General features: G+C 33.2%; 2 protein-coding genes and 1 long non-coding RNA gene across 4 annotated transcripts; 1 reads left to right on the top strand and 2 right to left on the bottom strand.

Moving 5' to 3' along the window:
- Window positions 1-15,796: 15,796 nt before the first annotated feature.
- On the bottom strand, window positions 15,797-32,308 carry LOC120069054. Of its 2 annotated transcripts, XR_005479429.1 has the most exons (6): window positions 31,760-32,296; window positions 31,514-31,589; window positions 31,361-31,420; window positions 29,909-30,000; window positions 16,894-16,930; window positions 15,797-16,118 (listed from the first exon to the last, which is right to left on the bottom strand). It is a non-coding gene; the product is annotated as an uncharacterized LOC120069054 (long non-coding RNA). The 2 variants fall into 2 exon arrangements; XR_005479428.1 differs by having other exon boundaries at window positions 16,894-30,000; window positions 31,760-32,308.
- A 2,396-nt stretch (window positions 32,309-34,704) lies between these two features.
- On the top strand, window positions 34,705-35,000 carry LOC120069058 (metallothionein-like protein 4A). Its single transcript, XM_039020737.1, has one exon. The coding sequence runs from the start codon at window positions 34,740-34,742 to the stop codon at window positions 34,998-35,000; it is 261 nt and encodes an 86-aa protein (XP_038876665.1). The 5' UTR covers window positions 34,705-34,739.
- A 23,900-nt stretch (window positions 35,001-58,900) lies between these two features.
- On the bottom strand, window positions 58,901-60,481 carry LOC120069045 (protein EXORDIUM-like 5). The gene has a single exon (XM_039020714.1). It carries the CDS (start codon window positions 60,321-60,323, stop codon window positions 59,256-59,258), a length of 1,068 nt encoding a protein of 355 aa, XP_038876642.1. The 5' UTR covers window positions 60,324-60,481; the 3' UTR covers window positions 58,901-59,255.
- Window positions 60,482-72,089: the final 11,608 nt, after the last annotated feature.

A 72,089-nucleotide genomic window follows, 5' to 3' on the forward strand; every position in this document is an offset into this window, starting at 1 on the left:
TTCCAAATGAAAGATTTGGGAGAAGCACAATATGTTCTTGGGATCCAAATAGTTCGAAACTGCAAGAACAAAACTTTAGCACTTTCTCAAGCATCTCATATAGATAAAATATTGTCTAGATATAAAATGCAAAATTCCAAGAAAGGAACATTACCTTTCAAACATGAAATTCATTTGTCAAATGAACAAAGTCCTAAGACACCTCAAGAGGTTGAGGATATGATAGGAATTCCATATGCATCAGCAGTAGGGAGTTTGATGTATGTCATGTTGTGTACACGTTCCAATATATGCTATGCAGTTGGAATAGTCGGCAAGTTTCAATCCAATCCTGGATATGATCATTGGACTGCCATTAAGAACACTCTCAAGTATCTTCAAAGTACGAGAAATTATATGCTAGTATATGGTACTAAGGATCTGATCCTTACTGGATACACTGATTCTGACTTCCAAACCAATATTGATTCAAGAAAAATCAACTTCGGGGTCAGTATTCACTCTGAATGGAGGAGCAGTTATGTGGAGAAGTATCAAGAAAAGTTGTATTGCTAACTCCACAATGGAAGCTAAGTATGTAGCTGCAAGTGAAGCAGTAAAAGAAGCAGTATGGCTCAGAAAGTTTCTGACTGACCTGGAAGTAGTTCCTAATATGCACTTGCGTCACCCTCTATTCTGACAACAGTGGAGCAGTTGTAAATTCAAAGGAACCTTGAAGCCATAAACGTAGAAAGTACATCGAGCGAAAGTACCATCTCATCAGGGAGATTGTACACATAGGAGACGTGATCGTCACACAAATAGCCTCATAAGACAACTTAGCTTATCTATTTACGAAGGCCCTCTCGGCTAAAGTGTTCGAGGGTCACCTAGTAGGACTAGGTCTACAAGATATTTGTCACTAGGGCAAGTGGGAGAATTTATGGGTATCTGATACCCTAGTTTATTGTATTTATACCTTTTATTCTCTCAGTGTAACTCAACATTGTATATATTTGTATACATTAATCCACTAGAGTTTCAGTCCAAGTAGGAGTATTGTTGGTTGTATGTCCTAAAACTTGTAGTTTGTAAGGTTAAACACATTCTATTATCAATAAAGTTGTTATTCAACATTTCTTCAATAAAGTTGTTAGTGAATCTTTAAATTGCATTCATACAGTCTAAATCCAATAAACTAAGATCCACTGCTATTACATGAATACTTGAACTTTATGTAGAGACATAAAGGTGGATAAAGTTGAGTAAATAGCCAAAATGGTCTATAGTATACGAATAAGGTTGGGTGCCTTATTCTGGTAACACTATTGGATGTGACCTACTCTGTAACAGTTATAAGTTGTTGTAAAGGTACTACAAATGAAGTGATCCTGATTCATTCATGTATTGACATGAGGAGTGGGGACATCCTATGTAATGAGTTTGCATAAGATCGGACCAAGAAATAAGTCACTCTTACTTTATTAACGTTGTTTACTGTTTAAGACTGACTATTTCACTTAGATGACCTAGGTAACTCGATCTTAATCATGAGCTAACATGAACTCCTGTTTATTTGGGATTATCCTTTAGATTCGCATAGGTAAGTGTTGGCTCAACAGTGCCTGATCAATAAGCCTCCCATTTCAGGGGTAAGACCGGGTAGATAGTTGGGGACACAGGGTGCAAGACGTAATTCACGCCTACCCAATTTAGGGATAGGAGAGAGGTTGTTCTCTTAAGTACTGAACCAAGTCTTGAACAAGGGGCCCACCCTCTCATTGGCTCAAGAGGGATCCAGTTTAGTGATTGGACCATAAACCAATTGTTCATTAGAGGATCAGTAAGAACTTAAGGAACAAGACGTAATATCGAGGGTAAAACAGCATATTGACACAGCCGTTGTTACGAGCAATGAAGGGTCGACTTACTGGTTATAGTTAAATCATGTGGACACAAATATATCTTCAGTGAGGAGAGTGCAACTATTGAGTTATAGTTGTATGACTTGATAGTTAACGAATACTGATTAATTCGGTCTAAAGAGTTTTAGTTAATTATATTATATCATTGGAGCTCATGATCTGTAGGTCCATAAGGTCCCTCTACTAGCTCGCATGAACACCTTGAATTAATAAATTGAGTGAATTTGGAATGATATCAATTTGAATTGTTCAAATTGAAATTAGGGTTTGAATTTGAATAAGTTCAAATTCAAATTAGGGTTGTATAATTATATTTGATATAATTAATGTTTAATTTGAGAGTTTATAATATTTAAATGTTGGTTTACATATTAATTACATGAATAGGATTCATGTTTAAAATTAGGTGTGTTATTAATTTAATATTTGATATTAAAATTATTTAATTAATTAAAAGCAAATGAATTTTCAATTTCAAATTCAATTTAAGAAATTGGATTTTGGTATTTTAGATTTAATTAATTATGAATTAATTAAATCAAAGTTTAGTTAATTTATGAATTAATTCAAATTTTGAAATACAAATTGGAAATTAGATAATCGTGTTCTAGTGGGAATATCCCAAAATACACAAAGTATGAGGTGTGCCTTGCTATCCCACCTAATTCCACTTATTCATCAACTAGCTGTTGTCAATCTGATTGCTAATGGTTAGTTGCATGCTGCTGAGTGATAAAAACACTCAGATTTGAAGAAGTTGAAGGATGATGTGAAGGAAATCGAACACGAGGATTTCCATAAGTAGCGGAATAGATCATTCCAAATTACAATTATGAATGAACATTACAAATTACAGTCATAGATAAAACATACAGTTATGCAATCTATAAAGAAATTACAGTATGAAAACTACAAATGAACAAGGAGAAATCTCTACGAACATTTGTAGACTCGTCTCCATGCGATGCTCACGAACGCTCGAGCAACACAATCGCAACACTGCACGAATACTTCGCGCTCGTCCTCAGCGATCATCTCGATCACGAACTCCCCAACAAGAACACGAACGACCTCCACAGAACCTCAACGGTGTCGAGTTGAGTATAACACCACCAAGAAGGTTACCTTGGTATTCTCGGTGTGATAATCCAAAGGGTGGACTCTGTTTGGACTTGGTATGAGGCATACGAAGGAGGAATGAACAATCGTGTACACGATTGGGCAAGTGGGAGAAGACAGAAACCTATCGCATAGGTCGATGCCTAATCGTTTAGCTAAAGCTAACCGATCGTCTAACAAAAGCTAAGCGATTGTTTAGCTCATTGTTTAGCTCAGTGTCTGTCGCCTACAAAATACTACATGATCGTTTACTTTCCTCAAGCTGTCGCTTAGTAAATTTGTATTTACTTGACAAGCTTCCATGAGTTTCTTTTTTGCGAGGGAGAAAACTCAAAACAATTTTTCAACCTTTTGTAAAAAACTTACTAAAATTAGGAAAACAATTTTCCTTTTATCTCACGGTTACCATGAACCACCAATAACCTCCCACTCAATTGGTTAATAGAGAAAAAGAATTAATTATCCAATAACTATTATTATTATTATAAATATAAATGATAACCAACTTATCATATTATATTTATAACCTATAGTTTTAATATTGATCTCATGAAACATATAAACCATAGTTCTTTTTCTATTTCATGGTACTTAATGTAAATCCCATTTACATCAATCATCCACTAGATGTATCTCATACATTAACCAATTATATCATATATAATCAAAATACCTCTTGTCAATTTGAACATTTCAAATCAACACCAAGAACTTATCCTCAACTAAATCCATTAAGCTACCAATGGGACCTTATGGACCTGTAGCTTGAAGCTCTAACAGTACGTGAATAACTGACTAAATTCTTTAGTCACAGGATCCACCATCCGTTAACTACCAGGCACTCCACTAAAGACCGACAGTTGAACTCTCCTACCACAGATATATTATGTGTCCATCTTAAAAATCAGAAGTGTGACAACCCTTCACAGATCGCTCGTAAGTACATCTAGGCCAACAACCGTTATGCCTCTATAGTTACATCTAACTCCTTAAGTACCACTGATCCCTCTAATGAACATAAGTCATAGTCTTACTATGATTGGGTCCTCTCTTCCAAAGAGAAGCTATGGCCACTATGTTCAAGCCCCAAAATTAGCCCTTAAGGGAACAATCTCTCCACTTATCCCTGGTTCGAGAAATGAGTGAATTCCATCTTGTGGATTGAGTTCCCAACTCCCAGATCAGACAAGTCCCCAAAAAGGTAGGCATGTTGAGTTGGCAATTTGGCCACTCTCACCATACTAATCAAAAAACCGCCCTCAAAGACAAAAGTTCCCAAAACACTCAGGATTGAGGTCGTGTCACCTATGGTCGTTTAGGTGATATGTAAGTCTCTAGTATCAACGGCCTTATATACAAAGTCTAGTCATCTCATGGTCCAGTTCTTATACAAACTCTTTGTATAGGACACCCCACTCGCACGTCTCCACGTGAATGGTCAAGATCTACCATCTGTTGTAGTTTATAACACTTGCAAACCTCTACAAAGTGGGTCGTATCTGTAATGTCACCAGGATCAGGTATCCCACCTTAATCCTTATACTACAAACCTATTTAGGTTATCATTTAAGGCGTGATCCACTTGTATATCACATATACATGCTTAAGTTCACATAAGATAACCAAGGAGCTTTGTTTATTGGATATAAGTAAATGCCAGAATTAAATAACACTTATTTTATTCATTAAACAATGTGTATCTTTACAAAACAACGAGACTCCAGGAGAATTAGGACACCAAATTCCAACATGATGGAGCTGAGAATTAGTTTTCAAAAGTTCAACTACTTCACACTCTCAAACCCATAAAATTTACCTCACAAATTCACTCAAATCTGAGTTCCACCACTCAAATTCAAGACTGAGAATAGTAGAGAAAATCTCTTGGTGGTTCACGATTGATTTGGAGTTGAATTCGTGTGAAGAACAGCTTTGAATCGGAAGAAATCATCAAAAGGTATGTAACATGAAATCCATTTGTGTTTTTCTGAAAATACATGCATTAGAACTCAAATTAAATGTAATTAAAGTACTTATTGATTATGTTTGCTTTCATTGCATGTTTGTGTTTTCCATCAATAGGAACATGATAACATAGTAGTGAATTTGTTGGCTCACAGTCGTACATAGCTAATGTAAGGAAGGTAAATCATCACCTACTTAAGATATAACTTACTATCTATAAATCCCACAACGTAAATTACTTACATCTCATACTATAGACATGCTCACAACATACATTCTTCATCAATCATAGCATTGCTTTAAGGTCTCATAACATGCTTCTCTCATAAGCAAATCAACATCATTTATCTAAGGTGCTCAACACGTAGGCATTCCGATAATAAAGTCACTTACCTCAAAACTAAGCCCAAATAACAAGCAAATTAATTCCATTTTTGCCTAATGAAACCTTGAATCAAACCCTAAATTATAAGCTAAGTTTAATTCCAATCATGAAGACATAACTTAATCTTAAATTCAACTCAAATGCATCCAAGTTACCCCCCAACATTTGCCTAATCTAAAACTCCACCAAGTTATGAATGCAAAAACCAACCTAAACATAAACTTATTTGAGGGTTTTAAAACTCTTGCCAAAACTGTCAAAGTTGACCTTCAACACTACTAGTTAGCCAACTCACAACCTCCAAAATTTGAATCTAAAGCCCAAACTTAATGTGTAAACATTATATCAAGCCAAAATTTGTTGGGTATTCAAGATTCATTCTAAAAAATCCATCAAAACCACTAAAATCTTACCCAAACCGAAATCCAGCAAAGTTTGACAGTTTTCGACAGCAGATGACGACGATGTGGATGTCGCACGATAGCGTATAGTCAGACGGCATGTTGTTTGGAGCTTCGACGTCAAGAGTGAGAATGCGAGAGAGAGAAAGAGATTGATAGAAGTTAATGGCAACGTAGACATGGGCAGCAACGATAGGACTAAAGCACCGACTATTGGTGTAGGCAACGAGCGACGGTCAAATGACTATTGGCGTGGTGGTGGGTTACTGGTGTGAAACTTGGAGCTTCAAAGGNGAAAATTCAAGGATATTTTTTACACAAATTACAAAATTTAGGTTGTTTTATATAATTTAGCCATATTTAAATAACTCTCATACATATATATATATTTGTTCCATTTTAGAGTCAAACCCTAATTCAAAGTCAAAGCTCAAACTCTTGATCTTTTAGGCCCAATTTTCTCTTTTTTTTTCCCCTTAACAAAGTCCAATAATCCAAATAAACTAATAATCTTTTCGATCATCTCAATTTTTTGCTCCTAAAATCAAAATTAAGGGAAAATAAAGTCCAATAATTTAAGATAATTAATTTAAATTTACTTAAAATTCGGGGTATTATGCCAACATGAGCGTAACTCAATTGGCATAGTGCTCGTACTATCGACTTCGAAGTCAAAAGTTTGATTCCCCCACCCCACACTTTAATTACAATACCTTTCCAAAAAAAAAAAAAAATCGAGGTGTCATATGTTATCAAATTTGATTATCCCTCATTTTAGTTTTCTTCACACATGGGTGTTGCTACACTATTTTGTCCCTTTTTATAATTTTTCATCTCTTTTAGATGGTGTAGTGGTTAATATAACACCTAATGTATTTTTGATATACTTTAGTTTAAGTCATTTAAATGATATACAAACTAATATAACTGAAATGAAGTATATCAGTTGTACACCACTCATGTACATCATTTTACGCGTATCAATTAATTGATATACGTAAATATTAGTATATCACTCATAGTCTCATATATACCAAATCCTTCATTAATGAAGTAAAGTCATTTCGAAAAGCATATACATGTTTTTTTTTTTTGGTTGAATACCTATGTGTTTAAAATTAATGATATTTTTCACATTTGTCATTTTTGTTTGGGTTGAAGTGGACTTTTTTTTTTTTTTTTTGCTATTTTTGTAAATGATAAAAAGAATTAAATGGTAGATACATGCCTAATTTTGTTCAATATTATTATTATCATTATTTTTAGAATAATTATTTTAAAGTACAAAATTGCTAGAAATATTTTTCAATATAGTAAAATATCGCTATCTATCACACTAATAAACACCTAATATCAGTATCTATCACTGATAGACAGTGATATTTTACTATATTTGTAAGTTGCATCATTTTATTATATTTAAAACAACCCATAATAATAATAAAAATAGACACCGGACAGCAGACATTGCTGATTTCTTATCAGCCATTACCTCAAAAAATAGACACCGGACAGTAGAGAATCAAACCCTAATTTACTGAAAAGATGACTTTACAAATAATGAGTATATCTATATATCCCAAACAAACACACCACCAAGAAGAACTAACAACACTGAGGAAACCCATAGAAGACGGACGAAAAACGACGACGCGTGCCTCCACGCGCCAGCCCGTGGACGGACGGCAAGATGGAACAGTCAGCGCGTGAGCCTCACGCGCTGGTCAGATGGCAACCGGACTTTAGGGTTTTGTAGATCGGCAGTTGGGCTCCTCGTTGAACTAGGCGGTATTGAAAAAAAAAAACAGCTTTTCTTTTTCTAGCGGCGACGACGACTGATGGCGGCGAACGAACCGAATATGGCGACGTGAGCAAAAGTGTAAACTCACCTCTCCACAAAACCCTAGACGTATTACAAACGGGTTCTAAATTCTCAAATCTTAAGGTTCACAAAACCCTAAGTTTGTTTAGAGAGCTCTGATACCATGTAAAACTCTTAGGTTTGAGAAAGAATCAGAATGCTCTATTCATTCACCAAAGATATGAATATATACAAGTGTACAAAGCATAGAAAAGGAAAATATCACAAAATATTTACAAGAATGGAAAACCCTAACTATAGAATTATAACATTTTTCATCACGGTCATTGTAACAAATTCTCCTAACGCCATGTTCATTACAACATAATCGGTCAGGAAGGATGTTGGAATGTGTCTATGGAAGCACAATTGTATTCTGATGGAACGAACACATGCGCAGCAGAAGAAATAACGGATCTAAAGTACTTTAATTAGGTTAATTACAAAGGATAAACATGCTTAAACAAGTAAAAGGGGAAGAAGAAATACAACCTTTGTAGTCCTAAAGCTTCTCTAAATTAGCTCTCATCTCCTCACGAACGATTCGTAGACCACCACGAGAAACTTTCCGACTATTCTCCAACCTTAGAATAGGATGGTGGAATCTGGTGAGTGACTAATTTGGAGAGAAAAAAGTTAAATCTTTTTTTGAGAAAAATATATTGAGATTATCACATAATCTTATCAATTTCCACTATGGGCAAGCATTCTAAACAACATAAATCTCTTCCTTTTAAAGGTACATGCAAAATATGCAACTTTGAGTTTGATGAGAATTTGACACTCAAAAATCCACTAACTCAAAATGGAATTTAGTGGGGCAAGTGTCTTCAAGAAGACAATTTAGCAATGCAAAAATTGGCATTTCCACTCACAAATGTTAGATTTTTCCACTAACTTGGTCAAAGATCAAAGTTTGACTCTCAAAGTCCAAAATCAACAAATTTGACTTTTTGACTTTCAAAGGTCAAAAGTCAACAATTTGATTTTCATTGCATTTTTACCTAGTTGACAATTTGACTTTTAATGCAATTTTGATCAATTCCATTTAATTTCAAAATTAATTCTAATAATCAATTTTAAAATTAAATTATTATTAAATAATTAATTAAATTTAATATTAAATCCAACAATAATCCCAATGAATGTGGATTCCTATTCATAATCTTCATATTTAAATCTTATTTAAATATCTCTTATTTTCTCTCTCTTTATGTTTAATTCACAATTAAACATTAAGTTAAATATATCGTATATATTTATTGTTTCGCTCCAAAAACAGAATTTGAACACTTCAAATTCGTTCGTCACAGTGTTCTAAGATTTAGTCCAGCTAAACTTTTTAACTTAACTAACCCCCATTCGTTAACTACCGGGTCACTCCACTAGAGCTCAATAGTTGCACTCCCCTCACTAAATATATTATGTCCACTCCATATAACTATGTAAGTTAACCCTTCACAGATTGTTCGTAATAACGGCTGGGTGAAAAGCTATTTTATCCCCGAGATTACATCTTGCTGCTTAAATCCCATTGATCCTATAATAAACAATTGGTTTGTGATCCAATCACTAAACCGAGTCCCTCTCAGGCCAATGAGAGGGTGAGCCCTTTGTTCAAGACCCATAGTCAGCACTTAACGAAACCACCTCTCTACTATTCCTAAAAGTGGTTAGGAGTGAATTTCGTCTTGCATCCTCTGTCCCTAACTATCTACTCGATCTTATCCCTAATATTGAGTCGGCGCTGTTGAGTCAACCCTCACACATGCAAATCTAAGGATAACCCCGAATAAACAGGAGTTCATAGTCATCTCAGAATTAAGGTCACTACAAAAAAATGGAAAAAGTGAAACCAGATGTATAATGTTGGTTTTTTAAAAAAAGAAAAAACGGATCTTTAATGTCGGTTTTAAACCGACATTGAAGAGAGGCTACAATGTCGGTTTAAAACTGACATTAAAGGTCAGAAGAACATTCTTCCATTCTTGTCACAGGTTCCATCTTTGTTAAGGTAAGTGTCTGCTGTCTATTTATGTATAATGTAAAATAGTGGTTGAAGACTGCCTTTTTTAATATTTTGAGTATAATAGGAGTTTGGGAAACTCATTGTTCTATGAACAATCAAAAATAATTGACTATGACATTTGTGGATCTAAATTCTTTATGTTGCTTCAACATCGTGCATATGCAGGGTACAACTTAGGGAGTGCTTAAAGTCTATCATTCATGTTGATTATCCAGAGCAATGGTCGTGTCTTCTTGATTGGGTGAAAGAAAATTTACAAGCTTCAAACGTTTATGAGGCGTTATTTGTGTTGCGAATTCTCACTAGAAAATATGAGTGAGTATGTTTTTTTAGTTGTGGGCTTTTTCGATCCGATCGTCTATTTGTCTGATCTACTCATAGGTCTTCCGATCCGGTTTTTCTTCTGTGTAGTTTGAATTTTCTTTAGTTATGAAGCAATAGCAATGTGAATAAGTTGAAATTTACACACCAAACAACGAGAATCTGATGCTAAGTTTAGAACTGAGTTCAATTTCTTTTAATATTTTTTAATGGGTTTTCTTTTTCTTTTGTGCTAATGAATGATGCTTGCTTCTATGAGGAACATATACTCCAGGGCCACAGGAATAATTTCCATGGATAAGTGATCTTTGGGTTCGGTATTTTCTTGTTCTGAAACGTGCTCGTGCTTTTGAAGGTGAAATTGTTTCGATAAGTATAGACAACCACACCCTTTCTCTGTAAGTATTGATTTTTTTTTTATGAAACTATAAGTATAGAAACTGTATGTACTGATTTTTTTTTTTTTTATGAAACTGTAAGTATTGCTTCTGAAGGTGAAACTGTAAGTATTGAATTTTTTTTATGAAAGTACTTTTTCACTGCAAAATTATTGATTTACAATTAAATAAGCGGATTTGATGTCAAAGCACAACTATTGTATAAAAAATGACCGGTTCCAATTCTGAGACGTATTCTTTAAGTAGTAATAGACTTTCTAAAGAGAAGTAAAATATGATTTTGTTTAAATTTAACCCAAGAAGAGACCCAGAACTGATTTCAAAGTTGGTCCCTGGCTATTTAACAATTCGCTATTACTTTGGAAGCTCCAAAGGCTAGTATAAAATTTTTAACAATTAATATACAAGTTAGCATCCTGGATTTGTTTGATGGATATTCCTCTCAAGTTTCAGAATAAGTATATGGCAAAACGACTGGGGGACTCGATCCGAGTGTTTTTTGGAAGTTGATTGTGATCAAGAATTAAAATCTTAATGGACAATCTAAGCCACTTTGAAGAGGAATTGAATAGAGCTGGGAGAACAAGACTATGTGGATCAAAATTTTGTTATTTTGGATTTTAGTACAAATATTGAGAATAGAGACAGACTAAATGTACTAAACGATTTCAGAGTAAGGTTCTTTTGGAAATTAGTTGAATTAGAATTTTTGAGCTTACTCATTTGAGCAATAATGAAATGATTTTGAGTGAAGTTTTTCATTTGTTAGGTTCAAGGTTGACATGTAAGGCTAAATTTAGATTCTTGGGGATTTAGAAGGAAGATATAAAGATTGCATTGGACATGTTTTAAGAAGGTTGAAAAGTGGAGAAGGTGCACCCAACACAAAAAGGACTTCATAACAACATTAATAACAAGTACAAGGTAATATTTATAAGATGCTTATCTTAAAAGTCTATTTTTTCTAAAGTCTTGGATTAGATTTAGTATTGGAATGCTACGACTATCCTGCAATTATGGTAGTCATAGCTTAGTCGTTTATGACTTCCATTAAGTGGTTTATGGTAGTAGAACTTCTTAGGCATTCTTTGGTAGTTTATATTTATGCATTATTTGTCTAAATGAATCCGATTGCACTATGTTAGTTTGTGGGTTATTCATGCATTGTGGATTAGGTTAATTCTTCATTATCATCGTCTAATCTTTTGTAATTTTTTTCTTGTTATTGTTAGAAGAAGATTGTTGCTATTTAGATTGATGAAAACGTAGTTTGAATTTCTTTTTATATCGCTATATTGATGAAAACATAGTTTCGAATTTCTTTTGATTAGATACTTGTAAAGTTTTGATCTTTGTAGTTGATAATTGGTCATGTTTGGTTGACAAAATGGACTTATCTTTGGTCAAAAGTGGGAGAGATAATTGAGGAACTTTAGAAATTGAGTTGGTGATTCAACTTTATTATATGATTCAACAATATCGTTTCGTTCCTTGATTGCCGTCAACTGTGATATTTCTTGGATTGTCTTTGTGATTTCAATGCAATAAAACTTTCTTGAAATCTATACAATCAAAACAAAGTTACCAAAGCTCATAATGGTTACATAAAGCTCATAATGATTAAAACTAATATTTTCTTTGTGATAACATTTTTTTGCTCGAATTGAAAAGTTGTTTGTGATTTCTATTGAACTCATATTAGTTCTAACATCTAAACTTTGTTTTGATTGTATAGATTTCAAGAAATTTGACTTTTGTTCAAGGAAATGAAATTTGGATTGAGAATGGTAGTGTTGCTTATTGAGGTGAGTAGTTTTTATAATGTTTTTACAAAGTTACTAAAGCTCATAAGGGTTACATAACAAAGCTCATATTAGCTTCTTGGTTTTTGGGGGAAATTTTTCCATAAGAATATTATTAGCTACACTTATGAAGCACGTATGGTTATTGTTATTTTGATCTCCCTTCACCATGATTATAAATTGCTATGCTCTGAGAACATATTTTTTTACAATGTTTAATTTGGAATTGTATATCCATTGTTTGTAAACTGGCTGAGGAAATTCAACAGTTGCTCTGAGAACATATTCTTTTACAAAAAGTATGGTTGTATGGTGATGATCCTGAAAGATTTGTTTGTCTTATCGATTTATTTCCCAAACAAAATTAGTATTACACCTAATTTATTTTATTTGACAACCACTGGATAAAGAATATGTTGAAATTTTGCACCTTTTTAATACTTTAGGCTTGAATCACATTTTAATAACAGTGAAATAGGATTCTAGTTCAAGATTTAATACTTTGAGAGGCTATAGTTTTCCCTCATAATTGGTTTTGCATCTTCATGTTTTAGCAGTTATATTGAAAATTATAAGTGTTGGTAAGAAGTACTAAAGTTTGACCCTCTAAGTTTGGAAATGGTTGTATTGAACTCTTTTAAGTCTAGCATTGTATATCTATTGTCTATAAACTAACGGGTGAAATTTTGCAGCTGTTGATCACCACCTAGCCTTATTCTGCAATTTGTTTTAATCTAATTATTGTTGTTTGACCTTTATCACCGTTCTTGACAGGTTTGTTAGCCTCTTGGTTATGTCCTTTGTAAATGTTGTTTCCAAACAATTCATCAACTTCAACGTCAATGTCACTATCTCCATCATTTTCAGGTTTAAGAATAACTAAATCTTCAAGACGCATCGACATTTTTATTATGATTTTTTCAACTGTCATAGTTGACAAAAAAAAAATATGTTAATATGTCAACCCAACAAAATCCAAATATAATATATAAGATCTAAATATTACATTTAAATCAGCTTTAAATCAGCCCAAACAAATAAAAATATAATAATTAAAATTTAAGATTTATAAACATATACATATAAGATCAACCCAACAAATATATATAAGATCAGTCCAATAAATTCATATATTTCTAAGTTTAATAAATATATATTTCTAAATTTAAATCAACACAAACAAATAAAAAAAATATAAGAACCCAACAAATTCATATATTTCTAAGTTTAACATACCTATATTTCTAAGTTTAAATCAACCAAAACAAATAAAAAAATATAAGATCTAAATTCGGACGATTATATATTAAAAAACAACTAGAGAAAGAATTTTACCACAAAAGCGTTCGGACGATTTTGGACGAATGGACGAACAAATAGAAGACTCGGTGAGGAAAATCGAGCAAAAGAAGCAAGATTTAAGAATTATCGAAAGGCATAAAGCAAAATCGTTCGAAAGGTCTCGGTGGGGAAGAAGAAGGGGCAGGCAACGATTTAATGGAGAGGAAGTCGTGTACCGAGTACACAACTTAAGGTAATTGTGTACCGGGTACACAATTATCTCAGTCAACTCTGCATAACTGCCACGACAGACTGCACGTGCCAGATAGACAGGGAACTCATGTATTTGGTACACGATTTAGAGTTAATCGTGTACCTGATACACGCTTAAGGTGTAATCGTGTAATCGGTACACAATTTAAAAACCTATTTTTTGGAATATTTTCCCTCCAACCCTATTTTTGTCATTATATATTAAAAAAACATTATGTTTAAAAAAAATTCCAATAAATGAGATCAAATAGCATATACATCACATTTGACAAGTGAATAAAGTTTAGAGCTTGAACAAACAAATTAAGCATAAAAAAGAACTAAATAAATGATAACTCTCTAACTACTTAGGTAACTTGCTAAGTACTAAGAGAAAATGATATCAAACGCACCAATTTTATTCTCTGACCTAAACATTTAACATTTTCCAAAGTGGATTAAGATAATGATAAACATGACAAGTAGAATTACTCAACTTTTGAAAGATATGATAAACAAGAAGAAATGATGTCCAAGAACAAAAAGAAGCAATTCTGCAGCCTATCATTCTCCTCAATCAACTGCTAATTCATGACCGTTAATACTATAAACACGAAGTCTTCTCTCTATTTCTCTCCACACCGACAAAACCAACTAAACACTATCAACATTCTCAAATCCCGAACAAACAAAATAGCCCAACTTCACCAACAAAGAAGATTTTACGGTAACCAAAAATGTTTTGGCAAATGGACCTTCAATGAACCATTTTAAAAGGGAAAAAAAGTAAAAGAAAAAGAACCCATGCCGTTCTAGAACCATACCTTAATTTTTAAAATTTAAAAATAAAAAAAAAAAAAAAAAAAAAAAAAAAAAGTTTTCAAATAAAGTTATAATTATCAATAACTCGTCGATTCCTAAATTATGTAAGGATCAGCAATATGGTACTGTACTAACAATCCCTAAAGTTGTAAGCCAGACATACATAAAAAGTGTAATCTAAATAACAAAATAATAGTTTCTTTTACTTATATAATTTCATTCACTCTCCAAATTCAATGTCTTTGAACCACAATTTGAGGACCATTTGGATGCATGTCACATGTCTCTTAGTTTCTGTTATATCCTCATGATTAGCATTATTGTTTGTTGAAGACAATCTAAAAGGCAAGTTATACAGCAAATCATGGTTGTAGTAGTAGAAGAAAATATAAACAAGTCATGAAGCACAATGGGATGATTAATGATATTATAAGATAATCTAAACATTGTAAAGCACCTTGACATGACTATAGTAGACGATAGAAATGTAGACAAGTTAAAGCATCCAAGAAGAATATTAAGACAAAAAACAAGTTAACCTATAATACACTTAGTACACATAAAAATCAAAAGTTTAATTTCACCACAATGTATATCAAAATCAACTTTAAGAAGAAGTTCTATCCGTTTCATGTTTTTTCTAAGCAGAAAACAACAGTATTTCAAAGGGAAAAGGTTGGAATCTTCTAAAATGCTAAGAAACAAAGATATTATCTAACATATAACATTGGATTCTTTTAATTCCAAAAGCTCCATATTTTGGTCTTTTCTAACTAAAAATCATGATTAAGTTTATTTTCTCTTTGTTTTGTTTCATGTTGTAGCTCATAAAAATTAATCTTTTTCCTCCTATTGAAGTATCAAACCCAAATTGCATTTCTATTTGAAATAATCATAGGAAAAAATTTGAAATAAAAAATTTCAAGCAACCAATACATCCACATAGGGCATAATCTCAAGAGAAAACCATATTCAAAGAATATACAATTTCAAAACATATATTAGAAAAGATATTCTTGTAAAAATAAGTTCCAAATTAGCACTTTACTATTAGGAAGAAGGAGCCACATCAAACCAATCAGCACAATTTCACATATCAGTCGCACGGTGCAGAACAACCAAAAAGATAGCAGAATGATATAATCTTTCCTTCCATGTTGAGCGTGCACTTTCATAGAGGGAAAATGATATTAACTTCCAAAGATCTCATTCCATATTGAGACCATAGCTCACAATGAATCAATCACCCAATTCAATTCCTAATTCTCCTCCTCATTGCTGATGGAGAGAAAATTTATTCCCTTGTATTTAATCGTAAATGCATTTCCCTTATGTAGCATCTCTTATCCCACTCGGGTAAATTTTTTTCCTTTGCAGAGAAACACTTGAGCCAATTCTAATTATATATATATTGGTTTTTTTCAAATCAGTGTGTAACAAAGATTTTTTTCATCAATTCTTCACACGTAACCAGCAGTAGTAAAACCATATACCTTAACCAAAAGCTACAACAACTCGATCAACCATGATTCATAACTCTACTTCAACAATAAGTTTCAAAAGACGGTTCTTTGATACCTGCACAGTAACAAATTGAAAAGGTTAAATTAACCTCATACCCTAAATTGAGAAAATTGTGATCGAGTATGTTCCTGAGATAATATACGATACACGGAAGGAAAATGACGGTGAGATACGAAACACGTTTCGAAAATGGACCCACAAACAATTAAAATCGGTGAGATAGGATAATGAGCCTCCAAACACTAAGATGATACAGAATGTGGAGATATATCATGTCATGTTAGGCCCCCAAACAGCCCCTTAGAGTGTGGATATAAGATATTTAATACTATACAACAATGAAAACTTAAAATATCTAGTTTTAATAACAGGTAGGCCAAGTCTATAGAAACTAACATCATTGAATGTGGCATTTGATAAAAAAAAACTAATATTCCCCTTAAACATAACCACTAGAAATAAGGTAAATAGAAAGTTATATTTGTTGCAGTGGAAGTTTGGAAGGCATGCACCAATATCAAAATTTTACAACTTCCTCAAAAAATCAAACATGCAGTAAACAACAAGAAACTACAAAGAAAAAAAAGATAATAGTTAATTCATTTAAGTCTTGAACACAAAAAAATAGCTGATGAAGATGCATCGATCAACAAAATACAACAGAGAATACTCGATGTAGGCCATATTCAAACTAATGCAACAAAAAAGATGAAAAGGAAAGGGAAAAAAAAGACAAATCTACATCCCATTACAAAAACTCAAAAAATAGAGATTTCTTCCACTTTGGTGCAACAAAAAAGACAAAATTGCATTGAAATAGCTAACTTACTTTGTGCAAAATTTCTCAGTTGAGTGGTTTCTTCCTCCTGCTCAAAAAACATCAAGCGATACATTGAACATATATTATTCAAATACTCATACATTTATATTTCAAATGAATATCATTACTTTAGTATAAATACAAACGTTAAGAAATTCAATGGCAGGGAAGCAAGATTGGAAGCACTTGCACAGAAGAGACATGATATAGTTGGAAGCACTTGCACAGAAGAGACATGATATAGTTGGAAGCACTTGCACAGAAGAAACCATTTAAATGCACACCTCAGATGATCCATATTCGTAATGATGTTATTTAAATGCTAGCAAGCTAGATCGTTTGAATAAAAAAAAATCTAGCTTCCAACTTTGAATCAAAGGACCAATTTTGAAATTATGTGAAGAAATAAAGGAAGAGTACCTATAATTGGTTTGATATTCACCTCAGACCAAAAAGCCTTCTTAAAATGAAATTTCCCAAACAAAATAAAATGTTTAAAATGTAACAAGCCAATAAAGGAAACAAACTCAGAACATCAAAACCTCCAGTAGTTGATGCTTTTTTTTAAGACAGTTCATACCGTAATGCAAGATGTGGGCAGTGAAATAAGAAGAGTGGAAAGGGAAAGCATGTCTCTGGTACAACGTTAACATGGGCCTTTATCGATCTATCACCATATAATACTGTAAATACATGAATGCCAAAAATATATCGCCAATCACTTAAAAATAAAATAAAAGTTCTCATACCAAGTACCATCTCTAACGAGCAACAATCAATCATAATATCAGCTACTTCTGAAATTTCATTATAATCTTCTAGTTGGTGAGTGGAACCATCATAACATGTGAAATAGCAATTCTCAAGAGCATTAAGAAGGAACTGTCTAATATCCATAACAGAATCTCCTAGATTGAGCTGCAAAACTCACTAAAGAAACAAGTATTATGTATTTCATTATGCTACAGATCCGTCGACGTGAACCCACAAACATCACAAACAGAAAAGACATTTGCAGGAGGAGAAAGAAGTGAACCCATATCTTGCGAGGGTATTAGTCGAAAGTTGCAAGAATGTTGGTGTCAAAACAACCATCAGACCAGCAGATCCTATAAACGACGATGCAAGCAGAGGGAATGCCACCCGAGTGACGACGACAAGGCTCGGGAGGCTGGTGCCGAATACAAAATTATCGGCGGTGGTGCAATTATGGGTTCCATGGCCTGGGAAGGAGTCCATAAACACATGAAAAAGAGGGAAAATATAAGTATAATTGAGAGAGGAAGAATCATTCTTCAAGTTAGGAGAGGAAGCATCAGGTAGAGAAGAGGTAAGAGATGGAGGAGATTAGGGAAAATAGAGGAATGGGGAAATGCGAGGAGAAGAAAAGGGGAAAGAGGAATATAAATCACGAGTTGATGATCAAGTCATCTAGATAGAAAAAATCCAAGTTGATGATCAAGTCATCTAGATAGAAAAAATCACGAGCAAGAAAGGCTTCTCCATTGAACTGGTGAAACTGGACTACAATGGTGGGAGAAATCGAATTATTATTCCTTCGGGTGAACCACGCAAAGGCTGGGAACTCTTCACAGACCTCACCACCTTTTATAGGTAGAGTCACCACCAACAAATAATGTTGGCCAACGACCCACCTAAAAGGAACCCTCTTTAATATGGCTGATGTGAACAACAAAAAGAAGCAAGAGATGCAAGAGAATGAAGACAACAAAGAGAAGAAACTAAAGAGGCCAGAAACATTGATTAACCAACCAACTACCACCATTCTCTCTTCTCTACCAACCCAATCCTCACTGATCCTGACACCTATCTTCACCTACAATATTGTGGTTATCAGAAGGAAAAACTTCCATGACGATTGGTTCAAAATACTAAAGGCCATACAAGCGGAAATCACTGCCTATGGATCTCTTTTACCATTTCAACCCAACAAGGCCATCCTGAGATACAAAGATATGGAACAAGCAAAAATCCTTGGAAAATACAATGGTCGGCAAAAGATTGGTTCTTACGAAGTCCTTTTCTCCCTCTAGAGCCAAAATGTTTTTCACGAAGAACAAGTTGTCCCCTCTTATGGAGGATGGATAAAAGTGAGAGGACTCCCTTTTGACAAACGGACCTTAGAAACTTTCCAATACATTGGGGAAGCCTGTGGAAGACTAATGGAAGTAGCAAAAAAGACCCTCAACAGAATGGATTTGATGGAGATCAGTCTCAAAGTCGAGAAACCACTCTGGTTTCCTCCCGGCAAAGATTTTGCTTCCCTCAATGTCCTCATCGGCCATAGCAGTTGCGATTGACCCGTTTTTTATTGTAGATTACCATATAGGGGTTATCGCCGGAATCCATGGCACTCCGGCCAAACTACCGGCAAAAATGGGTGCAAAGATTGATAATTTTCAAATTCCCCCGTTGATGTTGACCCTACACAGCAAAAGTACTCTGTTGGGACAGAACTTACTGAACCTGCAGTAGAGACTCAAAAGTAATGTTGACATATCAAAACAGCCTGTAACTGTCAGCAATAATCCAGCCCTGCCACCTAACATTGCTTCCAAGCAAAACCATCTGCTTAGAAAACCATTGGTCAACAATACCTACCAAAGGAAACCCAATTGCCCTTAAACAACAATCCCCTCTCACCCCCTTTTGGTAAACCATTTGGGGCCCACCTGTCCTTCGCCATCACCTCTTCTGAACCCATCCCTGGCCCCACCACCTCCTAACTCTATCTCGGGCCCCACAAATCAACCCTTGGCCTCAGCCCCCACACCTTTGGGATCAGACCACAACCGGCAGTTGTCAGCCAAATTCCAGCCCTGCCACTTGACTTTACTTACAGAACCATCTGCTTAAACAACCATTGGTCAATAACACCTACCAAAGGGATTCTAATTGCTCTTCAGCAACAATCCCCTTTGTGGGAAATCATTCAACAGTTCCCACCCTCATCCTCCTCCCAACCAAACCTCGTTCTTCCATCCCCATCCAAAATCCCACATAGAACCAAAAATGTTACCTACCATCGACCATAAGCAGTCTACTTTTATTGCTGGTAACAAATATTCCAACGCTATCATCCCACATTCATCCGACATCGACTCTGACTGCTACCTCGCTAGCCCTCTTCAGAGTTCTCGGGATCCCCCAGCCACACAGACTCGCATTGGCCAGACTTTCTCTCTTCCCCTCCACCCTACTATAACTCAGAGCCCATGAATCCTATATCACACCTTGCTGCCCTAACTCCCTAGCTTGAAGAATGTGGCCTCTGTATTCGGTCCATACCTACAAGAAGAATAGAAACAAACTTACAGAAAAACAAAGGAGGGGCCTACGTGAAGTCAAGAATTTGGAATGCTCCATTTCCTATGAAAAGAAGGCAAAGGCCTTGAACAGGGAGGGCTCACAATCATCTTAATGTTAATTCTCTCTTTGAATGTTAAGAGGTCTCGGATCATGGAAGAAAAGAGCCACCATCAAAAGACTAATCAACAATCACAACCCAACAATTGTTATTCTCCAAGAAACCAAAAGCCACAATATCGACCTTGTTTTTATTAAATCTCTTTGGAGCTCTAGAGGGATCGAATGGACATCTATGGATGCAAATGGCTCTTCCGGAGGCATTATTATCATGTGGAATGCCCCATGGTATACTCCATTGCAGATTACAAAAGGTGCATACTCCTTCACTGTCCTTTTCAATCTTGCTGATGATTACAACTTCTGGTTAACAGGTGTCTACTGCCCACCTTATGATCCTGAAAAGAACATTTTATAACTGAGCTCCATGATCTCTTTTGCCTTGTGGATGAAAACTAGATCATTGGGGGAGATTTCAACCTCATTCGTTGGCCGCAAGAAAACTCCAATGGCTGCAGACCTAATGTTGGCCTTCAATTCCTTTATTGACCAGCGGGAACTCATTGATATCCACCTCACAAATGGGAAATATACCTGGTCTGATTTACGCATGCATCCCACACATACAAGAATCGATCGTTTCCTTTGTTATGCTTTTATTATATCAAAATTCAAGGATGCATCCATGAAAAGATTGGACAGGCCAACATCAGACGATTTTTCCCTTCTTTTAATCCTTGGCAACCAAAATTGGGGTCCTGCACCTTTCAGATTTGAAAATGTGTGGTTAAACCACAAAGACTTCCTCCCTTTTGTTGATTCATGGTAGAACAACCACCCACTAATTGGGCATCCCGGCCATGGCTTTAACCAAAAGTTAAAGAGCCTGAAGTTGGCTATCAAAGCATGGAATTTATCCACTTTTGGCATCATTGAAACACAGAGAGCTTCTCTACAAAAGGAATTAGCCTCCATTGATCAAGAATCTGAAAATGGTCCCATAACTTGTGATCTTGACAATAGAAGACATTTGATTAGAAATCAGCTCCTTTCCCTAAACGCAAATGAGGAATTAAATTGGAGGCAAAAGTGCAAAACAAATTGGCTGATCAATGGTGATGAAAACACATCCTTTTATCACAAATTTGCTGGTGCAAAAAAGAGGAACTGTATTACAGAAATTCTCAATGGCCAGAACATAAGTTTGGTAAAGACACCGATATAGAGGCTTTCATCTCTTTTTACATAAATCTCTTCACCAGAAAACCAGGTAATCGAGTTATTCCTATCCTCTCGAATGGGATCCTATCAGCCAAGAACAAGCAAGTTTTTCGGAGGCCCCTTTTACCGAACTTGAGATCTGGACAGTAATCAAGGCTCTAGGCACTAACAAAACTCCAGGGCCCGATGGTTTCACATCAGAATTTTTTAAAAAATCATGGAACACTCTAAAAACTTATTTAATTAGAGTGTTCCAAGATTTTTTTGAGAATGGAATCACCAATGCCAACGTGAACTAAACTTTTATTTGCCTTATCCCCCAAAAAAAAAATTGATGCCGCGAAGGTGGGAGATTATCAACCTATCAGCCAGGCCTTTACAAGATTATTGCTCGGGTTCTATCAAACCACCTAAAAAAACCTTCCATCTACCATCACAGTCCATCAATCAGCCTTTGTGGAAGGTAGACAAATACTGGATGCCTCACTGATTGCTAACAAAATCATCGAAGATTGGCATGCGAAGAAAATTAAAGGGGTGGCCATCAAGCTCGACATCGAGAAAGCTTTCAACAAGGCGGATCAGGATTTCCTTGATGAATTGTTAATGGCAAAGGGTTTTGGCACAAGATGGAGACCATCAAAGACTGCATATTTACCACAAATTTCTCCATCATTATAAATGGCAAACCTAGGGGGAAATTTAAAGCAACTAGGGGCCTTAAACAAGGTGATCCATTATCACCCTTCTTGTTCATTATCATAATGGATAGTCTTAGCAGAATCCTCATAATGACAAATACAAAATGCTTTATTAGCGAATACTCAATCCCAAGCTCACATCACAACAACATCAATCAACTTCTTTTTGCTGATGACACTCTACTTTTCTCCATTAGCAATGAGAGGATGATCGAAAACCTCTTCAATTTAGTCTCAACATCAATAGACAAAAATCAGAATTCATGGATATTAATTGCAAGGATGATTGGGTGGTATCTATTGCCAATAGATTTGATTGTAAGGTTGGGATATGGCCTACCACATATTTAGGTCTACCCCTTTATGGAAAACCAGCAGCAGTTACTGATGTGAATTCAACCATTGCATGTACCTAAAGAACCAATTACAAGAAGCTAGGCAAAGAAGATTCAAGAGGCATTCACACTACATCTTCAAAAACTAGCAAATTCACAAGAACCGACAAATAATTTTGAGACCAAAGTTTTATATAATGTTAGTTCAATGAGTCAAGAAGAGAATGGCATGAAGATGGCACGGGAAAAGTCCTATAGTTTGGAAAATGACAATGATAAAAAAAAAAGGTGTGCAAATTTTTTTGAAGAAAATGTTGTCAAGTGTGGATTGCATAGGGAACTGTGATGTCAAGCCTTGTCAAATGTGCATATCTACTTTGCCACCTTCTAGAGGAGATATTTAAGGCAAATTGAAGACTTTCTACATTCCTAGTTTTGAATTTTGACTTAGTGTGCAATTAAGTTTCAAGTTTCTAGGTGTTATTTTCTACAATTTGTGTGCAATTAAGTTTCAAGTTTCTAGGTGTTATTTTCTACAATTTGCAATTAATTGTATTTGAATGACTTTTGAGTTTCTTGGTCTATCCACGACCATTTGGCCTATAAAATGGCTTGTAATGTTCTTAAGAAACTCAGATTATCTATAGTAAAAAGCTTGTGCTCATTCAACCCTTTGGTGGTGTCTTTTTCTTTCAAATCTTGCTTTAGATTTGATATTAAATCAATTCATTGGATTAGTCTTGATCAAGCTAATTCTGAAGTGAGTTGTCTTAGGATCTAAGAGTGACCATCATAGATTCTAAGTTCGATCTAAGTAGCTTTCTTTGTGAGTGTTTGCAAAGATTCTAAAAAGACCTCTAGCTTTGCATCCAACAAGCATCGCGGGCGCTTATCATTTGGTATCAAGCATTTGTTCATCGTTCTTGGCCGACTTTAGAGGTGTTATCTTTACTTTATTTCAATTTATTTTATTTCAATTTTTTTTCTCCATAGCAATTGCTTACCTCTTGTAACAAGAGGTACTACAACTAGTCTTGAAAACTTTTTCGAATCAGCTCTTGGATCATAAAGAAAAAAAAAAAAGTGAGCAAAAAAAAAAAATCAAAGATCCAAAAGCACATGAAAGTTTCTTGTCATTCCTAAAAGTTTGATAAAAACCCATCCAAAATGATCAACTCTCACAAGCTAAGACTAGAGTAACTTTTTTCTTTTTTTTTGTTGACTTCTTTTGTCCTTGCTGACTTTATTTTTCCTTTATGATCCAAGAGCTGATTTGAAAAAGTTTTCAAGACAAGTTGTAGTATGTCTTGTTACAAGATGTAAACAATTGTTATGGAGAAAAAAAATTGAAATAAAGTAAAGACAACACCTCTAAAGTCGGCCAAGAATGGTGAACAAATGCTCTGATACCAAATGATAAGCGCCCGCGATGCTTGTTGGATGCAAAGCTAGAGGTCCTTCTAGGATCCTTACAAACACTCACAAAGAAAGCTACTTAGATCGAACCTAGAACCTATGATGGCCACTCTTAGATCCTAAGACAACTCACTCCAGAATTATCTTGATCAAGACTAATCCAATGAATTGATTTAATATCAAATCTAAAGCAAGATTTGAAAGAAAAAGACAACATCAAAGGGTTGAATAAGCACAAGCTTTTTACTATCGATAATCTGAGTTTTTTAAGAACAATACAAGCCAATTTATAGGCCAAATGGTCGTGGATAGACCAAGAAACTCAAAAGTCATTCAAATACAATTAATTGCAAATTGTAGAAAATAACTCCTAGAAACTTAAAACTTAATTGCACACTAAATTATAAGTCAAAATTCAAAACTAGGAATGTAGAAAGTCTTCAATTTGCCTTAAATATCTCCTCTAGAAGGTGGCAAAGTAGATATGCATGTTTGACAAGGTTTGACATCACATTTTCCCATGCAGTGCACACTTGACAACATTTTCTTCAAAAAATCTGCACACTTTTTTTGACCACCGAGTCATCTTCCAAACTATAGGACTTTTCCCGTGCCATCTTCATGTCATTCTCTTCTTGACTCATTGAACTAACATTATATAAAACTTTGGTCTCAAAATTATTTGTCGGTTCTTGTGAATTTGCTAGTTTTTGAAGATGTAGTGTGAATGCCTTTGAATCTTCTTTGCCTTGCTTCTTGTAATTGATCCTTTAGGTACATTCAATGGTTCAATGATTGAATTCACATCAGTAACTGCTGTTGGTTTTCCATAAATGGGCAAACCTAAATATGTGGTAGGTCATATCTCAACCTTACAATCAAATCTATTGGCAATAGATACCACCCAATCATCCTCGCAATTAATACCCACGAATTATGATTTATGTCTATTGATGTTGAGACCAGAAGCAAATTCAAAAAGAGTAATTAAATTGAAGAGGTTTTTGATCATCCTCTCATTGCTAATGAAGAAAAGTAGAGCATCATCAGTAAAAAGGAGCTGATTGATGTTGTTGTGATGTGAGCTTGGAATTGAGTATCCGCTAATAAAACCTTTTGTATTCGCCATTGTGAGGATTCTGCTAAGACTATCCATTATGATAATGAACAAGAAGGGTGATAATGGATCACCTTGTTTGTTGGTTCATGTGAATTTGCTAGTTTTTGAAGATGTAATGTGAATGCCTCTTGAATCTTTTTTGCCTTGCTTCTTGTAATTGGTCCTTTAGGTACATGCAATGGTTCAATGGATGAATTCACATCAGTTACCTTTTGCCAACCAATTTTAGACAAAATTGACAAGAGACTTCACTCTTGGCAACACAACTTCCTTTCAAAAGGAGGAAGACTAACCCTTCTGAAAGCAACCTTATCTAATCTACCTGTCCACTATTTATCCCTCTACCATGCCCTGGGAAAATTATTGATGTCATTGACAGATGTTTAAGAAACTTTCTTTGGTCGGGTCACAGGGATAGCAAACTATCTCATTTATTAAAATAGGACAAATTGAAGAAACCTTTGGCTGAAGGAGGATTCGGGATCACTGATACTAAACAACAAAACAAAGCCCACCTTGCCAAATGGATTTGGCATTTTCATTTGGAGAAAGACGCCCTTTGGAGGATCTTAATCGAAGCTAAATATGGATCACACCATTTTGATCTCAAGGCTGTCGAATACAAAAGCTTATCAACCAGAAGCCCTTGGAAACACATTCTGCATCAAATGGACCTTATCTATGGGAATATACAGTGTCAGATTGGTGATGGTTCCTCTACAGCGTTTTGGACAGTCTATTAGCTTGCTGGTTCTGCCCTAAAACAAACCTTTCCTAGGCTCTATCGGCTACCTACCACAAAAAAATATTTCTATTAAGGAGGCTTTGAATGCTACAAATTGTTCTTGGTCCTTAAACTTTAGAAGAAATCTTAAAGAAGATGAGATTGAAGAATGGACTGCTCTTACTCATCTTATTCCAAGTCTAAACCTTACTTATAGAAAGGACTAATGGATATGGAAGCTTAGCCACATTGATTTCAGTACAAAGTCTTTATACTCTTCCTTCATATCCAACCCACTCTCACCTTCAACCGGCCTTTTCACGAAATTGTGGAGTTGTCCCTACCCAAAGAGTGTTAAATTCCTCCTATGGGAAATCACTAACTTTTGTCTTAAACACCATGGACGGATTACAAAAACGATACCCTTGGATCCACCTCTCCCTCATGGTGTTGCCTTTGTCAAATGAACAACAAAGATGCCCAACATGTTTTCTTTGACTGCCCTTTCTCCAGAGGGATATGAATGGAAGTCTTTTCTGCTTTTAACTGGTCTGTGGTCCTTCCAAATAATTTGCAAAGTTGGCTTCACCTACTAATCGGCTAGATACCTTTCAAAAATGATAAAGAATGTCTCTGGTTAAGCATCATTTGTGCTGTATTGTGGAAGATTTGGGATGAAAGAAATGCTAGAATCTTCCAAGACAAGGCTAAGACAACAAAGAACATTATTGATACCATCATACACTGCCTTTTTTGTGCAAAGATTTACAGGCTATACAAAATCACAATTTTTCTTTCCTTGTTGAAAATTGGAAACACCTTTTGCACTCCCTTTGAAAGGGTCTTTTTGTACACCCTATGATTGGGGTCCTCATGTACCAATGGATATCCATGGATTTCATTTAATCAATGAAATTGTTTCTTATCCCCAAAAATAAAAAATCAAATCAAATCAAATGGAGATGGGTTTATTTTGGATTTTTAATTTAACTAGAATATGGATGCCTAATTTAATTAGATTATGAATTTTCTAATTCAAATATAGATACTTAATTTAAATAGACTATGGATTTTTTTAATTAATTAAAATGTGTAATCCTAATTAGATTAGTTCATATTCAAAAAGTAAATCCAATCTATCTACTATTTTTCCTAATTATAGGAAGTAACTTATTTAAAAAAGAAATATAATTTCCCAATAGATAAAGTGTCATATTAAATAAAGTAAATTTAATCTATCTACTACAGTTATGGAATTCCAAATAATTTACGATTAGGATTACTTTTCCTCTATAAATACAATCATCCACTCCATTCCAAACCATTTACTTCATTCCAAACAAAGGTCAATTAGAGAGAAAAGTTCCTTATTACTTCCACATATTTTTTTTAGGTGTCTCGCTTTCCTTTTTGTAGTGAAGAAGTTCCTCTTAGAAACTTCTAAAGACATTTAGTTGTTTGAGATAGACAACTTCAATTTTTTTCCAACAAGCATTCCTAGAAGTTAGACGGAAGAGGTTGATTACTTACAAAGTTTTATATGGGCGCAAGTTCAAGGTACAAATTTACTACTAGAATGTCTTCGAGCCATGTATTGATTGATAATGCCTCTTTTATGTATGTTGATTAAGCATGGTTTTCTTTATATGAATGAATATGTCAGAGTGACAGTGACCCATTTGAAGGTGCACTAGACGACCATCTATGAATGGTTAATTTGTGCATGTCCTAGCACGTTTATATTTATTGGATATGAATGCACAGTCTTATCCTGGTAATGGGTTACTTACTGAGTATTTATACTCACTATTTCTTATTTTATGTTTTCAAGTAAGGACAAAGACAAACCAACGAATGATTAAGGAGTATTTATACTCACTAGTCAGACACTTCCATTCATCAGTCAGTATTTATACTCACTATATGAATGCATAGCCTTGATGTTTGAACTCTGATTTTTTATATTTGTTCTATTAAACATTAACGAATTGTTCTTCATCGCCAGATATGTCCTTCAAGAAAAAGTCTCTAGAATAATATGCACAAGATTTTGTCTAATTTATAGTCATAATTGACATGTTTCAAATAATTTGTTATAAGTTAGTTATGTGTGGTTGTTAGGAAATAGCACCACAAGTTAGAGGAATGAGCAGTTGTGACAGATTAGAGGGGGATGAAATCCAACAGTCTAGGACCCTCAGGTTCGAAACCCTCTTGCGACGAAGGATCCCGCTATCGAGGGACCCTTCTGGGTCAAGGGGACAAGGAGTTGAAATGAGAAGACGGACCCGAAATACAATAGTGCCTGACACAGATTCCACCAATCTTCCCGACCAATTATGCTTCAATGGTCGCGGCGATAGAAGAATCTGTTACAATGCCCGTGATGGAAAAAATAAAAGACATGATGGCAAAAAAGATTGCCCAACATACCTAATCACAACAAATACCACCCCCAATTCTAGACGCCACAAGTTTAGACCAAGAATCAAAACTTACAAGACTTGTCTCTCAAAACAAAACACCTATGAGATTTCAGAAAGTACAATCCCTACACCTTCAATGGGCCACTGAAGGACCCTACTAAGGCAGAGCTATGGATGAGCTGTCTTCTATAGAGACAATATTTTGATATATGAAATGCTTGAAGGATCAAAAGGTTCAATATGTCGTCTTCATGCTCACAGATAAAGCCCAAATCTGGTGGCATTCAGTAAAGAGGATGATTATAGATACGGTGCGAACCAGTAACGTAGGAGCAATTCAAGGAGCACTTCTATACGAAAAATATTTCTTTGCTTGAGATATAATGAGTAGAAGAAATTTTTGAACTTGAAGCAAGGCAAGATAACTGTAGAGGAGTATGACCAAAAGTTTGATCAGTTATCCCGTTTTGCTCTAAAAATAGTTACCATGAAGGTTGAAAAGGTAAAGAGGTTTGTTCACGGGCTGAAAAGATGAGATACGAAGACGAAGCTTGGGGCAAGCCTTTAAACCGACCACTCATGTCGAAGCCCTTTGCTTAGCAAGTTAGATAGACTTCCCATCATGGGCTGAGTATCTAAAGTCGTTTGGAGTCAGATCCTCCTCAAGTCAAAAGAGGAAGGTAGACTAGAGAGCTCTAGAGCCTCTATAAAAGAACTAGAATTCAGACAGACCACTACAACACTTCCAACAACAAGCTTCCGAGTCAGGACTGGTTGAGAGACATGAACCAATTTATAGTTCTTGTGGGACACATCATTAGGGCTGGCAGTGGAGTTTGTTAACTTTGTAAACAACACCCAACTAAACAATGCCCTTAATGGCGTCTCCTACAAGAACTACAAATTGGTTTATCTCTCCTACCCATTTTTGACTCAGAAGCCCGTTGTTGAAGATGTCGTGATGGTTAATCCAATTCTAGCTCTTCTACAAAGGTTTTGGAGCCTCTCTGGTCTACCTTCCTCTTCCGCCCTCAGGAGGATCCTACTCCCAATGACTTTAGAGATTCCCCATCTATCTGACTTGCTAAGCGAATGGCTAAGCATGAGTAGTCGGTTTAAAGGCTTGCACCAAGCCTCGTACTCCATCTTTCAGCCTGTGAAAGAACCTCTCCACCCTTCCAGCCTCCATGGCAAACATTTTAGGAGCAAAACAAGATAACTAATCAAACTTTTTGTCATACTCCTCTACGATCATGTTGTCTTGCTTCAAGTCTAAAAATTCCCTATGCTTGTTATATCTCAAGTTAGTAGAGAAATATTTTTCGTAGAAGTGCTCTTGAACTACTCCCGCATTACTGGTTCGATATCTCAAGTTTTGCAAGTTCTAATTCTTGGTCAAAACCTGTGGACCTGCGTGGGTGGTAGTGGTTGTGACTGGGCACGTTAGGCTATATGTTCTGCAATCATGTCTTTTTTTCATCACGATCATTGTAACAAATTCTCCTAACGCCATGTTCATTACAACATAATCGGTCAGGATGGTGGAATATGTGTCTGTGGAAGCACAATTGTTTTCTGATGGAACGAACACATGCGCAGCGGAAGAAATAACGGATCTAAAGTACTTTAATTAGGTTAATTACAAAGGATAAGCATGCAAGAAAAACAAGTAAAAGGGGAAGAAGAAATACAACCTTTGTAGTCCTAAAGCTTCTCCAAATTAGCTCCCATCTCCTCACGAACGATTCGTAGACCACCACGAGAAACTTCCCGACTATTCTCCAACCTTAGAACAAGATAGTGGAATCCGGTGAGTGACTAATTTGGAGAGGAAAAAGTTAAATCTTTGAGAGAAAAATGTAATGAGATTATCACATAATCTCATCAAATTCCACTATGGCCAAGCATTCTAAACAACATAAATCTCTTCCTTTTAAAGGTACATGCAAAATATGCAGTTCACATATTCAACATAAAGACTACCCCTTATGTCTCCACATAAAGTTCATGTATTCATATAACAGCCATAGATTTTTAGTTTATTGAATTTAGTCTTTACAGGTGCAATTCACATATTCAACAACAATGTTATTGAATAAACGTCAATAACATCTTTATTGATAATAGAATGTGTTTACATTACAAACTACGAGTAAGGACATACAATCCAACATATTCTGGGTCCGTCTTCTCGATTCACCTCCTTGCCCCCGATCTAGAAGGGTCAGTCGACAGGGGAACTTCCGGCATAAGACGGTCTTAGACCTAAGGGTCCTCAACTTCCAGATTTCTAACTTTTGAATTTCGTCCCCATTGGTGTTCCTATAACGACTACCCCTTCCTCTAACCCATGGTGCCATTTCTGGACAACCACACATAAAATTCTTTGTGAAGAAAAAAACATATCCACTATGCCTATGACTTGTGCATATAATTCTAGAGATTTTTCTTAGATGACATATCTAGCAATCACGAAGAATCCATTAATGACTAAACGAATCAATCTGGATTTACATAGTAAGTCAAACCTAAAAACTTAAAAATTCAATTAACTTAAAACCATAGTTCGTGGCACCTAAAAAAAACATAAATCAAAACCAGAAAATATCATAAATTGTTTAATAAAACAAATATCAAAACTCTGAGTTCGAGGCTGACATTTAAAACATGATAATGATGAGCGAAAGCGTCTGACTAGTCCATAGCATCATTATGGATTCTTTTTGTCATTTACTGGTCTATCCTTGCCCTTACCTAAATGACTTAGTAGCGAACCTATCGATCCATTGTAATATAATGGTGAACCCGTCGATCCACAAAACTATAACATAATGGTGAACCCATCAGTTCACAAAGCTATAATAAGATAGTGAACTCGTCAGTCCACGGAACTGTAAAATAATAGTGTTAGGTCGGCAAACTGTCACTTTCTTATCATAGCATTTAATATATCTTTAATAACATTTCCAACATAACACAATATCTATCACATAGTCCCATACATTCACGTGCAAGTATTTTTTTTGTAAAACTACTACATTCACATAACTTGTCATGATTTCAATATTATTCGAACAAAACAAACATTCATCATACTATCTATATCACTAGTTCAAGAGAGCGGCTTCAGTATAAAAATTACTTACCTCGAATACGAGCCCTAGTATTGTTGTCCAGACAAAACAATCTCTAACAAAATCCTGAACCTACATCACAAATTCAGATTTTAATTAAAATTTCAAGGTCCACTTTACAGCACCATTAACACTTCCAATAACCATAAAACCTCATATACTTACCAAAGTCATTCAAAATCTTTATCGAAATTGATCCTGCACCGCTAAACAGCAACTAACCATATTTCTACCCTTCAGTCTAGCACCAAAATGTGATGCGGGTATCAGAAAAATTGACGCAAAAAAGTTAACGGATAATAAATATCTTCAAGAAAATCCACCTGAACTTACCAAAATCATTCAACCATCACCAAAATTGACGCAAAAAAATAGGTAACAAAAATCTCAAGAAAATCCACCTAAACTTACCAAAATCATTCGATCTTTACCCAAATCCAAGATTCCGGCGAAAATCAAAGGCAGTAGTGGCGGTGACGGTGCTGCATCGACGGTGACGTGAGCGGCGATGCATGACGACAGCAGACTGTCACGGCTAGGTTCGGTGGCTGTGAACAAATCTGGAACAATACCCATCGAAACGATGCTGGACGACGACGACACAGATCCGACGTGAACGGCGTCGGCGACTGCTGACGTAAAGCGACTGAAAGGCGACGGGGAGAAACTGATAGGCGGCGAGGGTTTGACTAAGGCTCGCGCGAGAAGAAGAAAAATTGCAAGGGAAAAAATCAACCCACCGCAACGGCTTCAGTCGGAGACAGCGCGAATGGGCGACAGACGAACAACGGCGGCAATTGGAGGCCGGCGTCTGCGCGAGATGGCTGGCGTAGGGGGAAGGTCCTTCGGGCGTGAGGAAGAAGAAGATAGGGAATTGTGAGGGTTTCAGCGCACGCTTTCCAAGGCTCTTGATAAATATTTTTTTTTTTTGTTTGAGACATTGAGATAGGATGTGGGTGTAGTTCATACGTTTGTATTTGGATGTAGTTGTGCATTTTTTTCACTCTAAATAATATATTTTATTATTTTTGTTTTTTCACTATTTTTATTTCATAATTACTTTTTTTTTTATAAAATATATTGTAATTTTTTCTTTTAATTGTTAAAATTTTTCTTTCTATCATTTTTCTTTTTTGACGATGGACAATAATTAACTCATTTGATTTTTGGTAGAAATATAATTAAATAGTAGTAGAAAACAAAGAGAATCAAAACTTTTGATTCCTAATTTTTCTCCCTGAATTTCATTATCATCTTTTTTTTCTTCTTCGTCGTGTTGTTGCTCTATATTTTTACTATGTAATGATTTTTTTTAATTAAATCTCTCATCATTTTAGCAGCCAATAGAGTGTCATCATATTTCTTCAACAATTTCAAATTCAATTCCTCTAAATTTAGAGGATCTGGGGAAAAAATTATTTTTCACTAACTATTGTCGGAAAATATTCCAACAAATTTTTTTTCATTTTATGTTTTTTTTTTATATGTTACATACCTACTTTTCATCTAAATATTTTTAATACCCATTTGACATGTGAATTTAATTTAATAAAAATACTTTTTATAAAATGTTAAGTATAAACAACATTGCACATAATGTATTTTTTTATATGATCAACAACCCTACAACATAATTTAATAGTCATAAGCCTTATAATAGTCAAAGGTGGTTGTCGGAGCTTGAAGTTGGTCCATGAAGATGGTATTGGAGTTGGTTGTCAAAGTTCATCGTCAGAGGTGGTTTTGAAATCCTGGTGTTGGTTAGACGAAGGTGGTCGTCAAAGTTCATCATCAAAGATGATTTTTGCCAAAGATTGTAGTCGGAGGTGGCTGTCGGAGCCCGAATGTTAATCGCATGAAAGTGATATTAGAGTTGGTTGTCGAAGCCCTGAGTGGGTAGCTGAAGTTGCTCGTTCAAATGAGGTAATTGAAGGTGTTTTTCATCGGAGTTGGTCGTTGGAGATTGTTGTCGGAGCCTAAAATTGGTCATCAGAGTTGGTAGCGCGAAGGTGGTCGTCGAAGTTGAGTCAACGGAGGTGATTACTGAAGCTCGGAATTGGTTGTCGGGGTTGGTCGCACGAAGGTTGTCGAAGCTCGGAGGTGGTTGTTGAAGCCCAAATTTCGTCGGAGGTGGTTGTCGAAGCCCAAATTTCATCGTTGGAGTTGTCATTGGAGGTGGTTGTCGGAGTCTGAAGTTAGTTTTCGGAATGTGACAGTAGCCAATGGGTAAAGTCATTGAAAACATTGAAAAAATTGAGGGTTGAGGTGAGTTGGTAAAATATACCAACTCAACTCTACCAACATTTAAAGTATGTGTGCCAAACAATAAGATTGATATATTATATCAATTCAACTCAACTTATGTTGGTGAGCCAAACAACTCCTAAATCAATTCCTTCTAAAATTTTAAAATCCCAAATTAATATTAAACCTCCCAAAATCTCTTAATCAAATCAAATACAATTTTTCAAATCTTTTATCAACTATCTTTTAAATCGAATTACTTAAATCCAATGTTTCAAATTTTTTATCACCAATCTTTTATATTGAATTATCTTAACCCGAAAATCTAATTTTAGTCAAACAATTCAAAATACAATCCAAATAGTTAAGATAATTATTTCAAGTTTATCTAAAAAGTCAAGATATCGCATTTCTCTTTAAATTCATCGTAAATATTTAAGTCTTTTTTTAACTTTCAATTAAATTTTGTTATACACACAACTTTTTTCTATAATTCATTTTTATTATTTCACACTAATTTTATTAATTAATAAAATAAAAATTAATTATTGGTATTTTTTTTTTTATAAAAACTTATAAAAGTCTATTAATAAAACTAACATATTTTTTTACTATTTTTGTAAATAGTTTGACATTTTTTATATGGATAAAAAAATTTCGATTTAATTTATATTTTTTAATTGTAACATTTAATTAAATTGATGAAAATTTAATGAAATTGTATATATGTTGCAATATAAAATGAAAAATTTTATGTGTTAACTAATAAATTAGGATGAATGAATTTTAAGGTACACTAAACCAAAATAAACGAGAATCAATATTAATCACTTTAAAATAATGAGATAAAATTGAAGGCAAACGTAAATTAAAGAGAACTAATTAAGAAGCAATTATTTAAAAAGGCAAAAAAAAAAAAAAAATCAAAGATATCATGACATTAAAAACAAACCGAACAGATGGAGGATATTCTTCCACATAAATACAGTTATGCGCGAGGGAGGTAGCCACGTGCATTGGCATGTGTAAGTCGAAAGCAAAACTCAAGTGCCATGTCATTTCGCAACAGCTTCGTACTTTATATAAATAAATAACCGTTCGGACGGAAGGGGAGGGAGAGGGTTGTCGGAAGAGCAGATAATTAATAATGGCAGAATCAGGCGGCGGCGGCGGAGTCAGAACTTGCAACCAGAGCTGTGGTTGCGCTGTTCCCTGCCCCGGCGGAAATGCTTGTAGGTGCGCGACGGCTACGGCGCCGGCGCCGGCGGGAGGAGAGATGGCGCACAGGAGATGCCCGTGCGGGGAGCACTGTGGATGCAATCCTGTCTCTTATACACATCTAGATGTGTATAAGAGACAGGCTTTGGGTTGTGTAGTGAAATGTGGATATGTAAGTCAGATTCAATAAAACTCAGTTTGTTCTCTGTACCTATATCATGCTTTCTTTTTCTTGGCTCAATAATTGTATTTAAAACAAATTCGAAATTTAACTAAAAAATAAAAAAAAAAAAAAAAAAAAATCTAAAACGCCGTTTCACAACCAAATAAGAATAATTTTTTAGGTTGTTAGGAAAAAATAGGGTTTATTATTATTATTTTTATTAAAAAATTATTTTGGTTCTTAGAATTTGGTGAATTCGTTCTTGAAAATTAGAAGAGAACAAATATAAATTTCAGAAACGTATAAGTAAAGAGGACGATACGGTTTTCGAACGGATTTTAATATATATATTCGGAAAATTACAATAAGTAGGAAAATAAAACATAAGAATATGTAAATATAGCAATGGTTTGGGAAAAAAATCTAACTTAATTGCAGATTTTTTTTTTTTACTATTTACCCTCATTTGTGTATCCGATGTTTATTATTAAATTTCATGTCTATGGTATAAAGTTAAATGTATTATTTTTGTCCAATGATATTTCAAAAATAAATTTTTATATGACCTTAATCGTATATAAATTATATTTAATTTGGCATATCAATTGGATAACAAATATTTCATATATCAATATTTGGTATATTGATTTATATACCTAATATAGACTAAATATGAGGTATATTATAAACAATATTTAAAGTATAATATTGACCTTTCAATTGTGTAATAATATTAATTCTAAGTAGATCATTAGTGCATTAAATATTTGATTTATCAACTATTCAAATTATATTTAAATTTTAGCATATATCAATAGTATCAATATTATATCATTATCACTCTTGACCTAAATTCATTTGAAGTATTCTATCTTATCAGATTTAAAATTCAATTTAAAGCATATATATTATTTTGACTCATAATAGATTAATTTCAAATATATTATTAATGTGTAAGTATTATATCTTAAAGTCCATTTTAAGTATAAAACGTGGGTATATGATTAGTATATCAGTACTTCTAAGAGTTATTGGTATATCAGTACTTCTAAGAGTTATTATTATTAATGTTGGCATTCTTCCAAGCAACTTATTTATATAAGTTCATATTTTATATGTTTGGTGTCAAAATTGAAGAAAGCATAGGTGTAATAACATGTATAAGTATGAAACAAATAGGTATCCCGGCATTATTGACACGATAATACATCATCATGAATGTTTTTGTTACATATTTTCAATGTAAGGTACATGTTTAATTGATAAAAAAGTCAACCTCTGAGACATTTATGTAAATTTGTCATATAAAACAATACCATAATAGATATTACTTGTCGAAAAATGTTTATTGTTGACTAAAAAATAGTGTCAGGAAACAACAAATTATGACACATTTTTCACGTGTCATCTATGTTGAGGTTGATGTCCTAAATCTCATGGATCACGTAGTTTGTAATTGTAATGTATACATTTTATTTATTTAATAAAATCTAAGGTGTCTTATTTGACATTTAGTATTATTAACCCATAAAACTAATAAATTAACATTCAAAGTTATCTTCTGTACCTTAAACATGTATGTAGAGACATACATGTAGATCATGTTTAAGTTGTTAGGATTGGTGTCATAAATCTCTTGTAATCTCGTAGTTTGTAAACTTTGTATAAACATATTATTGTTAATAAAATAAGTGTTATTCTATAAGCATTTACTCCATCCAATAAACTAAGATATAGGGTTATTTCATGTAATCTAAAAAAAGTATGTAGAAACATACAATTGGATCTTGTTTAAATAATAACCTAAACGGTTTGTAGTAGATGGATAAGGCTGGGTACCTTATCCCGGTAATACTACAGATACGGTCTGCTTTATAGGCGTTACAAATGTTGTAAAATGCTACAAATGATCTGATCCTGATCATTCATATGGAGACATGTGAGTGGGGTATTCTATACAAAGAGTTTGTATAAGACCAGACCACGAAATGATTAATCTCTTTATATAACGTCGTTAATAATAGAGACTTACATTTCACTAGGATGACCATAAGTGACATGACCTGAATCCTGAGTGAGTTGTGAACTCCTACTCATGAAGGTGGTCATTTTATTTGTGTGGGAGAGAGTGGCCAGATTGCCAACCCAACAAGCCTACCATTTTAGGAATTCGTTTGACTGGGAGTTGGGAACACAACTACACAAGATGAAATTCACTTCTTCCCTGATGTAGGGGCAAGTAGATAAATTGCTCCCTTAAGGGTTGATTTTGGGTCTTAAACATAGTGGCCATACCCTCTCATGGTCCGAGCGGGACTTGGTCATAGTTGGACTATGACTTATTGTTCATTAGAGGGATCGATGGTACTTAAGGAGTTAGATGTAACTACAGGGGCAAAACGGTAATTTTGGCTCAACTGTACTTACGAGCAATTTGTGAAGGATTATTATACTGTTGATTGGTTATATCCAATGGACACAGAAATTTATTTGTAGTGCGAAGTGTGAAGCTACCAGTCTTTAGTGGAATGACCAACAGTTAACAGATATTGAGTAATTTAATTAAAGAGTTTAATTAATTATCCAAGTATCGTTGGAGCTTCAAGCTACAGGTTCATAAGGTCATCTCTGTAGCTCAACAATGATTTAATTAATAATTATTTTTGGATTAATTTGAAGTATTCAAATTAATTGAGAGAATTAATTATATATGATACAATTAATTGAATTAATTATATATGTGATATAATTAATATAATGTATTTGATACATAATATAAGGTAATATGAGAGGAATTTGAATATGATTCAAATACTAATTATATGAAAGATATTCGTGTAATTAAATTTAATACAAATATGATTTATGTCAAATACCATAAATAAGTTGGGAGGAATTAAATATTTGAATGTGATTCAAATATTAATTATATAAACGAGATTCATATAAGTGAAATTAATATAAATTTGATTTATATTAAATGTCGTGTATGGTTGAAAGAAAATATATCTATAGGTTATATTGTATTTGATACAATATATGACTATAGATTATGTGTTATATGGAGTATATATAGTTTATATACATGTAATAAGGTTGTTATTATATATATAACTATTATTAATTTGATTTTATTAAATTAATATAAAGTAATTAATGGGAAGGAGTTATAACTCCCTCCCCTCTATTCTCTCAGTTATTTTACGTGGGATGTGGTTGGAGATTCATCTTCTTCCTCAATTATCTTTGAGAAAAGTTCTCATTGGAAAAAAAAAAAAAAAAAAAAAAAACTGAAACAAAGAAGAAAAGTTCTTCTCTCCCCTCTCCTCCTTTCCATCTCATTCCCTCTTCCAAGGATTCAAGCAAAGCCTACAACTCTGGCTTGAATCCTTTATCCCAAAAGAATATAGAGGGTTCTCAAGTGGTGGTGTCCCTTTTGAATAAGGAGATCAGCGTGAGAAGGTGATCCGTTTGTGTTTTGTTCGAGAGAGTTCTTGAAGAAATGGTTCTTCAAAGGTAAGGGTTTATGAAACCCCAAGTTTTTTTTTTCTCTAATGCATGCTATATTTTATGTAAATGCATATATTGTTCTTAATTTACTCTAAAAATTATATTCAATAAAAAATGGAAATTGGGTTGATCTTACTTCCGCTCAAAGGATCGTTTTCGAAAATTTCCTTCATAGGCGATAACCTAAATTATCTGTAGTAAATGGATAAGGCTAGATACCTTATCTTGGTGACACTACGAATACGACTCGCTTAATAGATGTTACACTTGATCTAATCCTGCTCATTCATATAGAGACATGTGAGCAAGGTGTTTTATACTTGGTTTGTATAAGATCAGACTACGAAATAAACAGTCTCATTATATAACGTCGTTAATAATAGAGACTTACTTTCACCATGATGATCATAGTTGACATGACTTGAATCCTGAGTGAGTTGCGAACAAGTCTATGAAAGCGGTCCTTTGTTCTGCTTGGGTGAGAGTGGCCAGATCGCCGACTCAATATGCCTACCATTTTTGGGATTTGTCTGATTTGAGAGATGGAACATAGCTACACAATACGGAATTCACTATTTTCCTAATGTCGGAATAAGTAAATAAATTGCTCCCTTAAGGGCTGATTATAGGGCTTAAACAATGTGGCGCCACACCCTCTCTTGGCCCGAAAGGGATTAGGTCATAATTAGACTATGATTATTATTCATTAGAGGGATCGGTGGTACATAAGGAGTTAGATATAACTACAAGGGTAAAACGGTATTTTTGGCTTATATGTACTTATTGTTGGGTTTTATGTTCTAAAACTCGTGGTTTGTAAATAATAAACTCATTCTAAAATTGAATAAATTTATTAATGAAGTTTGATTCAATAAAGTTTTCATTGAATTTATGAAGTGCTTATTTCGTTTTAGAAATAAATCCAATAAACTAAAATATATGTGACTATTATATGTGTACTTGAACTTTATGTGAAGACATAAAAGTTGATCAAGTTTGAGTAAATAGTCGAAATGATCTATAGTATACGAATAAGGTTGGGTGTCTTATTCTGGTAACATTATCGAATGCGACCCATGCTGTAGATGTTACAAAGAATTATAAAGTACTACAGACGAAGTGATTCTGATTCGTTCATGTGGTGACATGAGGAGTAGGGGCGTCCTGTGCAATGAGTTTGCATAAAATCGGACCAAGAAATAAGTCATTCTTACTTTATAATGTTGTTTACTGTTTAAGACTAACTATTTCATAGCGATGACCTATGTAACTTAACCTTAATCCTGAGCTAACTACGAACTCTTGTTTCTTCGGGATTATCCTTTGATCTGCATAAGTGAGAGTAGTCCAACAACACTGCTCAACAAGCCTCCCATTATGGGGATAAGACCGGGTAGATAGCTGGAGACATAGGGTGCAAGATGGAATTCACACCTACCCGATTTAGGGATAGGAGGAATGTTGTTCTCTTAAGTGTTAAATCCAGGTTTTGAACAAGGGGCCCCACCCTCTCATTGGCTCGAGAGGGATATAGTTTAATGATCGAATCACAAACCAATTGTTCATTAGACGATCAGTGGAACTTAAGGAGCAAGACATAATTTCAGGGGGTAAAACAACATTTGATTCAGCCGTTATTACAAACAACCTGTGAAGGGTTGATTAACTGATTATGGTTAAATCAAGTTGACACAGATATATCTACAATGAGGAGAGTGCAACTATCGAGCTATAGTGGTGTGACTCTATAGTTAACAAATATTGATTAATTCAGTCTAAAGAGTTTTAGCCAATTAATCTCAAATCGCTGAAACTCATGATCTGTAGGTCCATAAGGTCATGAACACCTTGAATTAGTAAATTGAGTGGGTTTGGAATGATATCAATTTGAAGTGTTCAAATTGAATTTAGGGTTTGAATTTGAATAATTCAAATTCAAATTAGGGTTTGTATAATTGATATAATTAATTAACGTTTAATTTATCGAAATTAAACGAAATCGAAGAATTTATAGTATTTAAATATTAATTACATGAATAGAATTCATGTTTAAAATTAGGTATGTGATTATTTATGATTTGATATTAAATTACTATTTATTTAATATTTTAATTAAAAATCAAAATTAATTTTCATTTTTGTTTCAATTTCAGAAGTTGTAATATTGGTTTTGATTTTAATTAATTTTGAATTAATTAAAATTAAAAGATTGAAAATGAAAATTGGAATTTGAAACTTGTTAGTGGATTTTTCCACATTTTGGTGAAGTAAGGAGGTGTTTCTCCTAAATTAACGCACCTTGCCTATTAACTTCATGCAATTTAAGTGTCATTGGGGTTGCTCTTCAGTGCTTGCAGGTAGAAAAAAGAAAAACCACTTCAATTTCTTAGATTGAGAGTGGGAGGCTGCTGAAAAATTGTTTATGCAACAGGTATTCTTCTTCACTTGAAAACCCACTCCAATTCCTTCACAAATTCAGCTCAATTGTGAGTTCTACCACTCAAATTCAAGGCTGAGAATAGTAGTGAAGATCTCTTGGTAGTCCACGACTTCAATTGGAAAAGATTGCAGCTCAAATTCGTGTTTGAAGAGGATCTTCAAAAGTATGTGTTGAAACCCTCTTAATACCTCATGAACATGCTTATTTTAATGTCAAAAATTAAAGAATTAGAATGCTTAACGATATTGTTTTCTTTCGTTGCATATTTCTGTAGTCCAACACTTACGATCAATTTATGAAGAGTCATCGCGCTGTTTACTGGTTATATCCAATGGACATAGAAATATATCCATAGTGCGAATAATGCAACTATCGGATCTTTAGTGGAGTGATCGAAATTAATGGATATCGAGTAATTTAATTAAAAGCGTTTAACCAATTATTCAAGTACCATTAGAGCCTCAATCTACACGTCCATAAGGTCTCCTTCGTAATTCAACTCGGATTATTGAGAATTAATTTTGGACTAATTTGAATTGTTCAAATTAATTGAGGGATTGGCTATATATGATATAATTAATTTAAGTTAATTATGTGTGATATAATTAATATAATGATACATTGTTTATTTTGAGAGGAATTAAATATTTGAATATGATTCAAATACTAATTATATGGATTGGATTCATATAATTAAATTTAATATATATTAAATACCATGATTGATTGAGAGAATTTAAACTATTGATTGTATTGTATTTGATACAATATAAAAACTATAGGTTGTGTGTTATATTTGATATAACATATAGTTTAATATATACTATATGATAAGTTGGTTATCATATATATATAATTTTTATTTAATCAAATGGTTTTGAGTTTAATTTAGGAGGAAGTTATAACTCTCTCCCTCTATTTTCTCTTATCATCAATCGTGTTAGTCGAGAGTTTTTGTTTTTTTATGTTTTTTCTTCATCTTCTTCACAGAAGATCACAGAAGGTCTGTGTGTGAAGAAAATCTCTCCTAACGTATTTTCTCCAGAAAATTGTCCTCTCCCAAAACTAACAGAGCCCACAACTTCTGTTATTCTTACCCTACCTTAAGAATAATACAAAGGATTACCTTTTGGTCACTAATTGGGTTGTTTTTGTTGCGATTTTTGGGTGTTCATTTTTTAAGAGTTCGTGATCCAATAGGAGAGGAATTCGTGAAGATCTCGTCTTCAAGGGTAAGTGTAAATACAAACCTTGATCTCTCTTCTATTTATTTTTCAAGCATGTAAATTTTGTTGGAATGCATAATTTAGTTCTCTGTAATTTTAATTCACCATGAAAATTAAACCCGGGACACGATCCGTTTTTTATCGGACATCATAGTCCTTCAATTGGTATCAGAGTGGTGTTCTTGGTCCCAATTTTAATTTCATTCCAGAATTAAAATCCATTTAATGGTGGGTTGCATTACTGTACTGTGTTTTCATGTTGATGAATGTATAGTTTTACAATTATGGATATTTCGAGATTGGATTGTATAGAATTTATTGCTTTAATTTACAAATTTGGTTTGTAAGGGCCCATTTTTTGGGCATTAATATGCAATCGTGTCCGTAAATTAATTGTTCGTGTCGTTCGTGAGTTTCCATGCATTTTTCTGGAGAAAACAAGGCCCAAATAGGAGTAAAATCGATGGAGATCAGGACTGTACAGCAGCATTGCAATGCTGCAAAGAGGCGGACGGAAGGATTTTTTTGTAGCATTGCAATGCTACGTCACAACGTTGCAATGCTCTGAGACGGAAAAATGACGTGGTTCGGTTCGTGGTTTAGTCGATTCGCGTGTGATTCGCTTGGTTCAAGTAGTTTGGTTCGAGTTTTTTGTCCATTTTTTGTTGTAATTGTTAGTTTTTAATTAATTAAATTAATGTAAATGTTATATTAATTTAATTAATTGTTTAGGAGTCCAATCCCGGTCCGTTTATTGTTCTTTAAATTATGCATTTGATGTATGATTTATTTTTATTTAATATATGTCATAATGTATGCCATATAGAAAATCTCACTATAGGTTATGCATTTAATCATGCATCATGAATATTATAAATATTACAATATAGTTGCATGATTTAATTTTATAGTATGCTCATGCATTATATAATATAGATGTTATAATATATGTTTGCATGCATTAATGACATTATCATGCATCATTATATTATAATTATTAATATAGTTAGAATGTATGGATGAATGTCATTATGAATTTTATTATTTTGGTATATAATTGTTATGTATGTTAAGTAATGAAATGGGAATTGTATGAAACATGTCATTACTTTATGTAACTTTATAATTGTTATAATTTTTCTAAGTATGATATCAAATGCAATGTATGATTTTAATTTGTTTCAATTATTTTATAATCATTATAATTTTATGAAATTAGAAAGTAAAATCAATAATACAGAGTTGCATGCTAACTTAGGTTAAAATCATTTTTTAAATAGTTTAAAATATGATTCACATAGACTTGTTCACAATATTTCTACTATGATTAGAAATTAGTTTTAATATTTTTAATAAATTTTATAGGATTAATTTGGTTTTAATAAAATATTAAAATTATAGCAAATGTATTTATAAGGGACATTTTTCTAAGGCTAGTTTTGTCTAGGCTGGGGTATTTAAGTTGACGGGAACGGAACACCCTTACCTGGAAATTGATATGGAAGGTGAATTAGATAGATTTGCTATAAGCATGCAATTGTTGATTAAAGTTTGTTAAAATATTTAATGAACATTAATCAAAATTATTTAACTACCCAAAGTAAGTATTACTTTTGGGTAAACTTAAACAATCACTTAGTAAAATAAATAGCAGTATTTTTCTAAGTTAAATTAACCCTAGGTAAAACACTTAGTGGGAAGAAAATGGGATACTTCATTTTTCCTTTTCACGTTTCTCCCTCATAGTTCACACCGTGAGACCTATACTTGGCTTCGAGGCACCTTTGCTTGTGTCTCCCTACGGGTTGTGTTTGTATAGGTCAATATCAAGGTGAATGGAGAGAGTGTTTATACTAAGTGGGAGCAGGACATGTGTCAACATATCCCTACAACCTCTTTTAATGTTTGTAGTAAATTTTCATGCTCGGCCTCGAGACACCACTTTGCTTGTGGCCCTACGGATGACATTTGAATGACTTTTTACTCAAACTCCAGAAATGGATACGGTTGCTTTAGTTTTTGCCCCAATCGTTTTTTCCCTAAGGTTGGCTCATTGGGGCGGAACTCTAAAATCTAAAATGAGGAGTTACACTTACAAAAAATGTTAAGCTAGTTAATAAATTTTGAACCAAACAATTATGAAGTAATTTACAGGAATAAAAAGTTGTTTTGTATATTGGTTGAGATGGTTTCATTTCAGTGAAGAGGTACCTGACCATCCTACTATGACTTTATCTTGTCTCACTGAAACATCATTGTAAAATAGATGTCACATAGGGTGCATTAAATTATTTTGCTAAATTTGATAGATTTTTTGAAAGTAGTAATGTATGGATTACTAATATAAATAAATTGTATGTTTAAGCAATTTTCAATTTGACTTCCACAATTTAAATATGCTTGCCACTGACAAATTAACTGGCAATAATTACATCACCTAGACAGAATCAATATAGTTCTGACCATCGATGACTTAAGATTTGTCCTGGTGGAAGAATGTTCTCCAATCCCAGCTCAAAATGTCACTCGAAACGTTCAGGAGGTGTACAAGCATTGGGTATGGGAAATGAAAAGGCCCGAGCGTATATCTTGGCAAGCCTTTCTAAAGTCTTGGCTAAGAAGCATGAGCCCACACTCACTTCTCATGAGATCATGGAGTCACTACTGGGAATGTTCGGACAATCGTCTACTCAACTCAAGCATGGCATTCTTAAATTCATCTTCAATGCTTGTATGTAAGAAGGGACCTCTGCTCAAGAACACGTTCTCAACACGATGGTCCACTTTAATGTGACTGAGATGAACGAGTCTGTCATTGATGAGGCCAATCAGATTAGCTTCATTCTGAAAAGTTTACTTGAAAGTTTAATATAGTTCTGTAGTAATGCTGTTATGAACAAGGTTGACTACAACTTAACCACCTTGCTCAATGAGCTGTAGACTTTCCAATCCTTGATGAAAGTCAAGGAGTAGAAGGGTAAGACAAATGTTTCCTTGTCCTCTAAAAAGTTCTTCAGAGGTTCGACCTCTAGAACTAATTTTGTGGCTTCCTCTTCCAACACCAAAAAGTGGAATAAAAAGAAAGGTGGAAAAGGGGAAAGCCAACCCACCAGCTGCTGCCCAAAAAGGCAAGAAGGCCAAGGTTNGGAAAGCCAACCCACCAGCTGCTGCCCAAAAAGGCAAGAAGGCCAAGGTTGCAAAGGGAATTTGTTTTCATTGCAACCAAGTGTTGGGTTGTATAAACTCGCAATTTGTAATGTTAAACATATTCTATTATCAATAAAGATGTTATTGATGTTTATTCAATAAAATTGTTATTGAGTATGTGAATTGCACTTGTAAAGTATAAATCCAATAAACTAAAGATCCATGACTATTAGATAAATATATGAACTTTATGTGGAGACATAAGAGTAGATCAAGTTCAGTAAATAGCCAAAATGGTCTATAGTATACGAATAAGGTTGGGTACCTTATTCTGGTAACACTATTAGATGCGGCCCACTCTGTAGTTGTTACAATCTGTTGTAAAATTCTACAAATGAAGTGATTCTGATTCGTTCATTTATTGACATGAGGAGGAGGCGTCAAATGTAATGAGTTTGCATAAGATCGGACCAAGAATTAAGTCACTCTTACTTTATCGCTTATTGTTTAAGACTGACTATTCAAAGCGATGACGTAGGTAACTTGACCTTAATCCTGAGCTAACTATGAACTCCTGTTTATTCGAGATTATTCTTAGACTTGCATGGGTAAGGGCTGGCTCAATAGCGCCAACTCAATAAGCCTCCCATTTCAGGGGTAAGACGGGATTTGAACCTATACCAAAGGTTTAGAAGACCTCTGTCCTATCCATTAGACAATGGACGCTTTTCATTCCAATTTTATTTTTTCGTATTTTCACCTCTCTTGTTCGTAAAAAAAATGTGTGAGGGGTAGATAACTGATGACATAGGGAATAAGACGGAATTCACTCCTACCCACTTTTAGGGATAGTAGAGAGGTTGTTCCCTTAAGTGCTGACTCTGGGTCTTGAACAAGGGGCTCCATCCTCTCATTGGCTCGAGAGGGACCTAGTTTAGTGATTGGATCACAAACCAATTGTTCATTAGATGATGAGTGAGACTTAAGGAGCAAGATATAATCTCGGGGGTAAAACAGCTTTTGACCCAATCGTTATTACGAACAACCTATGAAGGGTTAATTTACTAATCATGGTTATATCAAGTGGACATAATATAGATAGCGAAGGGAGTGCAACTACTGAGTTTTAGTGGAATAACTCGATAGTTAACGAATGGTGGTTAATTAGATTAAAGAGTTTAGCTAGTTAACCGCGGATCACTGGATCCCATGATCTGTAAATCCATGAGGTCCCCCTACTAGCTCATATCAGACTAAACCTTAGAACAGTCCGACGAACGAATTTGAAGTGTTCAAATTTGATTTTTGGAGCAAAAACGTTAAATATATATGATATATTTAACCTAATGTTTAATTGTGAATTAAACATAAAGAGAGAGAAAATATGAGATATTTAAATAAGATATAAATATCAAGATGATGTGAGTTATCTTTTACAATTTGATCAATTATAAACGACATTGAACTACAAACTAATTCGATTTGCTAACTCTTTGTGGAGTTTTATTGCAAATTCAAGTTTTATGCCTCCACTGGTATATTCTATCCTTGGGAGTTAATTATAGATATCTTATTGGTTGGCCATTATCAATTGCTAACATTTGCATTCCTAAGAGTTTTAATAAAAAAAAATTTGCCATAACCCAATTTTCATGTCATAACCCAAGTGTGACTCTCAGGTACAGGTAACTAACTAACTAATTAAGACTAAATCAAACCATTTTCTAAGAACAACAGTTGGTATGTCATGACTTTTATGTTATGTTTTTCCTCTTGGTGTCTGTGTATTTTCCTAGAACAACAATAATTTTTTGTTGTTTAGAATTTTGGAAAGGGGATTATTGATATTTTGATGTAGATCAAGCTTGGATATTTTGATGTGGATTAGTGTTGAAGTTTTAGTTTGAGTTGAACTTCACATTTATGGATGTACGGGTCCACTTGTAGCCATATTCAATGTTTTGATTTCAAAGGAATGATTTAGTTTCAAGTTCAAATGTGATTTTTTTAAATTTCTATTTCGTGTTAGGTTTGTAAATCGTGTTACCATTTGCTTTTTTCCTAAGTTTTTAGGACTTCGTAGGTTGTGATGCTTAACTTTAATAATTTTAAAATTATTTCAATCTATATGTTGTGATTTTTGATATGTTATTTTCAATATATATAGGTGCTAAAAGCAACAAGTTCGAGGTGAGCTATATTATTCTTGTAGAGGCGGGAACACAGTGAGCAAGAGTTGGCTATGACTACTTAATTTGGGATTGATAGTTGTGAGTTTTGGAATTATTCAATATGCAGTGGGGAGAGGGATTGATTTTATGAAATGTGTTCATATGGGGAAGTTTCTATATAACTTACAAACTAGCTAGATGGTTCGTGTATGGACTTTGTTATGAATTTTGTAAACATTTTATATTGTAAGTATTATGTGACGACAACTATGTTCAAGGATGTATATGCACTTTTGTTAACTAGGTTGGTGGAAAGTTTCGAATGATTGAACAAGTTTAAAGAGTTCAATATATGTATTGTTTGTAATTTCTATATCATTGTTGGACTTCAAAACATGAATGATACAAGTAATTTATACTAGTACATTTTTTTTTTAAAATTTAAAAAAAAAAAAAAAAAAAGCTTAACAAGCAAAATGTGTCAAGTATTCCTTAAGTTGTCAGTTTTTTAGTGTCAAGAAGAAATTACATTCGACAAGTAAAATCTGTCATGTAATACAGTTTTTGTAGTAGTGTTAAGAATAAGAGAAATTTTTTTACTACCTAAAAACATCAAGCTATAATTTACTTGATACGTTATAACTATAAAGTATATGAGATCTCTTGACTTATTTTAAGTGTCAAGTATCTAAATTATTGATAGTTATAACTTAGCTGATTGTATAGCCAAAGAAGCTAGGAAGAATTTTGTTGGAGTTGACATTCAAAATGCAGAAGCAATAAAAGATCTAAGTACTCTAACTACATCAATTTTAGTCAATCAACATGCATGTTCACAGTTTTCACTATATTAGGGTTTCAAGTGAATACCTTTGATGATTCCTCCAAATTGCTTGAATACACCACAAGTTTCTTTAGGGGTGTTCAAAAAACCCGATGACCTGAAAAAACCGATCAACCCAACCCAACCCATGTGGTTTGGGTTGGGTTATCAACTCATTTGGGTTGGATTGAGTTCAAATAAATGAAAATTTTATGGGTTAGGTTGGTTCATGAGTTCATCTAATATAACTCAAACCAACCCGAACCAACCGAGTTAATTATTAACTTTAAAATATATTTTTTATTACTTATAACACAATTATTTATACATATATTGATTTTAATTTTATTTGATTCCAATATTTTTTGAATAATTTATTCTTCATCAACTCTTGTTTATTTGCACTTTAGAAAATAAAAATCATTAAATAAATTGAAATTGAGTTGTTAACCTTAATTCAATATATGAAAATAATTAAATTAGATTTTTACATATTTACGTTTTGCTACTTTTTAGAATAAAATTTTAAATAAATGACTCGATTAACCCGAACCAACCCAACCCAAATATTTCATGGTTGAGTTGGGTTGGGTTCATTTTTTAATAAGGGTTATTTGGGTTGAAAAAATTTACAACCCGAACAATTGGGTTGGGTCTAAAAGGTCTTTCAGGTTAACCCAACCCAACCCATGAATACCTATAAGTTTCTTCTTCAATCACTACAGTAAACCACCATGATAGTCTTCTCTACTCATCTCAGACTTTAGATCAAGTGGTGGAACTCAAATTGAGAGAGAATTGAGGTGGTTTTGAGAGTTGAAGTAGAGATGAAATACTGTTTTTCCTATTTCTGATTTTTTTGATTGCATGAACACCAAATCTGAATTAAAAACCTCAATATATAACCATGCACTCAGATTAAATAAGATGAAGCCACTCCATTTTCCATTAAAATGTGAGTTGCGTGAGGTGTATTTCAATAAAAAAATATGGGATTATCCCACTTTCCATTAAATTTCTAATATTGAATGAAATTGAATTAATTTTAAATATAAAAAATTATTTTAAAAACTGAATTTTCAATTTCAATTTTAATTAAATAAATTTTATAATTTTTAATTTCATAAATTAAAAATTTAATTAATCGATTTCATAATTTTGAATTTCATAAATTTTAAAAAACTAATTGGATAATTAATTAAACCAATTTAATCAATTAATTTAATATCAAATATTGAATTAATATAACACCTCATTAAATATTTAAATCATATTTAAATATTGTCAACTCTCTAAAATCGGAATGTTTAATTCAATAATTAAACACCAATTATATCAAATATAATAATCCAAACCCTAAACTAAGTTTGAACATTTCAAATTCTCTCAACACACTATTCTAAGGTTTAATCATTTTATGAGCTAGTAGAAAGACCTAATGGATCTACAGATCATGAGCTCCAACGATTTGAGATTAGTTCGCTAGACTCTTTAAACCGAATTAATCAATATTCATTAACTATCGAGACACATCACTATAGCTCAGTAGTTGTAGTTTTCTCACTGTAGATATATTTCTGTCCACTTGATTTAACCATGATCAGTAAGTTGCTCCTTCACAGGTCGTCCGTATTTACAACTAGGTCAAATTTACCATTTTACTCCTGTAATACATCTTGCTCCTTAAGTCTCCACTGATCCTTTAATGAATAATTAGTTTATGGTCCTATCAATAAACCGAATCCTTCTCAACCATGAGAGGGCGAGACCCATTTGTTTGACCAGGAATTAATATTAAGGGAACAACCTATTTTCTAACCTTAAGACAGGTAGGAGTGAATCCCGTCTTGCAAGACTATATCCCCAACTATTTATCTGATCTTACCCCTAAATTGGGAGGCTTATTGAGCAGCAATATTGAACCACTCCCAAAGGATAATCTTGAATAAACAGAAGTTCATAGTTAACTCTTGATTAAGATCAAGTTACCTTAGGTCATCAAATTGATATAGTCAGTTTTAACAGTAAACTGTCGTTATAAAGAAAAAGTGACTATTTCATGGTCCGGTTTTATGCAAACATCTTTTACATAGGATGCCCCACTCGCATGTCTCCATATGAACGACTTTGGGATCACCTCGTTTGTATCAATATACAAAGTGAACCGCATCTATAGTGTCCCCACGATAAGATACCCAACTCTATCCATATTTATAGATCATTTTGGCTATATACTAAAACTTGATCCTCTTTTATGTCTCTACATAAAGTTAAGTATTCATGTTATAACAACGAGTTAATTTATCGGATTTAGAAATGAATGCAATTCAATAACACTTTTATCGAAAGAAATCTCAATAATACTTTGGTTGGATTGTGGCTACGCCTTCCCTGATAATTTTCTTTGTATAGCAAGAAAGGGTTTATCTTCTGATATAGCCCTTGAGGCGTAATAAAATTTTCTCTTTAAAAGAAAATTATATCCCATCAATAACAGTCCACCATGGTTGAAGATTGTGCTATAAAAAAACTTGCCAAAATTGACCATAAAAACAACAAACATGCAAAAAATTCAATCCTTATTTATCTCAATCAATTACTATTTTGAATAGAGAATCTTCTTAAAATAAGTCACGGAATTATTATTAATGGATTATAGAAAGGTCAATACTCTCTCGTCTCATTAGTCACTATATCATTGCAAATCCAACCACTAGTTTCTAAGTAAATATAAGTTATAAACATGATTCATTTGAAGTTTTCTTTATTCCATCATATCTCCCAATATCTGCTAGATACATAAACTAATGTCTAATTATTTTCCATTCTCAATCATATATAACTTAAATGGAATAACAAATAACAAAAATAGATTTCTAAAAATTAAAAAAAAAAGGGGAAGATGATCTGAAATTCCGGAAATGGAATAACATAAATTCAAAATTGAAGAGAACTCAAAAAATTAGCAAAGATGTTGATTTTTAGATTAAAATATGCCTAAGGCCCAATATAACCACTGTATCTGTAAACACTGATAAGGCTCAAGACCTTGTTATCAATCCCCCATTTTCCTTTTAAGTTATACCAATGGTGTAGGTGGCAGTTTTGTCTGTTTGTGGACTGAATAGAAAGGAGCAGCTTTTTGATGGGATTGCATGTGGGGGAGGGAATATGTCTCTTCCAAGTTCCAACCCAGAGATTGAGACACCCTTTTTGTTGTTGGGCCCAATATGTGGGCCGCTATTGCCTCCTCTGGCCCATATCATTTCTATTTTCCTTCATTGAATTTATCCATTCTTTTCATTTGGTTGACTGATTCAAAATATTATTTATTCCCTAACCGCTTCAAATTTATGTATTTCTGTCGAGTCGCCTAATAAAGTGAAGTGACCCTATTCCTTCAAACATAATATACAATTATATGTCTTCAAACACACACGTATGTATGTATATATATATATATATATATATATATATGCTTTTAGAGATGATGACGTGGGCCTAGAACTCTTCTTCGTGATTTTAATAGTGACACCATTGATGGCCAAGGAAGCTCACGAATATATGAGAGTTAGGAGTGTTCGTGGGTTGTATTGAATTGGGTTGAAAAACTTTATTAAAAGATGAACACATAACCCAAACATGAAATATTTGAGTTGGGCTGGTTCTGGTTAAGCGGGTTATTTATTTAAAATTTTGTTCTACGAAGAAACAAAATATAAATATGTAAAAATCTAATTTAATTATTTTCATATATTGAATTCAATTCGATTTCAATTTATATAGTGAAAATTTTCTTTCTAAAGTGCAAAGAAACTACTTCTAATAGTTGTTGAAGAATAAATTATTTAAAAAATATTAGAACTAAATAAAACTAAAATCAGTATAATATAATTGTATTATACGTAATAAAAAATTATATTTTAAAGTTAATAATAAATTCAGGTTGGTTCGGATTAGTTTGGGTTATATTAGGTGAACCCATGAATCAACCCAACCTCTAAAATTTTCATTTATTTGAACCTAACCCAACCCAAATGAGTTGATAATCCAACCGAGTTGATCGGTTTTTTCGGACCATTGAGTTTTTTGAACACCCCTAATGAGAGTGATACTTGGAGTAGTGATTTTAGAAGAAGAGATTTTAGTACAATTGATTTCGTAAATTCATTTTTAAACAATTAAATTTATGTTTTGTTCCAAACTCTTATAGTGATTTTCAAATATATAAAAGTGATTTTGAATTATTATGTTTGGTTCTAAAAGTGATTTTAAAATTACCAATTACTAAAAATGACATTTTATGTTGGGACATTTATTTTGAAAAATAATTAAAATAAATAACTAATTTTATTAATTTATTTATTTTTCATTTGTGTCATTGTTAAATTGTTATATGCACGATTAGTATGCGACAAGAAATTTATATGATGTAACATTAATAGAATTTCACACTCTTCTTCCATTTCCCTTCTGTGACAAGAAATTTCACTTTCTCCAGTAACACTCAAGTCGTTTTGGATATTACTTGAGGGGAGCAATCTTCATCCTCGTCATAAAACTTGGACTCAAAGTCAGTTGCAGAATAAGTACTTATAAGGTTTTGAAGTATTATTGATACAACAACGATCTTCACTTGTTTTTCAAGAACAATGCATATGACGTGACATTCACCATCTATTTTTCCAAACACCAAATGTCCTCTCAATTGTGCACCTTAATGATAAATGTCTATGGTTAAATAGTTTTTCCTTATCTCTTGATTGACTCTCATGCACGATCAAAATCAAAATCAATATAATCATAAGTTCTTGAATTTTGTAAAAGAATATAGAAAACTAAATCAAGAAAAATATATGCTTTAGTTTTTATATTTTGATTTTGGTTCAATTTTTTGACATAGACATTTTAGATCTGGTTTGATAACACTTTTTAAGTGTTTCGTAACTATATGGTCTTTAAATTTTTTATTTTAAAAAATTAAACTTATAAACACTATTTCTACCTATCGATTTCTTTGTTTTATTAATTAATTTTGAGAATTATTTTCAAAATGTAAGTAATGTTTTCAAAACAAAAAATTAGTACGTAAAAACTTGTTTGCTTTTGAAATTTTGATTAAGAATTCAAGTGTTTAGTTAGGAAGTATGAAAAGTATGGTAAAGAAGTAGTATCAACTAAGACATCAAACTAATAAATGTATCATTTAAAATTCTGAACTTTAATAAGTTAACCATTTTAGACTATTAAAGATTTATAGCTATCTTCCTTGATTTCATTGAAAATCAACTCAAAAACCACTAAAATAAAATTAATTATCCCAAAAATGAAAGAATTTTTTTTTCTCTAAATAAGTCCTTCCATATAAAATTATTTTTTTTCTAAGTTATTTATTATTTACTTTGAGCCTTTTTTTACCACTAGAAAGGGTTAAAAAGTTAAAAATGATGAGAAATCAAGTATGATGGGTTTAATTTTGAAGGATTTAGGTAATGGATATTTAATTGTTTTAGAAAAAGTGAAGTGGCAAAAGGTGTTATTATGGAGAAATGAAGGGAAAGAGAGAGTTGAGGGGAGGGGAGGTGTCTAGTACAATGGAAGCAAAAAGAGGAAAATGAAAATGTGGAGAGTGGTGGGGGTGGGTGTGTGAATAAATAATGATATAATGAAACAAAAGAGGAATAAAAGGGATGAAAGTGGGTCCCATCATGAGCTGTTAATCACAAATGATGTGGGTCCCACACTTTGGGACTTGTTTGTTTTGCTTTCAACTACAATGCCTATGCATCCCCCCACATTGTCCTACCCACCTACCCTTCCCTCTATTGTTACTTTCCCATCCTTCACTCTCATTTTGTTTTCCTCTTTCTCTCATTAGTTTGGGTTAAATAACGATATCAGGTTCAAGGAAAAAGAAACTTGATTATTATAGTTCCAAGTCATTATAATTAAGTTATAATAGCTTATGTTTGAGATATATAGATTATTTTAGTTTGAATTATAATAGTATATATTTGAGATGTAAACTATTTTAGTTTGAAAAAAAAATAGTAAATATTGTAGCAAAAAATATTTTTAAAAAATGATAAATGCAAAATAGTAAAGACTGTAGCTAATTATAAATAATGTTAGACTGTAGGTAATTGGAGATGATAAAATAGTATTAAGTGTAACAAGAGGTGGTTATTATAATTTTAGGATAGTACTCGCTCCAAATACACCCTTATTAGTTATAATATAATGCAATAGAATTTACAGATGTAGTAAAATTTAAATCCACTTATCAGAGTTTATCAATGATAGACTATATCATTGATAGGATTTTATCATGGATAGATTTTGCTATATTTTTAATTCTTTAAAAATGTAGCTATAAACTTCATTATTTGTTCCAAAAGTGTTGCCTATTGCAATTACTTTAAAAAAATTGTCCTTATAGTTGATTAAATTTCCATCATACCATACAAACCAAATAATAATATAAACAATAAAAACTGAATTCTAACTTTTTCAAAATCTATATGGCCAATTTTACGATTTAACTTAAATTATTTTTTTAAGATACGCGTCTAAAGTTTAACTTTTGATATTAGGATAAATTATAAAAGTTATAATATTATTCATAATTTTCATAAACGTTTAAAACACGTTTGAAATAGAAATCTTCAAAATTTCAAATAAGAATTTAGACTTAGAACAGTTTGAAGATCCAAAATACTATTTAGATCACTGCTATACTAGTTTAGGTTTCAATTTTTTTACACAAATAATAAAAAAATTCTGCTCTAAAGATAGTTTTAAAACATTGATGAAAGGTCCATGGTAGTTGTTATGGGTAGATTTAGACCAAAGGGCATAATTCACTTTATGAAGTTTGCAAACTATCTGATGAAGAAAATGTTGAAACTTGAGCTAGAAAACCACATCATAGGACCCAATTTTGCAGGGGAAGAAGGGAGTTTGTACCAAGACCCAAATTGACCAACTCACCCTCAATTTCAGCCAAGGATGAGGTCGAAGTTGACTCTATCCACGCGATGAATGGAGCATGCTCTGACATATTTGGGCCTCGAAAAAGGATAATTTGGATTAAAGGCCCAAACAGACGTTGTTCACCTTTTCCTTGGCTAAGGTTGAGGTTGAGGTCGAGCCTCCCCATTTGATGAACAAGTCATGCTAAATGCATGTCCTGACCCATTTGGCTCGAGAATTAACCTAATATGATTCGAAAACTTTAATATAGACTCCCTAGGTAAAAAATTAACCTATAAATACATCATTATAACTTCTGAAGAAGAGAGTTCATTCTCATCCCTAAAACTTTCCCTACAACCAAAACTTCTTATCGACTTAAGCATCAGAGACATTGGGGTAAGTACCACACGGGTTTCCAGATTCTTCTTGTTTTGTAGATCACATCTTTCCAAATTACAAATACATCATTAACGTCAGGTAAAGGTCATGTACGTTCTCCCTTGTTTGAATTTTGGCATCAACAATAGTATTACAACATTTGAAAGTATAAAGATATTTTCCAATTAAATGATAAAGTTCAATGATATTCTTTTTTATAATTTAACATTAATTTAATATCTACTAGGTCTTTGAACAATTTGACATCTTTTAAGATTCATGAACCTTTTATATATAAAATAAAAAAAAAAACTTCATCTTATTAAACCTAAAATTGGATGGTATTGCCTATTAACTTAAAAAATGTTGAATAAAATAATATTTATTATACACTTCTAAAATTTAGAATGTATTAAGACCGTCATTCTAAAGGTTTAAGAATTAAACTTGAACTTAGAATTTCATTATTTTATCACCCACCAATTGATTTTGATAAGTTACATGTTTAATTATCATATTGAGAACTTATGAAAAGTCTCCACCATTATTAAATGAGTAGTAAACATCTCATGTGTGTCTAGTTATTTGTGAGTATGACTTGTTGAAAAGTTAAAAACAAGGCAAAAGCTAATATTATTTGTGTTTCTTCTTTTAGAATGTAGCCACAAATTATTTATTAGGCTCTTTTTCGGTTGATTTTCATCATTATTGGTTGGGTCATTTGGTTAAATATAAAGTTGATTGTGAAACTTTTTTTAGAATGGGAATAATGAAACTAACCAAAATATGTGTTTAGTGTCATGTTTAATAGCATAGTGATTTAATGTAAAAACAAGTTGAACACGTATTCTTAGTCGTGATTAGTGAAATTAAACAAAATATGTGCAAAAAGAGTCAAATTTCGAGTTGTTCCTGTGTTTTTATGTTATTTGCAAAAAAATGTCACAATTACATCTAAGATACGACCGCAATCTATAGAATCCAGGAAAATTGAGAACAACCAACACTGCAGTCATTATGCATCCAAAATGCAACCGCAACTTGATCTCACAAATAACTTTTAAATTTTTCATGAGTTGAGAATATTCTCCAAAATCAAATCAAATAAAATCTTCAGTATTTTCGTTCAAGCTAATTTTGAGAAAATCCTAGCTCGTGGGGGTCTATAAAAGACAACAAACTCTTTCCTAAATGATAAAGTTTCATTCTAGAGAAGAAACTCTTGAAATTTTAAGCTCTTTTCTTTACTTTCTCTATATGAAACCTCTAGGAGATTTTTACTTTGATTCTCTCCCACAATTTGTATACCCTTTTTCAAGCACTTGCTTCCAAAAAATCAGCACAAAGGCTTTGTTGCTTTTATTTTTCTTTTTATGAGTGTGTTTTTTATTTTTCATTATAAGCTAAACATTTTCTAAAGATTCAAATATGTGGATAATACCCTAGAGTTAAAAGATTACATGTGTACCTTTACCTTTGCTATACTTAGTATTTATTTACTCTTATTGCTTATTATTAACTTAGCTTAATCATCTAGGTTGGCATATCATTTTGAGTATAATATCGAAAGAGCTAGATAATATGTGTTTGTCATAAAAGCAATATAGGAGAAAAGTCTAGACATAGAATTTTGTTTAACCCCTTAGCTAGGATAATGCCTATAGAATCACTTGTATGCTTAATTATCTAAGTTTTAAATTAGTCATATTAATATGTGTTTAATTGTTTAGTCTCCTAAAGGTAATTCTCAAAAAGAATTTAATAGGAGTTGAACTCAATTCATGTTGGTTATTGTTGATTATATTAGAATGTACCTTTGATCACATACGACTTAACCCCTCTCAACTTGGAGGAGAAAAGATGTTGATCTATTTGGGATGCATTTTATATCGTGTTTGGGTATAATTGAACAAACTTGAAGATTTAAATGGTTTTTTAATCTCCCTTTTCTCTTATTACCTTTATATATCAAATGCTTTTCTCTTATTTTTTCAACATCTTATCTTCTTTATTTCAAAAGCCTAGTCAAACAATTTTTGTTGGTTATCCCATGTTGCAAACTTTAAAAGAGGTCTTTCTTCACTTGATTTATTATACTTGCCCTTTGGATTCAATACCTAGACTTTGTCCATTTTATATTCGTGGGCAGTGTATGCTTGCACTTGCATCTAAGAACTTTTTGCTTTAACATCCATCAATGATTATTTTAATTTTTAAATTAAGTTTTTAATACTTTTATTCACGAAAAATTATTTCAAATGATAAACTGTTGAAAATATTTACAAGATATAGCAAAATTTTCGAATTATCAATAATAGACGCGGATAGAAATCAAGTGTCTATCAACGTCTATCATTGATAGTTCTAAAATTTTACCATATTTTTTAAATATTTTGATTTATTTTTCTATTTTTAAAAACACATTTATCTACTTTTTATTAACTATTTTCATAAATACAACATAAATTTTATAAACAAATAAAATGTAATTTTTAGATTTTTATTTTGTTTTTAAATTTGACTAATTAATTCAAATGCTTTCTTTTGAAAAAAATAAAATAATTATAAAAATTTGTGAGGAAACAAACACAAATTTCAAAAATTAAACCTATATTTCTCTTTTGTAATAAGAAAATCTTCAAATGAATAATTTAATTTATTGATTAGTTTAAAACATATTATCGAAACCTAGTAACCAAAATATAATTTTGCAAATTATTATTTCAACATTATTGAAAGAATTTGTTTTTGTTTTGTGTTTTAAGTGATGAGATTAAGAAATGTTTTATGTTTCCAGTCACATGGTTCTTTATATATCTTCTGGACGGTACAATAATTTGATGCCATCAATCAGGCTCAATCAGCACCGTACAAGTTGAACTAACATGTATTTATTAAAACTTGAGTTTGAGGTTGAATTCGATAATATTAAAATTTTAGAGATAAGAAAGAAAGTTTAACAGCTTATTGAAATCCAGCTTTTTCCTTTTAAAAAATCCAAGATTGCTGCTAATTTGCAATTGGACCCCTAATGTTCCATCATGATAACTTTTTCTCCTTGCGATGAAAGTAAATAAACAACCTTTGGTTTTATAATTATTTCTTTTAATGAATTATAACAACGAACCAAAAAGAATCATTTAAATAATTATTTTTTAAATCAAAATTAGTACTTCAATTCTGGATTTAATTTAAAGCGATATTAAAACTATATAACAAAATAATTAACCAAATACAGTTAAAGCAAGAAACGACAATAGACTACAACTTGACTTTTATAAAAGAAAAGAAAAAAAATTAATTTTTCAAATTCAAACTAAAGATATAGAGCTGGGACAGCAACTGAAACAAATATAAATCCCAAAAATTCCTATTATATTATTAATTAAATAAATTTATGCAAATTTCAAAATTTATATATACCATAGAAACCGTAAATTCATAGGCACCCCCACACCCCACCTCCTTGTCCCTGCAAGTCCCTCCTCCGCGGCACGGCGGAGCCACCAATATCCACGGCGGTTACTGAGCTGAGCTCATCGACGCCGCCAGCGTTCTTCAAATTACAGTACAATAACAACGAAATTGATCAGAAATTTAAACTTTCACCATTCAATCCAAAGCATTTGGACCGGCACAGGCTTTCAGAACCGGACTCCATAGCCACTGCAACAAGAACTTCCTTCCATTTCTCCCATTCACATTAAACGTCCTTCCTTCTCCATCCCTCATTACCTGCCCTATATACCCGCCGCCGCCCCCAGTGCCATACAGCCCCTCACAGAGGTCACCGATCTCCGTCGGCGCCGTCGGATCCTCGCCAGCGTACCAAGCATTCACCAACGGATTTGAAGCAACTTCAGCCAATTCATGGCCGATTACACTGATCATTCCATCCAACGCGATGTCTCTATTCGGCGGAGAGAGAGCGCTGGGCCCACCGCCGGCCATGTACGCCGGGACCGCGAAGGGATAGGCGCATTGCTCGGGGCATTGCTTGCCGGAATGGCCGACCCAAGCGTAGGGAAGCGTGTAGCCGACCATTGAAGGGAAGGTGAAGTAATGGAACCCACAAACTGCTCGACAAAAGTCCTGCATGGTAACATCTTGAGAAGTAAGCACCAGAAACATCCCGTTCCGGTGGTCGACTGGAAACGGCGCGGATCGGACGGCGGTGGCAATAACCTTCTGGATGGAGAGGCGAGTGAGGTCGGTGCCGTGGGAGTGGTGGAGGTCAGAGTGTTCGCCGGCGATGACGACGGAGCGGGAGACATTGGCGCCGGTTTGATCTGTGTAAAGCGAGACGGTCTGCCACCACTGAGAGACAGAAGGGGAAGGAGCGGCGCGGCGGGGATCGGTGGGCGAAATGGAGAGGAGAAAATCCTTGACTAGCAATTTCTGGGAAACGGACCATTTTCCGTACCAAATTAAGTAAATGTTGATGGGAGACGAAGAAAGAACAGGGCCCATATGGTAGCGGAGATTGACGAAATCGGAGGAGCCCTCAAATTTCTTGGAAGAGGAGAGAGAATTGGGGGGAAGTTTAGGGTTGAAGAAATGGGTGTTGGTGTCGAGGGTTTGGAAGGAAGGAGAGGCGGCGGCGGCGGCCATGGAAGAAGAAAAAGAAGCTGCAGAGATGGAGAGGAGAAGGAGGAAGAAGGAGGAGGAAAGAAACGCCATTGTTAGGGTTTGTGAAGCAGTGAAGAAGAAGGGAAAGAGGAAAGATTTTATAAAAGGTCAGTGAGGGAGTGAGAGATGAGAATATAGGATGAATGGGAGGGAAATGGGCTGGTGACAGCTAAGCAATAACAATGCCTTTGTGTGTTTTTTCTCTCTTTTTCTTCCCTTCCCACTTTTTTACTTCTCTCTCTTGGTTTTGATGATTTTGAATAGGGGTGTGTACTGTCATTGTGTAGGGTTTTTTTTTGGTAAATTTGAATCATCTTCTCAACCAGATGTTTGAATGTGGTTTTTGAATTGTTGCACCCTTTGCCATTAATCGCAAATTTTTGTCCAAATATTCTTGAAATATTGTCAAAATTGTAGAAGGGCTAACATCGGAGGCTGTTTGAGAAATCCAAAATGAGATGCGTTCATTATCTTATCTCACCGATTTTAATTGTTTGTGGGTCCATCTTCAGAATGTGTTTCGTATCTCACCGTCATTTTTCTTCCGTGTATCGTATATCATCTAGTGTTTGAACATACTCGATCAAAACTCCTCATCTTACATCAAAACTCTCAAGACATCAGAACTTCCCACATCTTATATCGTCTCAGCGTCCCAAATAGCCCCTAACATATATCGAAAATATACGATATTTTTAATTTATACTACATTTTTTCCAACAATATGGGATGGATAAAATCAAAACTCTAACCTGAAGATTGATTGTATGAGCTCTATATCAGTTAGGTTGTGCTCATGTTGCAAAAATTATAACTTTAACGTATAAACTATATTAGATTATTTGATGGAAACTAATATTTAGATATGTCACTTAAAAAGATATAGTTAAATAAACATGAATTAAATTCTAAACCTAAATATTGGTTTTCTTAATCGATTAATCCAAATATTGATTACTTAACTCATATGAACATATTTCAATTAGTTAATAAATTATTTACATCTCTAAAGGTTAGAAGTTTGAATATTTGAAATAGTTGTTAAACTAAAATCACACATACTCTAGGGGAAACGTAATAAATCAATGGTAAATTGAAAAGTATGGCCTATTTGATTACATTAAATGTTGTCTACTTGTGTTTCGTACCCATACTGACATCTAGGACCCACTTCCAAATATGTAATAAAAAACGCAAACTAATTGACAAGTGGAGAGTATTTAATCCAATTGTATCTACTATTTACTATTACCGTCATTGTTCCTGTTATATCATGGGGATTGTGAATTTTTCACATTTACTATTACAGTTATCTTTACCTTTACATATACCTTTACTTTTACTGTTTGATCCTAAAAGGTAACGTTAAAGGTAAATGGTTATAAATGTGATAGATTCATAATTTTAAGTACACGTGATCAAAAGCAATCCAATTACGATTATTCCAATTTTTATTACTTAATAAACGTGGCCTAAAAAATATTGATTAGTTATAATTTTTTTTTATAGATATAAATAGGAAAGATTTGAACCTCCAACTTCAACAAAATAAGTATATGTTAGCTCCTCTCAACTCACTTTGAGATGTGGTGGTGCTTTTGAAATATGGTGATTGTTAGTAGGGGTGAACATCGGTTCGTCGGAGTTGATTTTCTGACCAAATTGCCACCAAAATGACTATGATCAGTTTAGTAAATGTTCAAACTGACCTCGACCATCGAGTAAAAATTGGTCATTTGATCGGTTTTATTCTTTAGATTTTTTTTGAAATTTTTCGATTTGGAATTTTCCCACCAAACCGACGTCGATCTACCCTTCTTTTTCTTCGATCTATCATGCTCATCTTTATTGTTAGAGATTTAACTTACAAGTTTCTAATTGCAAAAACTAGACAATCAAATTTATAAAATTCTTAAAATTAGTCTCCACCATTAGAATTTTCTATTATTGGGGCTAGGACGCGTGTTATGTTAAAAAAGTTAGTGGCTAGCACTTCTAAAGTAGGTTAGATAAATTGGAGCATATGTCCAAATTAAAAAAGAAAAAAGAAAAAAGAAAGAAATAAAAAGAAACTCAATTTTGAAAAATAGACAAAAATAAAACTATAGTGCTAGACAAATGGTCAAACGTGAATTGCACGTGTACTTGTTGTAATTAAAATGGTGTGTAATTGTATTAACTATCAATGTATATGTATCTGGTTTATATATTTATTCTTTTACTTCAAAATTGCATGCGAAAGATTGGATCATTGACTTTTGAAATAGTTATCTTTAACATATCCACCAAACGAATTGAGATATATACGGTTCATATATCATTCAATTTATGTAATTTGTTTTTTAATAGTAACATTTTTTTCGACCCGAATTTGTAGAAACCTAATAGTACTCGTCAATTTTCAATTTGTTTCTAATTATTTTAGTCTTTTAATGTTCAAAATTTAATATAGTACTTTCAAAATTTTAAATTTTAGTTGTAGTATGGATAATGAATGAGGTTACATTATAATTTTAATTATTTAGATGGCGGTTAGGAACCAAAGATATATTTGGAAAATATTTTTAGTGTTTGATTTATAAAATAAGTCATTTAAAAAAAATTAGATTGTTTATTCAAAATAACTTTTAAAATATATTTTTAATAACTTTTATAAAAAATATTTAAATAAAAATATTTAAAAAAGACATTTTTTTCTTAAATCAATCCAAATGAATTCGTTGTTTACGGATACAATTGAGGTGTTAAAATGAAAGTAGGCAGCGAAAATTGGATTAAATTTAATATTGCAATTTTTAAAAAAAAAAAAGAAAAGAAAAAAGAAATTAAAGGACTGTTGCATTTAATTCGCAAGAAAATAATGAATATCTGAAAAAGTAGTGTATAATCTAAATTTAAATTTAAAAGAGAAAATACAAATAATGTATATATTTCAATTTCATAGGTGTGGGCTTGGCTTCAATATCACAATCTTCACGCGTGAAATTTAATAGGAATTGAAAGCCTGAGGGATTTGGTAGAAATTCCTTTTCTTTTAAAGGTCGTTGCAAATTTTTATTATTAAAAGGAGTTATATTCATTTAAAATCCACATATTTATGAATAATATTTTAATGGAAATAAGTGCACAAACCACTCGTGAACATTGGAATGTGTTATAATTTTTCACTTTTGAACTTTGAATTGGATCAATTGTCCAAGAACTATGAATTCTTTAAACTTTTAGATATTGTTTGTGACGCTAAGTTTAGTTATGAAGTACGGAGTAAATATATCTGTAGAGTTCGAAAGTCTATGTTTGGGGTTTAGATTTCTTTAGAGAGTTGGAACATTTGTGTAGAATTGAGTTATTAAGTCAGTGGGATCTTATTTTTTTTATGATCTAAAAAAATTTGATTTTCTGGTGATTATTTTTGTTTGTTTAACATTTTGTTTAACCCTTCGATTGCACATATATTCTTTCAAAGTTTTAACACTTAATTGAGTTGTCAACTTAAAACATTCATATATATTTTATCATTTTTTACATGTAACCAATGTACTTGAGGTAAACAAAATACCATTGTTTTATACAAACAAAAAAATTATATTATACTTTCACATTAGTGGAATGTATTGTTGGATTTTGGAAAAATATTAGAAGTGTTGTTGTTCCATATCGAAAATGTTAAAGAATGATGGTTTAACAATGGATAAAAATGGTGACTAGGATCGCATACAATGGGTACATACCAGGATGATGGGTACATCCTTGTCCGCTTCATAATCAAGGATGATGCAGTTTGCTGGTAATATAAATTTGTCAATCTTGACCAGGACATCATTCACTTTCCCTTCTGGATGAACAAGGGACCTGTTAGCTAGTTGGAGAGTCATCGTCGTGGGCACCAACTGGCCTACATTCAGCTGCTTAAAGATTGAAAGGGGCATTAAGTTGATACTGGCCTCGAGATCGCAAAGCGTTTGACCAATATATAACGCTCCGATCGAACAGGGTATTGTGAAACTTCCGGGGTTGCACATTTTCAGTGAAATTATGGTTTTTGAACTTTGCGTCAATGCCATCGTTGCGAACTTACCTATGCTCCTTTTCTTCGTCACCATGTCCTTCAGAAACTTCGCATACTTTGGCATTTGTTCAATCGTTTTAGTGAAAGGGATGTTGATATGCAACTGTTTCAGCATGTCCATGAAGTGTTGATATTGCATTTCATCATTTTTCTTCTTTTTAAGTCTCTGGGGGAATGGTGATAGATGTATTTTCACGGTTCCCTGTTCTATCGGCTTCGAAGTGGATGCAATTTTCGGTTCCATCGTCTTCTATTCTTTTGGCTCCTTTTGAGTCAACGGGGTCTGTGGTTCCATCTCAACTGGAGCAGTCCGGCTTGGCTCCTTCTTCTCTTCCGCCACTGTCTTTCCGTTTCGCAAAGTCACAATTCGGTCTAAAGAGTTTTAGCCAATTAATCTTAATCGTTGGAGCTCATGATTTGTAGGTCCATAAGGTCCCTCTACTAGCTCGTAAAACATGAACACCTTGAATTATTAAATTGAGTGAATTTGGAATGATATTAATTTGAAATGTTCAAATTGAAATTAGAGTTTGAATTTGGATAAGTTCAAATTCAAATTAGGGTTTGTATAAACTATATTTGATATAATTATTTAACATTTAATTTATTGAAATTAAACGAAATTGAAGAGTTTATGATATTTAAATATTGATTTAAATATCAATTACATGAATTAGATTCATGTTTAAATTTAATGTGTGATTATTTTGATATTTGATATTAAATTAATTAATTGATTAAATATTGTGTATTTTGATGTGTTGTGAATATGATGAAATAATGGTGTATATTGCGATAGTGGTGTATGCATTGTGCATGCAAATTTTCCTAATAAAATCCAAGTATAAATCCTACTAAGTTGTATAGTAAGCCCAAGGTCGAACACAGGGACTATGGAGACAGTATGTGACGGTGATTTCAGATTCCTTTGTGGTGACAAATAAAACAATGAGTTAATTGGTATGTTTGTTTAAGGTATAGATTCTATGCGGCGGAATTGAGAAAAGAGTTAATACAGCGAAAGTTACAATGAGTATGTAGGGAACGGGTTGAGAAGGGATTCAGCTAGCGCTTCCTGAGATTTCGTTCAAGCTATGCGATCATGCTACACACACACAACAACAATGCATCTTCCAATGCAAATACCATAGTTCCTAATTCTAGGACGCATGCGATGTATACGATGATGTCGATAGGACTTATTCCTATGTCTCTATTCTTGTCTATGTGATGATGAATGATGCATACATATACAAGGTGACTACATACTATCATATCCTATTTCTAGGGTGCATGCGATGCATTAATAGCAAACAGAACTTATTCCTAAGTTTCTATCTCTTGCTTATGTGGTTCTAATATGACTCTTCTAAGCCTAGATTCTAATCTGACTTTCCCAAGCCTAGATTCTATCCTTAGATCACCCTCCCGAGCATCTCAAAAGGACGAATGACGCATATATAATGCAAGATGATCGCATAAAGTGAAGATCTCAGGTTATGCTAGCTAAGTGCTTCTCAACCCATTCGACAGTTTAGTTACTCATGCGTAATGTAAAGAGAGTGAACAGATGTAGAGATGTAAATTTCATTTTATAAATAAGATCAGAATACAGAATGACAATGAAAAATAGGGATAGAGAGCCTGGTAGTAATGTCTTGCTTCCCAAGACTTTTACACTGGATTTTTCTCTACTCTGCCTAAAAGAATGCTCTTGCTTCCGCAAGAGTCGACCCTCTCTCTGTTCTCAATGCTTCCCGACACTTTCGAGCTAACCTGGATGATCTTTCAGCGTCTTTTCTCTTCACTCTCCTCCGCCTTCTAAGTATAAACTTCACAAACTACGACTATCTATGTATATGGCAAAGAAGAACTCCAAAATTCTAACTACTGAATTAGGCCGAACAGAACTCATTTAACGAAGGTGGCCTTCGGTATTTATAGAGATTCAGGGTGAAGACCTTTTTCTCTCAAATGATTGCATTGATGGGATGTCATTAATTCTCTGTCTGATGCGCCGATTAATTGTCAACGAAAAGTTGAGTGTACTTGCTACAGTTTTTCGTTAACGGCTTATCAACTAAATTCGGATTCGACCGTCATTAGCTTTCTGTCCCGTCTCTATGCGGCCACCTTCTTGAGCAGATCTTCGTGAACGCATACGATCGCATAGCCTTGCAATCACAATCTTTTAATGCGCTCGAACGTTGAATTCCTTGGATCGCAATTCTTCCTTGCGCCAATGTATTTTCCTATACAAAATACGTAAATTAGTTCCTTTAATGTGATGGACGCATGCGATCGCAATGTTCTCAACTTAATGCTTTTGCACACGATTTTTCATATTTTTACCGTCGCAATCCTACGTTGTTTTATATCTTTGCATTGTAATAACGTGCATTTCTGCCCGTTATCATATTCCATCAGTAAAGTGCTACAGACGAAGTGATCCGGATTCGTAGATGTAGTGACATGAGGAGTGGGAGAGTCCTGTGCAATGAGTTTGCACAAGATTGGACAAAGACATAAGTCATTCTTAATTTATAACGTTGTTTACTATTTTAGACTAACTATTTCAAAACGATGACCTAAGTAACTTGACCTTAATCCTGAGCTAACTATGAACTCCTGTTTATTCGAGAATCTAGATTTGCATAGGTGAGGGTTGGCTCAATAGTGTCGACTCAATAAACCTCTCATTTCAGGGGTAAGATCAGGTAAATAACTAGAGACATAAGGTGCAAGATGAAATTAATTCCTACCCGTTTTTAGGGATAATAGAGAGGTTGTTCCCTTAAATGTTGGCTCTGGGTCTTGAATAAGGGGACCTACCCTCTCTTCGGCCTGAACCAATTGTTCATTAGAGAATCAGTGAGGCTTAAGAAACAAGAGGTAATCTCGGGGGTAAAACAGCCTTTTGACCTAGCTGTTATTACAAACAATTTGCTAAGGGTTAACTTACTAATCATAGTTATATCGAATGGATACAATACATCTACAGTAAGAGGAATGCAACTATTGGGCTTTAGTGGAGTGACCCGTAGTTAACGAATGAGGATTAATTTGGTGTAAAGAGTTTAGCCAATTAATATCGGATCGTTGGGGCCCATAATCTGTAGGCTCATTAGGTCCCTTTACTAGCTCACAAACGGATAAGCCTTAGAATAACGTGATAAGTTAATTTGAAACGTTCAAATTCGAATTAAGAGAATTAGTAATTTTGAAATTAAACAAAATTGGGGAATCGATTAATATTTAAATATGATTTAAATATTAATTTCATGAATAGGGATTCTTGGTAGTGGAATTGGTGATTAATTAATTGTTTAATTATTAATTTTATTAGAAAAATTAATTCAAATTAAAAAAACTGAAAATGATATTTGATTTTGAAAATGGATTCAAATAATAGAAAAATGGAAAATGGAAAAATGGAAAAACCCACCATATTCTATAGTCAATAAACTTATTATTGATTCTATCAGATGGCGACGTTGAGGATCCGTTGTCTCATCAAAAAGCAATGGAGGATGTTGACCAGGATGAATGGGTCAAGGCCATGGATCTCGAGATGGAGTCGATGTACTTTAACTCAATATGAGATCTTGTAGATCAACCTGATGGGGTAAGACCTATAGGTTGTAAATGGATCTACAAGTACAAACGATCTTACCTTTACCAACAATCTTACCCTTGTTCTATAGGTAATATTAGTAAGATTGTTGGTTGATGGTTAAAGCTTGATTTATTAAGTATTAGTCAATTATGTGATAAAGGATATAGAGTAATTTTTAATGATAAAAATTGTACAATAGAAAATGCATGTGATGGAGAAGTTCTGTTTGTAGGAAATAGAGATAAAAATATTTATACTATTGATTTATTAGATTGTCCTATAGTAGAAAATAAATGTTTATCTGCATTGCATGAAGATTCGTGGTTATGACATAGAAGGTTAGGTCATGCTAGTATGCATTTAATTTCAAATATTTCTAAGAAAACCCTCGTTAGAGGTCTTCCAAAACTAAACTTTGAAAAAGATAAAGTTTGTGATACTTGTCAAATGGGTAAAAAAACTAAGTCTTCTTTTAAACAAAAAAAAATGGTTTCTACTTCTAGACCTTTGCAACTGTTACATATGGACCTTTTTGGACCTACTAGAGTTGCAAGTCTAATGGAAAATATTATGCTTTTGTTATAGTTGATGATTTTTCGAGATTTACTTGGGTTTTATTTTTATCTCATAAGGATGAAGCTTTTAAATCTTTTATTAGCTTTTCAAAAAATTCAAAATGAAAAAGGTTTTATGATTTCGAAAATTAGAAGTGATCATGGAGGAGAATTTGAAAATGCTTCTTTTGAAAATTTTTGTAAAGAAAATGGAATTTCTCATGATTTTTCCTCTCCAAAAATACCTCAACAAAATGGTATTGTAGAAAGGAAAAATCGATATTTACAAGAATTAGCTACCTCAATGCTTAATGAATATGATTTACCAAAATATTTTTAGGCTGAAGCTGTTAATACTGCATCTTATGTAATGAATCGTATTTTAATAAGACCTGTTTTAGATAAAACTCCTTATGATCTTTTTAATAATAAAACTCCAAATATTAGCTATTTCAAAGTCTTTGGTTGCAAATGTTTTATTTTGAAAGACAAGGGAAACTTGGAAAGTTTGAGTCAAAAACGGACTTTGGCATATTCTTAGGGTAATCTACATGTAGTAAAGCATATAGAGTTTTTAATAAAAGAGCTCATGTACTTAAAGAGTCAATGAATGTTGCTTTTGATGAAACACATGTTGCTACTAATAAAGTTTCTGCTAGTGATGAATTAGAAATACATGTTGAAGATCTTAGTATTAAAGATAGGGAACTAATATCAAATGAATCTCAGAAAGAGCCAGAAAAATCCCTCCCTCGGGATTGGAGATTCTCCACTCACCATCCTCAGGAGTTAATAATAGGTGATGTATCTCAAGGGATAAGAACTCGTTCTTCTTTAAATACTTTAAATAATGTTGCTTTCGTGTCTCAAATTGAACCAAAGTATTTTAAAGATGTTGAATCTGATGAGTTCTGGTTAATTGCTATGCAAGAAGAATTAAATCAATTTGAAAGAAATAATGTGTGGGAACTAGTCCCGCGTCCTAGTGATCATCCTGTTATAGGTACTAAATGGATATTTAGAAATAAAATGGATGAATCTGGTAATATTGTTAGAAATAAAGCTAGATTAGTTACTCAAGGCTATAGTCAAGAAGAAAAAATAGATTATGAGGAAACATTTGCTCCTATTGCTAGATTAGAATCTATTCACATGCTGCTTGCATTTGCATCTCATAATAATTTTACTTTATTTCAAATGGATGTAAAAAGTGCTTTCTTAAATGGTTTCATAATGGAGGAAGTGTATGTTGAACAACCTCCTGGTTTTGAAAGCTTTGATAATCTAAATCATGTTTTTAAATTAAATAAAGCACTTTATGGTCTTAAACAAGCTCCTAGAGCTTGGTATGACCGTTTGAGTAAATTTTTAAAATGGTTTTAAAATGGGACTTAGTGATACTACTCTTTTTATCAAAATTAAAGATAATGATATTTTATTAGTGCAAATTTATGTTGATGATATTATATTTGTTGCTACTAACTCTTCTCTTTGTGAAGAATTTTCTAAGTGTATGCATAGTGAATTTGAAATGAGCATGATGGGAGAACTTAAATTCTTCATTGGGCTTCAAATTAAACAACTTGAAGATGGAATCTTCATAAATCAAGAGAAGTACACAAGGTATCTACTCAAAAGGTTTAAGTTCGATAATGCAAAAGTAGCAAAGACCCCGATGAGTACCACTACAAAGCTTGATAAGGATGAAAAAGGTAAAAACGTAGATATGCTTATAGAGGTATGATCGGATCCTTGCTTTACATAATTGTGAGTAGACATGATATTATGTTTAGTGTATGCATGTGTGCTAGATTTCAATCATGTCCTAAAGAATCGCACTTGGATGCTGTAAAAAGAATTTTTAAATATTTGCTAGGTATCGTTGATTTAGGCTTATGGTATCCTAAAAATGCATCTTTAGATTTGATTGCATATTCTGATGCTGATTTTGCTGGTAGTCTAACTGATAGAAAAAGTACTAGTGGAACATGTCATTTTCTAAGTAGTTATTTAGTATCTTGGTATAGTAAAAAACAAAATTCTATTGCATTTATCTACCACTGAGGTTGAGTATATTGCTGTTGCTAGTTGTTGTTCTCAAGTTTTATGGATGAAACAAACATTGCGTGATTTTGGTTTAAATTTTGAACAAGTACCAATCTTTTGTGATAATACTAGTTCAATTAATTTAACTAAAAATCCCATTCAACATTCTCACAAAGCATATAAATATTAGATATAATTTTTTTCGAGAGCATGTGCAAAATAAGAATATTGTCATTAATTATATTAATACTGAGAATCAGGTAGCAGATATTCTTACAAAGGCATTAAATGAAGAAGCCTTTTGTAAAAATAGACTTGCACTTGGGATTATTAGAATTGCCTAATTATGTTTGATAGGGGGAGCATTATTCATATGAATATATGTGTTATAATTTATTGAGGGGGAGCATTATTTGTATCATTAAGGGGGAAAAAATCACTTATATATCTTTTTGTTGATAATAAAAGGGGAGAAGTATTTGTGGTATTATGGTGGTTTGTCATCATAAAAAAGGGAAGATTGTTAGGTTTAGGGCTTCAATCAAACAAAGTATTTTGATGACAAAAAATTCAAATTTTTTGTACTAAAATTTTCAGTGTTTCAGATCATTATCTTGTAGAGCTTGAAAAGATGATTCCAACGCAATTTGAATCGCTCAAATCGGAGTTCAAACGAGAAAGTTATAAGCAAAAGAAGATTGGAGAGGAAATCCAACGTGGCAGTGACACGTGACACCCCGTTGACGTGGCACACAAACGGTCAATATTGATGACGTGACAGCTGACATGGCGCTCCAACGGTCAATACTGATGATGTGGCAGCTGACGTGGCACTCCAACCGGTCACTTTTTGCTTACGTGGCATATGATGTGGCAGTGACGTGGCGACCGTGGACGAATGAGATAATGATAAGTGGCAGCTGATTTTTAAAGGAGGAGAAATCGTTAATTGACATACGGATCAATAGTATGGCGACACGTGGCGCAGGTTAAGATTTTTCAACCTTTTCAAATTTGATTTCCTTCCTAAATTGTCATCCTTCAAATCCTTTTTATTCTCAAATCTCAATAATTCCAATCTTTCAAAATTCCTTTTCAATTCTTCTCTTAATTACAAATCCTTTCCTTTTCTATTTTTATTCAATCTCCACCCTTCATTTGCAATCATATCCAATGGCCAAAATTTATCCCCTTCACCTATAAATTCAACTTGATTTTACTCTACATTTATGTATTAAAAGCCTTAGTTCAACAATGGGATGAACCTATCAATGCTTTACATTTAGTTCAATAGACATGACTCCGACGACTGAGGAGTACCGTTCATTTTTTAAAATATCACCGCAATCAAGTCTTAAGCTCTCAATTCTCTCTACTCTCAAATTCTTGTCTTAGTTATTTTTTTAATCTTTTCTAATTGCATGATTTAATTTTTAATGTGTTATTTAAATTTATCCTTGATTAAATTGTTTTTAAATTTGAAGTTATCATAGTTTGCATGATTTAAGTTTTGTCTTGAATAAATTTTCTTT

This window comes from Benincasa hispida, unplaced genomic scaffold, assembly GCF_009727055.1.
Source record: "Benincasa hispida cultivar B227 unplaced genomic scaffold, ASM972705v1 Contig189, whole genome shotgun sequence".
NCBI lineage: Eukaryota > Viridiplantae > Streptophyta > Magnoliopsida > Cucurbitales > Cucurbitaceae > Benincasa > Benincasa hispida.

Coding starts and splice junctions, on each gene's coding strand:
- LOC120069058 (XM_039020737.1), top strand. CDS start 34,740: ATGGCAGAATCAGGCGGCGGCGGCGGAGTCAGAACTTGCAACCAGAGC.
- LOC120069045 (XM_039020714.1), bottom strand. CDS start 60,323: ATGGCGTTTCTTTCCTCCTCCTTCTTCCTCCTTCTCCTCTCCATCTCT.